This window comes from Arachis ipaensis, chromosome B4, assembly GCF_059453495.1.
Source record: "Arachis ipaensis isolate K30076 ecotype BB chromosome B4, ASM5945349v1, whole genome shotgun sequence".
Taxonomy (NCBI): Eukaryota; Viridiplantae; Streptophyta; class Magnoliopsida; order Fabales; family Fabaceae; genus Arachis; species Arachis ipaensis.
This window is the reverse complement of record NC_142439.1, coordinates 9,571,992-9,644,080: the sequence shown is the minus strand read 5'-3', so window position 1 is coordinate 9,644,080 and position 72,089 is coordinate 9,571,992. Positions and strand designations below refer to the sequence as shown.

General features: G+C 35.7%; 2 protein-coding genes, 1 long non-coding RNA gene and 1 other non-coding gene across 7 annotated transcripts; 2 read left to right on the top strand and 2 right to left on the bottom strand.

The window, feature by feature from the left end:
* The first annotated feature begins 29,211 nt into the window (after positions 1 to 29,211).
* Positions 29,212 to 29,319, top strand: LOC148566622 (small nucleolar RNA R71). Its single transcript, XR_015882984.1, has one exon. It is a non-coding gene; the product is annotated as a small nucleolar RNA R71 (small nucleolar RNA).
* Positions 29,320 to 48,042: 18,723 nt separating this feature from the next.
* Positions 48,043 to 58,741, top strand: LOC148566621 (uncharacterized). The gene is made up of 5 exons (XM_088484345.1): positions 48,043 to 48,153; positions 48,513 to 48,634; positions 57,159 to 57,364; positions 57,698 to 57,828; positions 58,082 to 58,741. Exons 1-5 carry the CDS (start codon positions 48,043 to 48,045, stop codon positions 58,286 to 58,288), a joined length of 777 nt encoding a protein of 258 aa, XP_088340471.1. The 3' UTR covers positions 58,289 to 58,741.
* Positions 58,742 to 60,438: 1,697 nt separating this feature from the next.
* On the bottom strand, positions 60,439 to 63,369 carry LOC148566620 (uncharacterized). 4 transcript variants are annotated; one of them, XR_015880677.1, is made up of 5 exons: positions 63,095 to 63,362; positions 61,328 to 62,377; positions 61,192 to 61,240; positions 60,856 to 60,914; positions 60,439 to 60,772 (listed from the first exon to the last, which is right to left on the bottom strand). It is a non-coding gene; the product is annotated as an uncharacterized LOC148566620 (long non-coding RNA). The 4 variants fall into 4 exon arrangements; XR_015880675.1 differs by having other exon boundaries at positions 61,836 to 62,377; positions 63,095 to 63,358; XR_015880678.1 differs by adding an exon at positions 62,631 to 62,761 and having other exon boundaries at positions 60,856 to 62,377; positions 63,095 to 63,369.
* A 3,066-nt stretch (positions 63,370 to 66,435) lies between these two features.
* Positions 66,436 to 68,940, bottom strand: LOC148566619 (uncharacterized). The gene is made up of 4 exons (XM_088484344.1): positions 68,922 to 68,940; positions 68,743 to 68,793; positions 68,424 to 68,559; positions 66,436 to 68,329 (listed from the first exon to the last, which is right to left on the bottom strand). The coding sequence occupies exons 1-4, from the start codon at positions 68,938 to 68,940 to the stop codon at positions 66,436 to 66,438; spliced, it is 2,100 nt and encodes a 699-aa protein (XP_088340470.1).
* Positions 68,941 to 72,089: the final 3,149 nt, after the last annotated feature.

The following is a 72,089-nucleotide window of genomic DNA, read 5'->3' as shown; positions in this document are numbered from 1 at the left end:
AACAGAACGGATATCTGATCATCTCGTGGCCAACAAAACGGATATCCAAATAACAAAATGGCTACCTGGGGATCGATCACCCTGAGGCCAACAAAACGGATATCCAAATAAGCAAACAGTTACCCGGGAATAGATCTCCAAGAGGCTAATAAAAGGGATATCCAAATAACAAAAAACGGCAACTCAAAAATCGATCACCCTGAGACCAACAAAATGGATATCCAAATAACAAAACAGATATCCAAATAAGTAAACAGCTACCTAGGGATCGATCACCCCGACGCCAACAAAACGGATATCCGAATAACAAAACGGATATCCAAAAAAACAGCGGCCCGGGGATCGATCACCCTGAAGCCAACAGAATGGATATCCAAATAATAAAACGGATATCCAAAAAACGAAAAGGGCGTCCTGGGAATTGATCACCCCGAGGCCAACAGAATGGATATCCAAATAACAAAACGGATATCCAAATAAGTAAACGACTACCCGGGTATCGATCATCCCAAAACCAACAAAATGGATATCCAAATAAGATAAATAAGCAAAGTATTAAAATCGGCCCACCAAGAGGCCTAAAATAAGTTCACAATAAAGGTCCAAAAAGGCCACACAAAACAAGTGTGAGTTGACAGTCTTCCAATTCACAGAAAGCCGAACTCACCAACATCCCGCCAATCGGCGCAGGATGATGTTACGCCCTTCCCAGGCACCTCACGACATCCCAATAATAGAAAACCAAACAACGTGCTCCTTGCCAAGCCACAACGGGAAGGAAAAGGTTCCCTCAGCATTTAGACCGAGCATGCTCACTCTCTCGCTCCGGGGGCAACTGTTACGGACCCGATTTTCGGGTCCCACACCGGAACAGCCTCTGACCCAGTTACCCGGGGTTTGGCCTCCTTTTAACGGCCCAAACCGGCTTTACAATCTCTAACCAATATTCGAATTCAAATACCTCCCTTATCTTAGCTAGATGAGATAACTACCACCAGACATTCGAATTCAAATACCTCCCTTATCTTAGCTAGATAAGATAAGATGAGATAACTACCACCAGCTATATAAAAGGGAGCCAAAGGCCCTCTCAGGTACTCACTCATTCCTCACACCTTATACCTCTTAGATCCATTCTGACTTGAGCGTCGAAATGTCTTTGCAGGTACCCATCCCATTACTCCAGTTAGATAATCCAGCGACCGTCTCAACTTGCAAGTCCCAAGTCCATCTCACAACCTGTATCAGAAACTTCTAGTATAGTATACATTTTAGAAATAGAGATGAAGAAAATGTTATTTAAACATTTCATAAAGAAAAAAAATATCATCTTTTATAAAAATATTTGACTTAATTCTACAAATATCTTAAACCTTTTAAATCATATATCTCTCAAACCCTAAATTCTAAATTTATTTGTCTTAACCCTGCAAACAATTGCATAAATTTAAATCTTAAATTTTAAATCATATATTCTAAACCTCAAAATCCTAAAATCATCCAAATCTAAAAACTTTTAAATCCTAAACTCTAAATGTATTTGTCTTAACCCTGTAAATAATCTAAACTATTGATTATACCATAAACCCAAAATCTCACACCCTGAAGCTTCCAAACTTTAAACCTTTTCAACTAGTGACAGACGTAAACAATTTTAGTTATAGAGACAAAAACATATTAAAATAAATTTTTTTCAATATCAATATATTTATAATTTAAAATTACAATGATGTATAAGTAGAATTTTTTTTACATATATTTAAAATAATTATGTATAAGAGTTAAAATAAAAAATATCAATAAAACTTTAACTAAGAAATTTATTTCTTTTAGTCAATGGCAATTAACTTTTTTAAAATAATTTTGTTTATTTTAAAATATATATATAACTAATATTCTTTTACAATTTTAGTGGGGCAAGTGCCCTTCTTCCGGTAAATATCGGTCCACTCCTATTTTCAACTCTAAATTTTAAACTCTCTAAACTATTAAACCTTAAACTCTCCAAATCTTACATTCTAAATTATAACTCCTTAAATCTTAAGCCTTAAACTCCAAACAATAAATTCTAAATTATATTCCTAACTTCTAACCACTAAATTCTACACACTCATCAATAAATTCTAAACTCTAAATCTTAAACCCTAAATCATAAACCCTTAACCTTACTACGCATTCAACTGAAAATAATCATGTCTATCATTTTCTATTGTGCAACATTAACTATTTGCATGCATGTCACCTCTTACCAACTAACAAATCCTAAACAAAAAAAAAAAATCCATCTCAAACAATGACATACTTCACATGTGTCAACAATTATAAGATATGTCTCGTCCACTAATTAATTAAAATATAACTTTTTTCCTCCATAAATTATTATACATTGCATTAAGCCAAACTAATTGCAATTTAAATATATTTATGACAACACGACACGACATATACCAACTTCAAATGATATAATCACTTTCATAACCAAAAAGTCTTTAAATATTCATAATGTAACGATATAATCACATATGCATTCATCAACTCTAATAAAGAATAAATGACTAGTTGTATCTATAAAAGATGAAAACACTGACATATGTATCAATACTAGATCGAAACTAAACTTGTACCCATGCAAGATGTCTTCTGTGTGACAAAAGTACCCTACGTGTCACTCCAACCCTCCAAAGACAGAGTACTTTTGTCACACAGAAGACATCTTGCATGGATACAAGTTTAGTTTCGAACTAGTATGGATACATATGTCAACATTTTCATCTTTCATGAATACAAATGATCATTTATTTCCCTAATAAAAATAGTCCATCAAACCCATGGAACAAAATTTATTATTCTTATATTGAGCCTATTATTATTATGCATTTAATTTTGATGCACTAACAGTGTAAAATAATTTTATACGTGCATTCAATTACGTAATGCCACATCAGTAAAAAAAAACTACGTTTCACATCGACCGCGTGAATGATCATCCAAAAGAACAAATGTGATTGCACGACTATGTAAAACGCTTTACACTGTCAGTGTATCAAAATTAAACTCTATTATTATTCAAAAATATTTGATAACAAAAAAATATTAATCAAAACAGCCAGAATTTTCTTTATTTAACGCAACAATTAATGCATACTAAATAAAGCAAATTTTGACTTTTTTTTGTTTACCTATTATTGTCCTTGTCCTTGTGGTTATTGTTGTTGTTACTATTATAATTGCTACTATTGTTCTTTCTGTTATTGGCACTTTTTCCAATTTTTCGCTCATTTAATTAGTGTTATTTTTATCAACATAGTTTTTATTTACCAGCAACTGATTTCTCGAAGCTTTAGGGTGTGTTTGACAAACACTGTGGAGAGGATAAAAGTGTGTTGCTGTTCTTTAGTGTTTAGTAATTTTTTTTTTCTATAAACGCAGACGTGATTTTGCATCCTATAAACACGTTCACTTGAAGTAAGAAATTGTAACTTCTATCTGTATTATTGGTTTTAGTAGTTTTTTTATAAGAATTTTTATATTTGTTTCAAGTCATTTTAAATATTTTTTTTTTATCATTTTTAGTACTTTCTTTCATATTTTGATTTTAATTTTTAATTTTTAATTTTTATTTTTTATTAAATTTTTATTGTAATTTTGTTATAATATGAATTATTGATCTTATTTAAAAAGACAAAGTAAATAAAAAATTGATCATACATAATAATAGAGTCATAAGCAATAAAATTTTATCGTCCAAAATAATTCTAAATAAAAGAATACTGAGAATGCTAAAACAATTATAAAAATATTTTTTTATTTGACATTATAAAGTTTATCATAGTAATTCTTATGCACGGTTTATTATTCTAATTTTTTATAATATGTATTATTGTTCCTATTAGAAATGATAAATTAAATAAAAAAAAATTAACCATAAATAATAATAAAAATATGGTGAAAACTTAGGTGCAGTCGACTTCACGTGAAGTTGATAGCCGAAAGCCGTTAAATAATTTGACTGATTTGACTAAATTTTCATCTAACGGCTCTCAGTTATCAACTTCACATGAAGTCGACTTCACCTAAGTTTTCACATAAAAATATAACTAGTAAAAAGTTAGAACCTAAAACAATAATAAAAATAAGATTATTGAGAGTACTTAAAAAAGTTACAAAAATATATATATTTTTTACTCACTTTGAAATTGAGTATCCATTTTTCCCTTTTCTTGTATATGTTATTTTTAATTTAATAATAAATATTAATTTTTATTATAAAAAGTGTACTTAAAAAGTTATCAAATTTTATATGTTATTTTTAATTTAATAAATAAATATTTATTTTTATTATGATAGTAAAAAATTATAACATATTAAAATAGAGTACTATAAAAAATACTATATAAAAAATATACTAAAAAAAGTATAAAAAAATACTTAAAAAATAATATTATAATTTAATATTATATTTTTTTGATAATTAACTAATTATTTATTTAAAAATAATTTTAACTAATATTATCCAAACAATATTCATTTAATCAAAATTAATTTTAATATAGAATTGCTAAACATAAATTATGTTGGCATAGGCTCATTTTTATCCAAAATCAATTCTACAAAATCACTTTCATTCAAACTATAGTTTGATAATGTCAATCCATCCAAACACACATTTAGTTGTTGCTACTAATATTCCTCTCTCCTAGATGATTACCAAAAACTAAATTGACCAAAAATTCGTAGCATATTAAAATTAAAAAACCATGTAGAAATAATTAAGGCCGACAATCATTCTTCTAACCCTTTTGTAGATTACACTCTCCATCAATAGATTATTTTGTTATATTGAATGATAAAAGCATATTTCTTGTACCATCTAATTTATATGATAATCACATCCTATATCACTATATTTTAGTTTAGCTTTCCAATAATCATAATATATTATTATATATTATTGTGATAAGAATAGTTAGGTGAATGCTCATTTTGATGGACGGTTCAGTATTCTAAAGATAGATTACATTTAATAGAATTTAAAAAATAACCTTATGTATGTATATAAATAGGAGGTTAAGACTCACTTAATAACACACAATTAATAACAATTTACTATCTCTCTTTTATACTGCCAAAACATTCTCCTTTTATATATGTGAATCATTTTTATTATATTGAGATATTCATTGTGGTGAATATTAATACTATAGTCTTTTATTTATATTTCTTTATTTTATATCTATATTCTCTTCATTATTTATTTATTTGACAATATGTTATCAGCGCGAGACTGTGATCAAAATTTAGAAAGACTCGAGGTAATAAATTTTTATTATGTCAAAACTCTCTCATCTTGAATTTAATGCTCTTGATATATCTAGAAACAACTACTTATCATGGATACTAGATGCCAAAATCCATCTTGATTCAATGGATCTAGGAGATACCATTAAGGCCGAAAATAATGCATCTCAGAAGGATAAAGCCAAAGCCATGATCTTCTTTCGTCGTCATCTTGACGAAGGATTGAAAAATAAATATCTCACACTAAACGATCATGCAGATCTGTGTAAAAACCTTGAAGAAAGGTATAATTATCAAAAGATAGTGATACTTCTTCAATCCCGATATGAGTGGATGCACTTGCGTCTACAGGATTTTAAATCCATAAATGAATAACATTTAGTAATGTTCCGAATTACCTCATGAATGAAATTATGTGAAGAAAAGATAACTGATAATGACATGTTAAAGAAAATATTTTCGACCTTCCATGCCTCGAATGTGCTCTTGCAGTAGCAGTATCGAGAAAAAGAATTTAAAAAATATTCTGAACTAATTTCTTACATTCTTGTTGTTGAACGTAACAATAAATTGCTTTTAAGAAATCATGAAGCGCGCCCAGGTGGCGTTGCTCCGTTTTCTGGAGCAAATGCAGCAAATTATTACCCCATAAGAGGTAAATGGCAAGTTTTTAGTAACAAAAAAAATTATGGAATGAATAAAAATTATGTTCACAAGAAAGAATCTCACCAGAAGTGGGATAAATAAAGAAAAAAATGGGTAAAATAAATCAACAAAGGATAAATATTTCCGTTATAGTGGAAAGGGCCATTGGTCGCGTACCTATTCGTACACCGAAGCACCTAGTTGATCTTTATCAAGCATCTTTGAAAAAAGATGAGAAAGGAAAGGAGACAAATTTTGTTTCAAATGATATTGCTGAAAATTACACCACTCATTATGAAATATCTTATTTCTTTGAGGATCCTAAAGAAAATATTAGTCATTTGATCAATGATGGAAAAGTTTGATATTTGGGTTTAGTACTGATGTAAATAAATAATTAAAAAAAAAAGCTTTTAAGTTTTATTCCCTATGTATTTGAATTTCAAGTGTGATGTATATAAATAATATTTAATAAAATATTTATGTTTATGAATTTTAAATTTATTAAATGTGTGATGTTCTAAAATAATAATAATAATAATAATAAAATTTTTAGTATATCATATTATGTACAGTACCTCTTAGAAAAATAATTTCAATCTAGAAAAACAATTTTAATCAAGAAAATAATTTTACTGCGCAAATACTTTTACTCATTTTTATTATTATTTGTCTTTAAAGAAAATAGAAAGAACATATAATGAAGATGTTTGCCTTACGGATAGTGCAAGTTCGCATACTATTCTCAAAAGTAATATACATTTTACTCATCTTGTGTCAAAAGAAGAATATGTTTATATTATTATTGGCTCATCCAATGTGATAGAAGGCTCCGGAAGAACTATAACCTTGTTTTTCGGAAGAACAAAATTCATAATAAATAATGCACTATTGTCTATCAAGTCTCTAAGAAACTTGTTGAGTTTTAAAGATATTCGCTGAAATGGATATCATATTGAAAAAATGAATGAAGGAAATCATGAGTACTTATGCATCACAACTCATGATTCAAATAAAAATTTCATCTGGGTTATATTATACTAAAATTAGTGCAATTGAATCACATGCAACTGTAAACCAGAATTTTACTAACCCAATTGAATTTATAATTTGGCATGATCGATTGGGTCATCTGTAAACTACCATGATGCGGAGAATTATTGAAAACTCTCATGGACATTTACTAAAGAAACAGAAGATTCTTAAATATAGTGAATTTTGTTATGTTGTATGTTCTCAAGGAAAGCTAATTTTAAGGTCATCATCAATAAAGATTGGATTTGAATTCCCTGAATTCCTAGAAAGGATTCAAGGCGATATATGTGGACCTATTCATCCACCATGTGAATCTTTTAGATATTTTATGATCCTAATAGACGCATCTTCAAGATGGTCACGTGTGTGCTTATTATCTTCTCGCAACCTATTATTTTTTCGAGATTACTTGCTCAAATTATTCTATTAAAAACACAATTTTTAGAAAATCTAATCAAAATAATTCGTCTTGATAATGCTGGTGAATTTACTTCCCAAGCCTTTGATGCTTATTGTATGTCTAACGGAATAAGCGTTGAACATCCAGCAGCTCATGTTCACACACAAAATGAGTTAGCAGAATCACTTATTAAACGCCTCCAATTAATTACTAGACCCTTACTTATGAGAGCAAATCTCCCAACCTCGACATGGGGCATGCTATTTTACATGCCGCAGCACTTATTCGTTTGAGGCTAACAAGTTATCATCAGTTCTCTCCTACGCAATTAGCTTTTGGACAACAACCAAATATTTCCCATTTAAGAATATTCGAGTGTGCGATATATGTTTTCATTGCACTACCTTCTCGCACCAAAATGGGACTGATACATGCTCGGAAAGATAATAGGGGCAGTCTAAGACAAAAGGGCAGAATGGAAATTTCACACTTCTAGAGGACCCCATCACTAGAGCCCGTGCAAAGAAGCTCAAGGAAAGCTTTGGAAACTTGGCAGCGCTTATGCATATGGAGTTACATCAAGTTCTAACCAAGGAAGAATGGGCAAGACCCATTGGGCTAAGTCAGGACAGCAAGAAGCCTAATAATGCTTTCCGAATTCAGTAGAAGGCATAATTTATCTTTAAATTTTGAAATTCTAGACTTTTGTTTTAGTTTGTTATGTGGTCAAAAGTTTGTTAGAAGACTTGTTTTAAATCTGCTATGCTTAGTAGTATTTTTATGGATTTTAAATTTAAATCAAATCTGATCCAATCTAATAAGATCAAATCTGATTTAAATTAGTTATCATATCTTTAGGATTTTAAAAATTTAAATCAAATCTGATCTAATCCAATAAGATCAAATCTGATTTAAATTAGTTATCTTATCTTACCTTTTAGCTAGTTTGTTTGGGGTCTATTTAAACACCTTTTGGTGAGACAATTTACATAACTTTGATGAATAAATTTCAGTTGCTTTTAAGCACGTTTATTGTGTAAGCAGTGAGGTGAGTGATTTGCTTTGCTTGTTGCATGAAGAAGATTGAAGGATCCAACACTAAGGTGATCTATGTGGTGGTTTCTTTCAGTTTTTGTCCTTCTGATCTAGGTTGTCAAGGACAAGTTCTTTGAAGGTCTAGTAGAAAATTCCTCCCGGTGATCTAGGTTGCTAAGAATAGGTATCTTAGAGGTCTAGTAGAAAAAGTCTTTATCTATCTTTTATGTTTTCACTGTGTCTCTTTATGCTAATAAATTCTTCTTCTTGGTGCCATTCTTTTCTTGTCCTCCTTCCATTAGGATTTTAATACTTTAAATGTATTAAAACTCCAACATAATTCTTATCATCTGGTATCAATTACAGGTCGTAGGTAAATTCTTATTTATCTGCACGTTCCAGGATTTTTGTTTAGTCTCTTTATTTTTCTCTTCAATTTCTGCAAATTTACTTTAGAATTTAAAAAAAAAAGAAAATTTCTTCCTTAAATTCTATTACTGCAATTTCTGTTATTCCAGTTAAAAAAAAAATGAAATTTTAAATTTTTCCTTTGTTTTATCCTTTCAAATTTTCTTTGGGTTCCAATTAGGATTCAATTTTGCTAGTTTTTGTCATCCTAGTATCACTTCTTGTTTCTTTTGTCACATACTTTAATTGTCTTCTTGTCAAGTTGAACGTTTCTATCATTCAGATTATCTTAGTTTGGTGTCTCAATTCCTCATCTTCCGAAGTGCAACTTGTTAAAGCAATCCAAGAGTGAAAAAAGGCAAGAGTAGTGAGCTCAACAGAGGGTAAAAGTCACGTATTAAGTGAAACACGAGTGTCCTACTCCGAGTGATACACGTGAGAGGATGCTGTAAGGCCTTTTCTTTTACAGGTTCATTGATGGCTAACACTGAAGGGAACCTCGATCCACAACTAACTTTTCGCATCGACGCACTTACTAGCATCCTTACAGGGATTCAACAACATCTTGATGACATGGATTCCCAAATTAACTCTTTCTCCCCTAGGCAAAAAGTACGGTCACGAGGATCTATTCATAATGATTCTACGGAGTCTGAGGAGGAGACTTCATCCAGATCCCGGCATCATAGACAACCGGCAGATGTTGATAGTAACCTTAATGCTATCAAGATGCGCATCCCAGAATTTAAAGGCAGAAGTGACCCTGAGGCATACCTGGAATGGGAACGAAAGGTGGAGCTCTTATTTCAGTGTCATTAACTACTCTGATGTGAAAAAGGTAAGACTAGCGGCTGTAGAATTCTCGGATTATGCCCTTGTCTGGTGGGCCGAGCTGGACAAACAGAGGAGGTGGAATGGAAAACAACTAATTCTGTCTTGGGAGAAGATGAAGAAGGTCATGCGACAAAGGTTTGTCCCTTTTTACCACTACAGAGAGCTACATCAACAGCTCCAATGGTTATACCAAGGTTCTAAGTCTGTAGATGAGTATCATAAGGAGATGGAGATGCTGCTAATCCAGGCAAACATTGAGGAGGAGCCTGAGGCTACTATGGCACATTTCTTAAGTGGGCTGAACTGAGACATTGCAAATACTATAGAACGTCTCCCATTTGTGACTATGGAAGACTTGGTTAACCTAGCTATCAAGGTGGAAAGACAGCAAAAGGTGAAAGGGCTACGTAATTCTACTTCAAGGTGGGATTCGAGAGGTGCTAATTTTGGGGAGAAGACTGGATCCAAACCTATCGAATCAAAGGAGAAGCCCACAGAGCAACACAGGAAGACGCACACGCCTAATACCACTTCTAAACCTCTTGCACGGCATCGTGATATTACCTGCTTTAAGTGCCGCAGATTAGGCCATTATGCTTTCGAGTGTCCAAATAAAAGGACCATGGTAATTAAAACAAATGATATTTTCTCAGAATCTGATAACTCAGATGGGTATGAGGGCATGCCACATGCGGATGATTCTACAGATAATGAAGATATAGTTGAGTATGCTGTTAGTGGCGAGACCCTTGTTACTAGGCGGATCTTAAATGTACAAGCCAAGGACGATCGTCTAGAACAATGAGAGAACATCTATCATACAAAAGTTTTGTTTGGAGGTAACGTTGGACTCATGATCATTGATGCTGGAAGTCATACAAACGTTGCTAGCTCTACTTTGATCACAAAGTTGGGGTTGAAATGCACCAAACACTGTAACCCTTACAAACTGGAGTGGCTAAGTGATGTTGGTGAATTGAAGGTTATGAAGCAAGCTCACATACAGTTCTCTATTGGGAGATATAGTGACGAGGTACTTTGTGACGTGGTTCCCATGCAGGCTTGTCATCTACTTCTAGGCCGTCCATGGCAGTATGATAGGAAGGTGGCCCATGATGGTTTCACAAACCGATACTCCTTCACCTATCTTGGGAAGAAGATTACCCTTGAACCTTTGAAACCTAAAGAAGTGTACCTGAAGCAACTGAGCATGCGCAAATCTACTAAAGAGTCTTTAGGATGTGAGAAAATTGAAAAACAAGAGGGTAAAAAGAGGGCTCTGAGAGATGAAATGTGTGAGAAAAAGAGTCAGGGTCTGAGTGAAAAAAGAGAGTTCTAAAAGAGAAACATCTGTGGAGAGTGAGAGTGCTCACAAAATATATTTTTATGCAAAAGAGAGGGATCTGAGGCATGCTAGTTTAGGAAAAAAAGCATTGGTGTTAGTACGATTTAGAGAGTCTTTACTTTCTACCATTGAAACTAACCATGACCTGCCTGGTGCTTTTATTTCACTCTTGCAGGAATTTGGCGATGTCTTTTCGAATGAGATGCCCCCAGGTTTACCTCCGTTACGAGACATTGAGCATCAGATTGACTTTTTCCCTGGATCAAGCATTCCTAACCGGCCAGCTTACCAGACTAATCCTGAGGAGATGGAGGAACTGCAACGGCAAGTCGAGGACCTTTTGGCTAAGGGTTTTGTGAGAGAAAGCATGAGTCCTTGTGCTATTCCATTACTGTTGGTGCCCAAGAAGGATGGCTCATGGAGGATGTGTGTTGACTGCAGAGCTGTAAACAATATTACGGTAAAGTATCGCCATCCTATTCCTAGACTTGATGATATGCTTGATGAATTACATGGATCTATTATTTTTACTAAAATAGATTTAAGGAGTGGTTATCATCAAATACGAATGAAACTTGGTGATGAATGAAAAACAGCTTTCAAAACTAAATATGGTTTGTATGAGTGGTTAGTTATGCCATTTGGTTTGACTAATGCACCTAGTACATTCATGAGATTAATGAATCATGTTTTGCGAAATTTTTTAGGTAAATCTGTGGTTGTTTATTTTGATGATATCCTTATCTATAGTAAATGCCTTGATGATCATATTTTTCATGTTCAATCTATTTTAGAGGTACTTAGAAAGGAAAAATTGTATACTAATCTCCAAAAGTGCTCGTTCTGTCTGAGTAAAGTCGTATTCCTAGGTTTTGTGATAAGTTCGGCAGGGATTGAGGTAAATGACGAGAAGGTGAAGGCTATTAGAGAATGGCCCACACCTCAGAGTGTCTCTGATGTTAGAAGTTTTCATGGTCTTGCGGGTTTTTATCAGAGGTTTGTTAAAGATTTTTCTACTATTGCTGCACCTTTAACTGAAATCATCAAGAAACATGTTAACTTTAAATGGGATCAAGAATAAGAATTTGCCTTTAACACCTTGAAAGAATTATTGTGTTCTGCCCCCATTCTTATTTTACCGGATTTTTCTAAAACTTTTGAAATCGAATGTGATGCTTCCGGAATTGGTATAGGTGCTGTTTTGATGCAGGAAAAGCGAGCAATCGCCTATTTCAGTGAGAAGTTGAATGGAGCCCATCTCAACTACTCAACTTATGATAAGGAGCTTTATGCCTTGGTGAGAGCTTTGGAAGTGTGGCAGCATTATTTGCTACCTAAGGAATTTGTGGTACATACTGACCATGAATCCCTCAAACACTTGAAGGGCCAAGGAAAGCTGAACAAGAGACATGCAAAATGGATAGAATTTCTTGAATCCTTTCCATACGTAATTGCCTATAACCAAGGTAAGGAGAATGTGGTTGCTGATGCATTATCTAGAAGGTATTCCTTAATCACAACCCTTACTTCTAAGTTGTTGGGTTTTGAGTGTATGAAGGAATTGTATGCATCTAATTCTACTTTTGCCTCTATCTATGCTGCATGTGAACATGGTGCACATAACAAATTCTACAAGCATGATGGTTTTCTTTTTCGGGGTAATAGGATTTGTGTACCTACTTGTTCTATTCAGGAGCTACTTGTTCTAGAATCACATAGTGGGGGTTTGATGGGTCATTTTGGTGTGCATAAGACTTTGGATATTTTATCTGAGCATTTTTACTGGTCCCACATGCGTAAAGATGTCGAAAACTTTTGTGCTAAATGCATTGCATGTAAACAAGCTAAATCTAAGTCCTTACCACATGGTTTGTATACTCTTTTACATGTTCTTGTGCATCCATGGGTTGATATTTCTATGGATTTTGTTCTTGGTTTGCCTAGAACTAGGAGAGGTCGAGATAGCATTTTTGTTGTGGTAGATAGATTTAGAAAAATGGCTTATTTCATTGCTTGCCATAAAACTGATGATGCCACAAATATTGCTGACCTATTCTTTAGAGAAGTTGTGCGCTTACATGGTGTTCCCCAAACTATTGTTTCTGATCGTGATGTCAAATTCTTAAGTCACTTTTGGAGAAGTTTTGTGGAGTAAGTTGGGAACAAAATTGTTATACTCAACTACTTGTCACCCTCAAACTGATGGTTAAACTGAAGTGGTAAATAGGACATTGGGAACCTTGTTGCGTGTTGTTGTTGGTAAGAATTTAAAAACTTGGGAAGATTGTTTACCTTTTATTGAGTTTGCTTATAACAGGACAATCCATTCTTCCACTGGTTTTTCACCTTTTGAACTTGTCTATGGTTTTAATCCTCTAAATGTCTTAGATTTAATGCCTTTACCCTTGAGTGATCTTATTAGCTTAGATGGAGCAAGCAAAGCTGAGAAAGTTAAAGCAATACATGCAAAGGCTTGTGACCTAATTAAGAGGAAGAACAAAGCCACGACTGAAAGGATTAACAAGAGCCAAAAGCATATAGTCTTCGAACCAGGAGATTGGGTTTGGGTACATTTGAGGAAGGAGAGATTTCCTACTCAAAGGAAGTCTAAACTTGATGCTAGAGGGGATGGCTCATTTCAAGTGCTTGAGAAGATCAATGACAACGCCTACAATATTGACCTACCAAGTGAGTATAATGTCTCTGCTACTTTCAATGTTTTTGATCTCTCTCCTTTTGATATGGACACGAATTCGAGGACTAATATTTTTGAGGAAGGAGGGAATGATACATGCTCGGAAAGACAACAGGGGCATTCTAAGACAACAGGGCAGAATGGAAATTTCACACTTCCAGAGGGCCCCATCACTAGAGCACGTGCAAAGAAGCTCAAGGATTGTTTTGGGAACCTGGTAGCGCTTATGCATATGGAGTTACATCAAGTTCTAACCGAGGAAGAATGGGCAAGGCCCATTGGGCTAAGTCAAGACAGCAAGAAGCCCAATAATGCTTTCCGAATTCATTGGAAGGCATAATTTATCTTTAAATTTTGAAATTCTAGACTTTTGTTTTAGTTTGTTATGTGGTCAAAAGTTTGTTAGAACACTTGTTTTAAATCTGCTATGCTTAGTAGTATCTTTAGGGATTTTAAATTTAAATCAAATATGATCTAATCTAATAAGATCAAATCTGATTTAAATTAGTTATCATATCTTTAGGATTTCAAAATTTAAATCAAATATGATCTAATCCAATAAGATCAAATCTGATTTAAATTAGTTATCTTATCTTATATTTTAGCTAGTTTGTTTGGGGTCTATTTAAACACCTTCTGGTGAGACAATTTACACAACTTTGATGAATAAATTTTAGTTGCTCTTAAGCACGTTTATTGTGTGACAAGTGAGGTGAGTGATTTGCTTCACTTGTTGCATGAGGAAGATTGAAGGATCCAACACTAAGGTGATCTGCGTAGTGGTTTCTTTCAGTTTTCGTCCCTTTGATCTAGGTTATCAAGGACAAGTTCTTTGAAGGTCTAGTAGAGAATCCCTTCCAGTGATCTAGGTTGCTAAGAACAGGTATCTTCGAGGTCTAGTAGGAAAAAACCTTTATCTATCTTTTATGTTTTTGCTGTCTCTTTATGCTAATAAATTGCTCTTCTTGGTGCCATTCTTTTCTTGTCCCCCTTCCATTAGGATTTTAATACTTTGAATGTATTAAACCCCAATTAAATTCTTATCAGGGACTCCAAAAAAATTGGGAATATATGTTGGATATCTCCATCTATAATGAGGTATCTTGAGATACAAACTGAAAATATATTTAAAACCTGATTTGTAGATTGTCATTTTGATAAATCAAAATTTCTAGCATTAGAGGGAGAGAATAAACTTCTTGAAAAGGAACTTAATTGGAATGCATCATCCTTGATGCATTTAGACCCTCGATCAGGACAATGTGAACTAGAAGTTCAAAAGATTATACATTTGAAAAGAATAGCAAATGAATTGCCTGATGCATTTTTCAATACGAAAAGGATAATTAAATCATATATACCAGCTAAAAATGCTCCAATTCGAGTTGATGTCCTAGTCAGACAATTGGCCACCGAAACAAATTCACATCAGAAGCGTGGTAGGCCTGTTGCTTTCAAAGACAAAAATTCTTGAAAAATAAAAGAGGTAAATACTATTCATGTTGAAAGATAAAGACATAGTAAAGACACTTGTAGTTGTCCGAAACTCTGATAAAGTTTTGATGCCAGAAGACGTTCAGGTACCTAAAAATACTGAAAATTGTGAAAATTATGAGATCTCGATAAATTATGTCTTTACATGAGAAAAATAGGACCGAAATAAGATAATTGTCAATAAAATATTTGCATATAATGTGGCATTAAATATCATGCATGAAAGTAAGGATATTGAGCCAAGAACAGTTGAAGAATGTCGACAAAGAAATGATTGGCTGAAATGGGAAGAAGTTATGAAGGCTAAATTAGACTCGCAAAACATGAATTCTTTGGACCTGTAGTCCGTACACCAGAAGACATAAAACCTGTTGGATACAGATGGGCAGGGGCGGAGCTACATTGTAGCAAAGGGGGGCAATGGCCCCCTAATTTTAATTTTTTACATATAAATTATATGTAAATTTCAGTTTAGCCTCCCCTTAAAATTTTATTTTAATCTTATTTTATTATATAAATATTTTTGGCCCCCCTCTAATCTTTCATCTAGCTCCGCCCCTGCAGATGGGTATTTGTGAGAAAATGAAATGAGAAAAATGGAGTTGTATGTTACAAAACTCGACTTGTGGCACAATATTTTTCACAAAGGCCCGGTATAGATTATGTAAAAACATATTCTCCTGTAGTGGATGCAATAACATTGCGTTATTTGGTCAGTTTATCCGCATACCATAAACTACATATACATCTAATGGATGTGGTAACAGCCTTTTTATACGGATCATTAGATCATGATATCTATATGAAAGTCCCTGAAGGACTAAAGATATCTAAACCATCAAATGAATATTCGCAAGGGTTATTGGTGCACGAAATCGCAATCACACTTTTGCAATTTCGCACAACTAACCAGCAAGTGCACTGGGTCGTCCAAGTAATACCTTACGTGAGTAAGGGTCGATCCCACGGAGATTGTCGGCTTGAAGCAAGCTATGGTTATCTTGTAACTCTTAGTCAGGATATCAATAACAATTCTTAGTTTTAATTGCAAAAAGTAAAAGAACATGAAATAAATACTTGTTATGCAGTAATGGAGAACAGGTTGAGATTTTGGAGATGCTCTGTCTTCTGAATCTCTGCTTTCCTACTGTCTTCTTCTTCATGCACGCAAGGCTCTTTCCATGGCAAGCTGTATGTTGGTGGATCACCGTTGTCAATGGCTACCATCCATCCTCTCAGTGAAAATGGTCCAAATGCGCTGTCACTGCACGGCTAATCATCTGTCGGTTCTCACTCATGTTGGAATAGGATCCATTGATCCTTTTGCGTCTGTCACTACGCCCAGCACTCGCGAGTTTGAAGCTCGTCATAGTCATCCCGTCCCAGATCCTACTCGGAATACCACAGACAAGGTTTAGACTTTTCGGATCTCAAGAACGGCCGCCAATCATTCTAGCCTATACCACGAAGGTTCTAATCTTAGATTAGAAACCCAAGAGATATGCACTCAAGCTATTGCAGATAGAACGGAGATGGTTGTCAGGCACGCGTTCATAGGTGAGAATGATGATGAGTGTCACGGATCATCATATTTATCAGGTTGAAGTGCGAGTGAATATCATAGAATAGAAACAAGCGTGATTGAATGGAAAACAGTAGTAATTGCATTAATCCATCGAAACACAGTACAGTTCCTCACCCCCAACCATGGGTTTAGAGACTCATGCCTTAGAAAATACAAGTTCTGATGTAAAATGTCATGAGGTACTCAAATGAATCTCTAAAAGTAGTTTTTATATTAAACTAGTAACCTAGGGTTACAGAAAATGAGTAACTAAGTGCAGATAGTGCAGAAATCCACTTCTGGGACCCACTTGGTGTGTGCTTGGGCTGAGTATTGAAGCTTTTTCGTGCTTAGGCTGTTTCTGGAGTTAAATGACAGCTTTGGTGCCAGTTTGGGCGTTTAACTCCAATTCTGGTGCCAGTTTGGGCGTTTTACGCCAGAATTTTTAGGCTGACTTTGAACGCCAGTTTGGGCCATCAAATCTCGAGCAAAGTATGATCTATTATATATTGATGGAAAGCTCAAGATGTCTACTTTCCAATGCAATTGAGAGCGCGCCAATTGAGCTTTTGTAGCACCAGAAAATCCATTTTGAATGCAGCAGAGTCAGAATCCAACAGCATCTGCAGTCCTTTTTCAGCCTTTGAATCAGATTTTTGCTCAGGTCCCTCAATTTCAGTCAGAAAATACCTGAAATCATAGAAAAATACACAAACTCATAGTAAATTCCAGAAATGTAATTTTTGAATAAAAACTAATAAAAATATAATAAAAAGTAACCAAAACATACTAAAAACTATGTAAAAACAATGCCAAAAAGGGTATAAATTATCCGATCATCAGAACAACAAACTTAAATTGTTACTTGTCCCCAAGCAACTAAAAATAAAATAGGATAAAAAGAAGAGAATATACAATGAATTTCAAACTTATCAATGAACTTAGTTCCAATTAGATGAGTGGGACTTGTAGCCTTTTTGCTTCTGAACAGTTTTGACATCTCACTTTATCCTTTGAAGTTCAGAATGATTGGCTTCCATAGGAACTTAGAATTAAGATAGTGTTATTGATTTTCCTATTTTAGTATGTTGATTCTTGAACACAGCTACTTTATGAGTCTTGGCCGTGACCCTAAACATTTTGTTTTCCAGTATTACCACCGGATACATAAATGCCACAGACACATAACTGGGTGAACCTTTTCAGATTGTGACTCAGCTTTGCTAAAGTCCCCAGTTAGAGGTTCCCAGAGCTCTTAAGCACACTCTTTTTGCTTTGGACCACGACTTTAACCGCTCAGTCTCAAGCTTTTTACTTGACACCTTCACGTCATAAGCACATGGTTAGGGACAGCTTGGTTTAGCCGCTTAGGCCAGGATTTTATTCCTTTGGGCCCTCCTATCCATTAATGCTCAAAGCCTTGGATCCTTTTTACCCTTGCCTTTTGGTTTAAAGGGCTATTGGCTTTTTCTGCTTGCTTTTTCTTTTTCTTTCTTTTTTTTCTTTATTTTTTTTGCCAATTTTTTTCTTTTTTGTTCTTTTTTTTTCTGCAAGCTTTTCACTGCTTTTTCTTGCTTCAAGAATCAATTTTTGTAATTTTTCAGATTATCAATAACATTTCTCCTTTTTCATTATTCTTTCAAGAGCCAACAATTTTAACATTCATAAACAACAAATTCAAAAATATGCACTGTTCAAGCATTCATTCAGAAAACAAAAGGTATTGCCACCACATAAAAATAATTAAACTAATTTCAAGATAGAATTCGAAATCATGTACTTCTTGTTCTTTTGTAATTAAAAACATTTTTCATTTAAGAAAGGTGAAGGATTCATAGGACATTCATAGCTTTAAGACATAGACACTAGACACTAATGATCATGTAATAAAGACACAAACATAGACAAAATATAAAGCATAGAATTCAAAAAAACAGAAAAATAAGAACAAGAAAATTAAAGAACGGGTCCACCTTAGTGATGGCGGCTAGTTCTTCTTCTTGAAGATTCCATGGAGTGCTTTAGCTCCTCAATATCTCTTCCTTACTTTTATTGCTCCTCTTTCATGGCCTTTTGGTCTTCTCTAATTTTATGGAGGATAATGGAGTGCTCTTGTTGAGGTCCATGAGTGGGCTCTCTTGTTTGCTCCATCCTCTTTCTAGTGATGGGCTTTTGAGATGAATTTTTCCATCTCCCATGACTCGGAGTTGGAAGCAACTGCCTTCCTTTTCCTCTTCTTAGAGGTTTCTCCGGCCTTAGGTGTCATTAATGGTTATGGAAAAATAAACAGCAAAGCTTTTTTCACACCAAACTTAAAAGTTTTGCTCGTCCTCGAGCAAAATAAGATAGAAGGGAGTAGAAGAAGAGTGATGCAATTAATTTTGGAAACATATTAATGTATACAAGAAAAAGAGTTGAAAAGAATTTGAAAAGATATGTAAGTTTTGAAAATATTTTGGAAGGAATTGAAAAGAATTAAAAAGAGAATTAAAAAGAATTGGAAGGATTATTAATTTTTGAAAATAGAAATTGAAAGATAAAAGTTTAAAATATGTTTGATGCAAAAAAGTATAAATTAAAACATGAAAAATTGAAAAAAATTGAATTTGAAACAAAATTACCTTCCTTGTGTCATCCTGGCGTTAAACGCCCAGAATGCTATCCATTCTGGCGTTTAACGCCCACTGGACTGCCTATTTGAGCGTTTAACGCCCAGCCAGATACCCTGGCTGGCGTTAAACGCTAGGATTCCTTCTTTACTGGGCATTTTTCTGAACGCCCAGAATGCTGCCATTTCTGGCGTTAAACGCCCATTCTGCTATCCTTACTGGCGCTTAAACGCCAGTAAGCCTATCCTCCAGGGTGTGCTATTTTTGATGCTGTTTTTGATTCCACTTTAATTCTGCAGCTGTTTTTGTGACTCCACATGATCATCAACCTAAAGAAAACATAAACTAACAATGGGGAATGAAATGAAAAATTAATTATCATGGATAAATAAGATTGGGTTGCTTCCCAATAAGCACTTCTTTACTGTCTTTAGCTGGACTTTTATTGAGCTTTTAGTTTAGTCTTAGTTTTGAGCATTTTTGCTCAACATTGCCTGCAAGATAATGTTTGTGCTTACTGATGCGTGAGCATCTTGTCTATCTTTTCCTAGTGAATTTGCATCTAAATTGTTGAATTTAATTAAGAATTAATTATATTTTAGCCACTATAGATGCTATTTTGAGTTTTGTACAATACTGTTTATTTTAGGTAGCATTTGGCGGAATTTGATGAAGTTTCTGCAGAGAAAGAGAAGAAGTCAAAGAGATGACCAGCGAATACCGACGCAGACGCATGGCTCACGCGACCGCGCGGAATGGAGGAAATCGCAATGACGCGATCGCGTGCCTAACGCGAACGCGTGGACTGGAATCTGCACAAATGACGCAAACGCGTGGACGACGTGGACGCGTCACATGCGCCACGTGCAGAAAATGTAGAAAATGCTGGGGGCGATTTCTGGGCTGTTTTGACCCAGTTCTTAGCCCAGAAATCACAGATTAGAAGCTGCAGAATGGACAAATCAAGTGGTCCCACCCATCAGCTGAAGACTTGTTAATTAATTCGAATTTAAATTCAAATCTTATTTTAGAAAAAGATATTATTTTAATTTTAATTTTAGAAATTTGATTTTTAAATTATTAGGATTAGTTATAAAAGGAATCCCAATAGGGTGGTTCCAAAAGGAACATATTCAACAACATTATTCCATACAAATTTATATTCCGTATTCCATGAGCAACTAATCCTCCACTGTTAAGGTTAGGAGCTCTGTCTATTGTATGGATTGATAATATTATTTTTCTATTTTAATTCATGTTTTGATGTATATTTCAATAATTATTTTCGTTCTTTATTTTATGAATTTGGGTGGAACGGAAGTATGACCCATGTTCTATTTGAGTTCTTGTAAAACTTGGAAAAACTCTTTACTTGAACAATAGCTTGAAAACATATTATCCTGAATTTTTAATTGTTTGGACTTAACGGGATATGTGACATATAATCCCCTTATTTTTGGATAATTAGGATTCTTGTGGCATATAAACTAGAATTTGATCATCACCCTCTAATTGGAATCAATTGACCAAGGAATTGGCAGTTGACGAATTTTAGAGGAGACTAGGAAGGTCTAAGGAATTAGGGTCTAGTCACAATTAGTTTGCCATGAATTAAATCATGCATGATTAAAATAGTTAATAAGAAAAGTCAATAAGGAAAATAGATAACTCTGAAGCCTTAACTATTTCCCCATATATATTTCACAGCTCATTTACTGCTTACTTTAAGAAATTCTTAATTACTTTTTAATGCTTTTGAACTTCCAAACGCTATTTTCTGTTTGTCTAACTAAGCCTATCAAATACCATTGTTGCTTAATCCATCAATCCTCGTGGGATCGACCCTTACTCACGTAAGGTATTACTTGGTACGACCCGGTGCACTTGCCGGTTAGTAAGTATGGTTGAAAATACCCCACCACTTACTGTACTCTTTGGGTATAAATCTCACAGCTTTATAGTTTGCAATGTCTGCAAACCAAGGTACTTCCTGAATGGCAAAGAGTTGCTCACCAGGAAAGGTTTCAGAGATCTCAGTAGGAGGAGGGGACGCCTATGCTACTGGTTCTATCCGGGACAGGTGATCAACTACTTGATTCTCTGTCCCCTTTCTGTCTCTTATTTCTATATCAAACTCTTGCAGAAGCAATACCCATCTCATGAGTTTAGGTTTTGAATCCTGCTTTGTGAGGAGATATTTTAGAGCAGCATGGTCAGTGTATACAATCACTTTTGATCCCACTAAATAAGATCTGAACTTGTCAATGGCATAAACCACTGCAAGCAACTCCTTTTCTGTGGTTGTGTAATTCTTCTGTGCGTCATTCAAAACACGGCTAGCATAGTAAATGACCTGCAGAAGCTTGTTATGCCTCTGTCCCAATACTGCACCAATGGCATGGTCACTGGCATTACACATTAGTTCGAATGGTAATGTCCAGTCTGGTGCAGAAATGACTGGTGCTGTGACCAACTTAGCTTTCAGAGTCTCAAACGCCTGCAGACACTCTGTGTCAAAGACAAATGACGTGTCAGCAGCTAGCAGATTGCTCAGAGGTTTTGTAATTTTTGAAAAATCCTTTATAAACCTCCTATAGAATCCTGCATGCCCCAGAAAGCTTCTGATTGCCTTAACATTGGCAGGTAGTGGTAATTTTTCAATTACCTCTACCTTAGCTTGATCCACCTCTATTCCCTTGTTCGAAATTTTGTGCCCAAGGACAATTCCTTCAGTCATCATAAAGTGATATTTCTCCCAATTTAAAATTAGGTTAGTCTCTTGGCACCTTTTCAGAACAAGTGCTAGATGGTCAAGACAGGAGCTGAATGAGTCTCCAAATACTGAGAAGTCATCCATGAAGACTTCCAGAAATTTTTCTACCATATCAAAGAAGATAGAGAGCATGCACCTCTGAAAGGTTGTAGGTGCATTGCACAGACCAAATGGCATCTTTCAGTAGGCAAACACTCCAGATGGACATGTGAATGCTGTTTTCTCTTGGTCTTGAGGATCTACTACAATTTGGTTGTAACCTGAATAGCCATCCAAAAAGTAATAGTATTCATGGCCTGCTAGTCTCTCTAGCATCTGGTCTATAAATGGTAAAGGAAAATGATCCTTCCCGGTGGCTGTATTGAGCCTTCTGTAGTCAATACACATATGCCACCATGTAACTGTTCTTGTAGGAACCAGTTCATTCTTTTTATTATGAACCACTGTCATTCCTCCCTTCTTGGGGACAACATGGACAGGGTTCACCCAGGGGCTATCAGAAATAGGATAAATAATCCCAGCCTCTAGTAACTTAGTGACCTCTTTCTGCACCACCTCCTTCATGGTGGGATTTAGCCGCCTCTGTGGTTGAACCACTGGCTTAGCATCATCCTCCAATAGGATCTTGTGCATGCATCTGGCTGGACTAATGCCCTTGGTGCACGAAATTGTGATCATCAACAATGGCGCCAAAGACTTGGTGCTCTCAAACGTGAATCACACTTTGTCACAATTTCGCACAACTAACCAGCAAGTGCACTGGGTCGTCCAAGTAATAAACCTTACGTGAGTAAGGGTCGATCCCACGGAGATTGTCGGCTTGAAGCAAGCTATGGTCATCTTGTAAATCTCAGTCAGGCAGATTCAAATGGTTATGGAGTTTAAGGTGATGAAAATAAACATAAAATAAACATAAAATAAAGATAGAGATACTTATGTAATTCATTGGTGGATATCAGATAAGCGTATGAAGATGCTTTGTTCCCCTTGAACCTCTGCTTTCCTATTGCCTTCTTCCAATCATTCATACTCCTTTCCATGGCAAGCTTTATGTTGGGCATCACCGTTGTCAATGGCTACATCCCGTCCTCTCAGTGAAAATGGTCCTGATGCTCTGTCACAACATCGGCTAATCAGCTGTCGGTTCTCGATCATGTCGGAATAGGATCCATTGATCCTTTTGCGTCTGTCACACGCCCCACAATCACGAGTTTGAAGCTCGTCACAGTCATCCCTTTCCAGATCCTACTCGGAATACCACATACAAGGTTTAGACTTTTCGGATCTCAGGAATGGCCGCCATTAATTCTAGCCTATACCACGAAGGTTCCAATCTTAGATCAGAAACCCAAGAGATACGCATTCAAGCCATTGCTAGTAGAACAGAGGTGGTTGTCAGGCACATGTTCATAGGTGAGAATGATGATGAGTGTCACGGATCATCACATTCATCAAGTTGAAGAACGAATAAATATCTTGGAGAAGAAATAGACTTGAGTTGAATAGAAAAACAATAGTACTTCGTATTAATTCATGAAGAACAGCAGAGCTCCACACCTTAATCTATGGTGTGTAGAAACTCCACCGTTGAAAATACATAAGAACAATGTTCAGGCATGGCTGTGAGGCCAGCCCTCAAACATGAAAAGATCTATGAAAGTATATGAAAGTGTGTAAAAAGAGATGAAAATACAATAGCAAAAGGTCCTATTTATAGAAAACTAGTAGCCTAGGGTTACAGAAATAGGTAATTAATGCAGAAATCTTCTTCTGGGCCCACTTGGTATGTGCTTGGGCTGAGCATTGAAGCATTTTCGTGTAGAGACTTTTCTTGGAGTTAAACGCCAGCTTTTGTGCCAGTTTGGGCGTTTAACTCCAGCTTTTGTGCCAGTTTTGGAGTTAAACGCCAGAATTCTTGAGCTGACTTGGAACGCCTGTTTGGGCCATCAAATCTCAGGCAAAGTATGAACTATTATATATTTCTGGAAAGCCCAGGATGTTTACTTTCCAACGCAATTGAGAGCGTGCCAATTGGGCTTCTGTAGCTCCAGAAAATCCACTTTGAGTGCAGGGAGTTCAGAATCCAACAGCATCTGCAGTCTTTTTTCAGCCTCTGAATCAGATTTTTGCTCAAGTCCCTCAATTTCAGCCAGAAAATACCTGAAATCACAGAAAAACACACAAACTCATAGTAAAGTCCAGAAGAGTGATTTTTATTTAAAAACTAATAAAAATATAATAAAAACTAATTAAAATATACTAAAAATATACTAAAAATAATGCCAAAAAGCGTATAAATTATCCGCTCATCACAACACCAAACTTAAATTGTTGCTTGTCCCCAACAACTGAAAAAAAAAAAGAGAATATACAATGAATTCCAAAAACATCTATGAAGATCAGTATTAATTAGATGAGCGGGGCTTTTAGCTTTTTGCTTCTAAACAGTTTTGGCATCTCACTTTATCCCTTGAAGTTCAGAATGATTGGCATCTATAGGAACTCAGAATCTAGATAGTGTTACTGACTCTCCTAGTTAAGTATGTTGATTCTTGAACACAGCTACTTTATGAGTCTTGGCCGTGGCCCTAAGCACTTTGTTTTCCAGTATTACCACCGGATACATAAATGCCATAGACACATAACTGGGTGAACCTTTTCAGATTGTGACTCAGCTTTGCTAGAGTCCCCAATTAGAGGTGTCCAGGGTTCTTAAGCACACTCTTCTTTTTTTGCTTTGGACCTCGACTTTAACCGCTCAGTCTCAAGTTTTCACTTGACACCTTCACGCCACAAGCACATGGTTAGGGACAGCTTGGTTTAGCCGCTTAGGCTAGGATTTTATTCCTGTGGGCCCTCCTATCCACTGATGCTCAAAGCCTTGGATCCTTTTTATCACCCTTGCCTTTTGGTTTAAAGGGGTATTGGCTTTTTCTGCTTGCTTTTCTTCTTTTTTTTTTGCAAGCTTTTCACTGCTTTTTCTTGCTTCAAGAATCAATTTTATGATTTTTTAGATCATCAGATAACATTTCCCCTTTTCATTTCATTCTTTCAAGAGCCAACAATTTTAACATTCATAAACAATCAAATTAAAAAATATGCACTATTCAAGCATTCATTCAGAAAAATAATAGCATTGCCACCACATCAAAATAATTAAACTGTTTTAAAATTCAAAATTCATGTACTTCTTTTTCTTTTTCAATTAAAAACATTTTTCATTTAAGAAAGGTGATGGATTTATTTTCATAGCTTTAAGGCATAGACACTTAGACACTAATGATCATGTAATAAAGACACAAACATAAATAAATATAGAGCACAATTTTTGAAAAACAGAAAATAAAGAACAAGGAAATTAAAGAACGGGTCCACCTTAGTGATGGCGGCTTGTTCTTCCTCTTGAAGATCTTATGGAGTGCTTGAGCTCCTCAATGTCTCTTCCTTGCCTTTGTTGCTCCTCTCTCATGGTTCTTTGATCTTCTCTAATTTCATGGAGGAGGATGGAATGCTCTTGGTGCTCCACCCTTAGTTGTCCCATGTTGGAACTTAATTCTCCTAGGGAGGTGTTGATTTGCTCCCAATAGTTTTGTGGAGGAAAATGCATCCCTTGAGGCATCTCAGGGATTTCATGATGAGGAAATTCCTCATGCTCTTGTCCATGAGTGGGATCTCTTGTTTGCTCTATCCTTTTCTTAGTGATGGGATTGTCCTCATCAATGAGGATGTCTTCCTCTATGCCAATTCCAGCCAAATTTCAGAGGTGACAAATGAGATGAGGGAAGGCTAACCTTGCCATAGTGGAGGACTTGTCCGCCACCTTATAGAGTTCTTGGGATATAACCTCATGAACTTCCACTTCTTCTCCAATCATGATGCTATGTATCATGATAGCCCGATCTATAGTAGCTTCGGACCGGTTGCTAGTGGGAATGATTGAGCGTTGGATGAACTCCAACCATCCCCTAGCCACGGGCTTGAGGTCATGCCTTCTTAGTTGAACCGGCTTTCCTCTTGAATCTCTCTTCCATTGAGCGCCCTCTTCACATATGTCCATGAGGACTTGGTCCAACCTTTGATCAAAGTTGATCCTTCTAGTGTAGGGGTGTGTATCTCCTTGCATCATAGGCAAGTTGAATGCCAACCTTACATTTTCTGGACTAAAATCTAAGTATTTCCCTCGGACCATTGTAAGCCAATTCTTAGGGTCTGGGTTCACACTTTGATTATGGTTCTTGGTGATCCATGCATTGGCATAGAACTCATGAACCATTAAGATTCCGACTTGTTGAATGGGGTTGGTGAGAACTTCCCAACCTTTTCTTCGAATCTCATGTCGGATCTCCGGATATTCGCCCTTTTTGAGCTTAAAAGGGACCTCGGGGATCACCTTCTTCTTGGCCACAACTTCATAGAAGTGGTCTTGATGCACCCTTGAGAGGAATTTCTCCATCTCCCATGACTCGGAGGTGGAAGCTTTTACCTTCCCTTTCCTCTTTCTAGAGGTTTCTCTGTCCTTTGGTGCCATAAATGGTTATGGAAAAACAAAAAAGCTTTAGCTTTTACCACACCAAACTTAGAAGGTTGCTCATCCTCAAGCAAAAGAAGAAAGAAGAGAGTAGAAAAAGAAGAAATAGAGGAGATGGAGTGGGCTTTGTGTTTCGGCCAAGGGAGAGAAGTGGTGTTTAGGTTGTGTGAAAATGAAGGAGTGAAGATGGGTTTATATAGGGGTGAGAAGGGTGTGTATGGTTCGCCTATAGAGGGTGGGTTTGGGAGGGAAAGTGGTTTTATGAAGGATGGATGTGAGTGGTGAAGAGAATGGTGGGATTTGATAGGTGAGGGGTTTTTGGGGAAGAGGTATTGAGGTGATTGGTGAATGGGTGAAGAAGAGAGAGAGTGGTGGGGTAGGTGGGGATCCTGTGGGGTCCACAGATCCTGAGGTGTCAAGGATATCTCATCCCTGCACCAAGTGGCGTGCAAAACGCCCCTTTCTGCCAATCCTGGCATTAAACGCCAGGCTGCTGCCCATTTCTGGCGTTTAACGCCAACTTCTTGCCCATTCCTGGCGTTAAACACCAGTCTGGTGCCCTTTTCTGGCATTAAACGCCCAGAATGGTGCCAGACTGGGCGTTTAACGCCCATTCTGCTACCTTTACTGGCGTTTAAACGCCAGTAACTATCTCCTCTAGGGTGTTCTTTTTTTCATTCTATTTTTCACTTTGTTTTTGCCTTTTCAATTGTTTTTGTGACTTCACATGATCATCAACCTACAGAAAACATAAAATAACAATAGAAAATAGAAATTTAACATAGATAAGTAAAAATTGGGTTGCCTCCCAACAAGCGCTTCTTTAATGTCAATAGCTTGACAGTGGCTCTCATGGAGCTTCACAGATGTTCAGAGCAATGTTGTAACCTCCCAACACCAAACTTAGAGTTTGAATGTGGGGGTTCAACACCAAACTTAAAGTTTGGTTGTGGCCTCCCAACACCAAACTTAGAGTTTGACTGTGGGGGCTCTGTATTGAGAGAAGCTCTTCGTGCTTCCTCTCCATGGTGACAGAGGGATATCCTTGAGCTTTAAACACAAGGGAGTCTCCATTCACTTGAATGATCAATTCTCCTCTGTCAACATTAATCACAGCTTTTACTGTGGCTAGGAAGGGTCTGCCAAGGATGATGGATTCATCCATACACTTCCCAGTCTCTAGAACTATGAAATCAGCAGGGATGTAATGGTCTTCAACCTTTACCAAGACATCCTCTACAAGTCCATAAGCCTGTTTCTTTGAATTATCTGCCATCTCTAGTGAGATTCTTGCAGCTTGTACCTCAATGATCCCTAGCTTTTCCATTACAGAGAGAGGCATGAGGTTTATACTTAACCCTAGGTCACACAGAGCCTTCTCAAAGGTCATGGTGCCTATGGTACAAGGGATTGAGAATTTTCCAGGGTCTTGTCTCTTCAGAGGTAATTTCTGCCTAGTCAAGTCATCCAGTTCTTTGATGAGCAATGGAGGTTCATCCTCCCAAGTCTCATTACCAAACAACTTGGCATTTAGCTTCATGATTGTTCCAAGGTACTTAGCAACTTGCTCTTCAGTGACATCTTCATCCTCTTCAGAGGAAGAATACTCATCAGAGCTCATGAATGGCAGAAGTAAATTTAATGGAATCTCTATGGTCTTAGTTTGAGCCTCAGATTCCCATGGTTCCTCATTAGGGAATTCCATGGAGGTCAGTAGGTGTCCATTGAGGTCTTCCTTAGTGGGAATCACTGCCTCTTCCTCCTCTCCAAGTTCAGCCGTGTGGGTTGTGGTTATGGCTTTACACTCTCTTTTTGGATTCTCTTCTGTATTGCTAGGGAGAGTGCTAGGAGGGAGTTCAGTAATTTTCTTACTCAGCTGACCCAATTGTGCCTCCAAATTTCTAATGGAGGACCTTGTTTTAGTCATGAAACTTTGAGTGGTTTTGATTAGATCAGAGACAATGGTTGTTAAGTCAGAGTGGTTCTGCTTAGAATTCTCTGTCTGTTGCTGAGAAGATGATGGAAAAGGCTTGCTATTGCTAAACCTGTTTCTTCCACCATTATTGTTGTTGAGACCTTGTTGAGGTCTCTATTGATCCTTCCATGAGAGATTTGGGTGATTTCTCCACGAAGGATTATAGGTGTTTCCATAGGGTTCTCCCATGTAATTCACCTCTTTCATTGATGGGTTCTCAGGATCATAAGCTTCTTCTTCAGAGGAAGCTTCCTTAGTACTGCCTGTTGCTGCTTGCATTTCAGACAGACTCTGAGAAATCATATTGACTTGTTGGGTCAATATTTTATTCTGAGCCAGTATGGCATTCAGAGTATCAATCTCAATAACTCCTTTCTTCTGAGTTGTCCCATTATTCACAGGATTCCTTTCAGAGGTGTACATGAATTGGTTATTTGCAACCATTTCAATGAGTTCTTGAGCTTCTGCAGGCGTCTTCTTCAGATGAAGAGATCCTCCAGGAGAGCTATCCAATGACATCTTGGATAGTTCAGACAGACCATCATAGAAGATTCCTATGATGCTCCATTCTAAAAGCATGTCAGAAGGGCACCTTCTGATCAATTGCTTGTATCTCTCCCAAGCTTCATAGAGGGACTCACCATCCTTCTGTCTAAAGGTTTGGACTTCCACTCTAAGTTTACTCAATTTTGGAGGTGGAAAGAACTTTGCCAAGAAGGCATTGCTAGCTTTTCCCAAGAGTTCAGGCTTTCCTTATGTTATGAATCCAACCATGTTCTAGCTCTGTCTCTTACAGCAAAAGGAAAAAGTATAAGTCTGTAGACTTCAGGGTCAACCCCATTGGTCTTGACAGTGTCACAGATTTGCAAGAATTCAGCTAAAAACTGATGATGATCTTCCAATGAAAGTCCATGAAATTTGCAATTCTGTTGCATTAGAGAAACTAATTGAGGTTTAAGCTCAAAGTTGTTTGCTCCAATGGCAGGGATAGAGATGCTTCTCCCATAGAAATCAGGAGTAGGTGCAGTGAAGTCACCAAGCACCTTCCTTGCATTGTTGGCATTGTTGTTGTTTTCGGCTGCCATGGTTTCTTCTTCTTTGAAGAGTTCTGTTAGGCCCTCTAAAGAGAATTGTTCTTTAGCTTCTCTTAGCTTTCTCTTCAAGGTCCTTTCAGGTTCAGGATCAGCTTGAACAGGTATGCCTTTATCTTTGTTCCTGCTCATATGAAAGAGAAGAGAACAGGAAAGTATGGAATCCTCTATGTCACAGTATAGAGATTCCTTGAGGTGTCAGAAGAAAAGAAGAATAGAAGGAGGTGGTAGATGGAGGAGAATTCGAACATATACAGAAGGAGGGAGTTCGAATTGTACCTTGAGGAGGAGTCTTAGTCCCTTAAATAGAAGGTTGTGAGAAGAGGGGAAGAATTTTTGAAAATTAATTAAAAGATTTTAAAAAGAAATTTGAAAATTTGATTGAGATTTTTGAAAAGTAAGATTGGGGAAGAAATAAAGTGATTTTTGAAAAAGATTTTGAAATTAGAAAAAAGATATGATTGAAAAAAATTAATTTTGAAAAAGATGTGATTGAAAAGATATGTTTGAAAAGATATGATTGAAAATCAGTTTAGAAAAAGAAAGTTTTTAAAATTAAAATTGATTACTTGACTATCAAGAAATTAAAAGATATGATTTTAAAATTTTAAAGTTTGATCCTTTCTTAATAGGCAAGTAATAACTTGAAAATTTTGAAGTAAATCTTTAATTGAAGCAAGGATTTTTGAAAATAGTAAAAATAAATATAAAATGGAAAGAAATTGATTTTGAAAGAGATATGATTGAAAAGATATGATTTGAAAAAGATTTGATTTTGAAAAAATATGAAAACTTGAAAAAAATGTGAATTAAAAACAAAATCTTCCCTCTAGTGTCATCCTGGCGTTAAACGCCCAAATCTCTACCTTTTGGGCGTTAAACGCCCAGCCAGGTGCCCTGGCTGGCGTTTAAACGCCAGTTTTCCTTCTTCACTGGGCGTTTTGAACGCCCATCTTTTTCTGTTTGATTCCTCTGCTGAATGTTCTGAATCTTCAATTCTCTGTATTATTGACTTGAAAAGACACAATTTTGAAAATATTTTTGAATTTTTAATGATGAGAAACAATAAGAATGCAACTAAGATAAAAGAAACAATGCATGCAGGACACCAAACTTAAAAATTTTCATATAAAAGACACTAACAAATTGAGAATGCATATGAGAAACAACAAAACACACAAAATAAGAGAATTTAAAGATCAGAGCACTGAAATCATCAAGAACAACTTGAAGATCAATGAAGAACATGCATGAATTCGAAAAATGCAAGAAGAACAGAAACATGCAATTGACACAAAACTTAAAAATTGATACTAGACTCAAACAAGAAACATAAAATATTTTTGGTTTTATGATTTTAAAATTTTTTTTTGTATTTTTTTTGAAAATTATATAGAAAAGAAATTAAAGAGAATCAAAACTTTTAATAAGAGTTCCAAGAATCATGCAATGTTAGTCTAAAGCTTCAGTCTAAAAAGATTAGACATGTTTGGCCAAGCTTCAGCAGGACATTACATTCAATAGCTAAATTGATGGGAATCAATCAGCTTTTGTGATGCTAAGAACATCACCTTGAAACTCTAGAATTCATTCTTAAAAATTCTGAAAAGTACCTAATCTAAGCAACAAGATGAACCGTCAGTTGTCCAAACTCAAACAATCCCCGGCAACGGCGCCAAAAACTTGGTGCACGAAATTGTGATCATCAACAATGGCGCCAAAGACTTGGTGCTCTCAAACGTGAATCACACTTTGTCACAATTCCGCACAACTAACCAGCAAGTGCACTGGGTCGTCCAAGTAATAAACCTTACGTGAGTAAGGGTCGATCCCACGGAGATTATCGGCCTGAAGCAAGCTATGGTCATCTTGTAAATCTCAGTCAGGCAGATTCAAATGGTTATGGAGTTTAAGGTGATGAAAATAAACATAAAATAAACATAAAATAAAGATAGAGATACTTATGTAATTCATTGGTGGATTTCAGATAAGCGTATGAAGATGCTTTGTTCCCCTTGAACCTCTGCTTTCCTATTGCCTTCTTCCAATCATTCATACTCCTTTCCATGGCAAGCTTTATGTTGGGCATCACCGTTGTCAATGGCTACATCCCGTCCTCTCAGTGAAAATGGTCCTGATGCTCTGTCACAACATCGGCTAATCAGCTGTCGGTTCTCGATCATGTCGGAATAGGATCCATTGATCCTTTTGCGTCTGTCACACGCCCCACAATCGCGAGTTTGAAGCTCGTCACAGTCATCCCTTTCCAGATCCTACTCGGAATACCACAGACAAGGTTTAGACTTTTCGGATCTCAGGAATGGCCGCCATTAATTCTAGCCTATACCACGAAGGTTCCAATCTTAGATCAGAAACCCAAGAGATACGCATTCAAGCCATTGCTAGTAGAACAGAGGTGGTTGTCAGGCACATGTTCATAGGTGAGAATGATGATGAGTGTCACGGATCATCACATTCATCAAGTTGAAGAACGAATGAATATCTTGGAGAAGAAATAGACTTGAGTTGAATAGAAAAACAATAGTACTTCGTATTAATTCATGAAGAACAGCAGAGCTCCACACCTTAATCTATGGTGTGTAGAAACTCCACCGTTGAAAATACATAAGAACAAGGTTCAGGCATGGCCGTGAGGCCAGCCCTCAAACATGAAAAGATCTATGAAAGTATATGAAAGTGTGTAAAAAGAGATGAAAATACAATAGCAAAAGGTCCTATTTATAGAAAACTAGTAGCCTAGGGTTACAGAAATAGGTAATTAATGCAGAAATCTTCTTCTGGGCCCACTTGGTGTGTGCTTGGGCTGAGCATTGAAGCATTTTCATGTAGAGACTTTTCTTGGAGTTAAACGCCAGCTTTTGTGCCAGTTTGGGCGTTTAACTCCAGCTTTTGTGCCAGTTTTGGAGTTAAACACCAGAATTCTTGAGCTGACTTGGAACGCCTATTTGGGCCATCAAATCTCAGGCAAAGTATGAACTATTATATATTTCTGGAAAGCCCAGGATGTCTACTTTCCAACGCAATTGAGAGTGTGCCAATTGGGCTTTTGTAGCTCCAGAAAATCCACTTTGAGTGTAGGGAGGTCAGAATCCAACAGCATCTGCCGTCCTTTTTCAGCCTCTAAATCAGATTTTTGCTCAAATCCCTCAATTTCAGCCAGAAAATACCTGAAATCACAGAAAAATACACAAACTCATAGTAAAGTCCAGAAGAGTGATTTTTATTTAAAAACTAATAAAAATATAATAAAAACTAATTAAAATATACTAAAAATAATGCCAAAAAGCGTATAAATTTTCCGCTCATCAGCCCTTAAGATAACTTATGGACCATCCAAGAGCTGTCTTGTGTGTCCTTAGCACCTGAATTAGTGCGTTCTCTTCCTGTGGCTCTAAAGCAGAGCTTATGATCACGGGAAAAGTGTCATTTTCTCCTAGAAATGCATATTTCAGGGATGGTGGTAGTGGTTTGAGCTCGGGTTTAGGAGGCTTCTCCTTTTCCTGAGGAGTCTTCAGAGATTCTTCTGTTTTCTCTGGTTCCTCCATATCAGGCTGAACATCTTTAAAAATGTCCTCTAACTCTGATTCGAGACTCTCAGTCATATTGACCTCTTCCACCAGGGAGTCAATAATATCAATGCTCAGGTAGTCTTTTGATGTGTCTGGATGCTGCATAGCTTTGACAACATTCAACTTAAACTCATCCTCATTAACTCTCAGGGTTATCTCCCCTTTTTGGACGTCAATGAGGTTTCGTCCAGTTGCTAGTAAAGGTCTTCCTAGAATGAGAGTTGCACTCTTATGCTCCTCCATTTCCAGTACTACAAAGTCAGTAGGGAAGGCAAATGACCCAACCTTGACAATCATGTCCTCAATTACGCCTGATGGGGTTTTAATGGACCCATCAACAAGTTGGAGGCATATCTGGGTTGGTTTAACTTCATCAGTCAAACCAAGTTTTTTGATAGTGGATGCAGGTATTAGGTTGATACTTGCCCCAAGATCACATAGAACTGTCTTGGTACAATCATCCTCTAATGTGCATGGTATCATAAAGCTTCCGGGATCTTTAAGCTTCTCTGGTAAGCTTTTCAGAATGACTACACTGCATTCTTCAGTGAGGAAAACTTTTTCAATTTCTCTCCAATCCTTCTTATGACTTAAGATATCTTTCATGAACTTAGCGTAAGAGGGTATTTGCTCAAGTGCCTCTGCAAACGGAATCTTTATTTCAAGAGTCCTAAGATAGTCTGCAAAGCGGGCAAATTGTTTATCCTGTTCCGCTTGGCGGAGTTTCTGAGGATAAGGCATCTTGGCTTTGTATTCTTCAATCTTAGTTGCTGCAGGTTTATTTCCTACAGAAGTCGTTGGAGAAGCCTGCCTAAGGGGGTTGTTATCAGCACTTGCAGGTATCTGATCCCCCATTGGCATTTGAACGCCAGAATTAGGTGCTGTATGGGCGTTTAATGCCAGATTGCCACCCTTTTTTGGCATTTGGATGCCAGACTTGGTTATCCACTGGGCGTTTAACGCCAATTTCTTACCCTTTTCTGGCGTTTAAACGCCAGAATCCTTCCTCTCTGGGCTCTTACTGTCCTCAGAGGGATTTTGGGCAGTGGTTTGGTCGTCCTCTGTCAGCTGTTCCTTTCTTGGCTTTCTGCTACTTTGAGTTGAGACATTCAATGTCTTCCCACTCCTTAAATGAATAGCTTAACACTCTTCTGTTATCTGTTTAGATAAGTGCTGTCTTGTCTGATTCAATTGTGCTTCCATATTCTTGTTAGCCTTTTCAGTGTCTTGTAGCATCTCTTTAAATTCTGCTAACTATTTTGTTATAAAAAGCAATTACTGATTGAGTTCAGCAACTTGTTCTGGAGGACTAAGTTCAGTGGATACTGCCTTAGCCTCTTCTTTTATGGAGGACTCACTACTTAAGTACAGGTGCTAATTTTTAGCAACTGTATCAATGAGCTCTTGAGCCTCTTCAATTGTCTTCCTCATGTGTATAGATCCACCAGCTGAGTGGTCTAGAGACATCTGGGCCTTTTTTGTAAGCCCATAGTAAAAGATGTCTAACTGCACCCATTCTGAAAACATTTTAGAGGGGCATTTCCTTATCATCCCTCTATACCTCTCTCAGGCATTATAAAGAGATTCATTATCCTCTTGTTTAAAGCCTTGGATGTCTACCCTTAGCTGTGTCATCCTTTTTGGAGGAAAATATTGATTCAGGAATTTGTCTGATAATTGTTTTCATGTTCTTATGCTTGCTATGGGTTGGTTATTTAACCACCTCTTAGCCTGATCTTTTATAGCAATGGAAACAGTAATAATCTGTAGATATCCTGATCCACTTTCTTATCACGTACTGTGTCAGCAATTTGTAAGAACTGTGCCAGAAACTCAGTAGGTTCTTCCTGAGGAAGACCGAAATACTGACAATTTTGCTGCACCATGATAATGAGCTGAGGGTTTAGTTCAAAATGGCTGGCTCTGATGGGGGGGTGTACAGATACTACTCCCATAGGAAGCATTAGTGGGGTGAGCATAGGACCCCAGAGTCCTTCTATACTGTTCAATTCCACTTAGGTCCATGATGGAGAAAAAGAGATGGTGTGGATTGTAAAATAGAAATAAAGTAAAGGAAAATCAAAATATTTTTGTTTTTATTTTATTTAATTAAGGATAACCGAATTCAAAAGAAAAGAAAATAAAATAAAATAACTGGAACTAGAAAATAAGTTTTTGAAAATTAAAAGAAAATAAAAAAATAGATTAAAATAAATAATAAAAAAATTCAAATACTAAAATGGCTAATTACTTAAAAAAAATTTGAAAAATGTTGGATATAATTTTCGAAAATTGGAGAGAGAGAAAGTGGTTAGGGAGTTTTGAAAAAGATATGTCTTAAAATTAAAGATACTTGTAAAAAAAATAAATAAATAAAAGAGAATATTTGAAAAAAAGATATGATTTTTTTTTTAAAGAGATTTGAATTTTGAAATTTTAAAACTAAGATAAGATAGAATAAAAAATTTAAAATAAAAATCTGAATTTTTAAAAGTAAAAATAAAAAATTCAATTAAAATAAAGGAAAAAGATATTTTGAATTTAATGAGAAAAGAGAAAAACAATAAAAAGACACCAAACTTAGAATTTTTAGATCAAAACAAAGAAAACAAACAAGAAAACCTTGAATGTCAAGATGAACACCAAGAACACTTTGAAGATCAAGATGAACACCAAGAACAAATTTTAAAAATTTTTAGAAAATAGAAACACAAAGGACACCAAATTTTTTTTTTATATTTTGGACACTAATAGTTCGAAAATGTATAAGATAAACAGCAACAAACACCAAACAAAAAATTTTAAAGATCAAATAAGGAAAATAAACAAGAAAGAACTAAGAACATATAATTCGAAAAATTGAAAGAAAAATAAAATCATGCAATTGACACCAAACTTAAAATATGAAACTAAACTCAAACAGAAGACTAAATTATGAGGTTATTGGTTTTTAAAAATTTTCGAAAATAATTTAGAAAAATAAAATAATGATTTTAAAATTTTAACCAAAAATAATAATAGAAGACTCAATTTTAGTGACTCTAAACCAAAAAGATAAATTTTTCCTAATCTAAGCAACAAAATAAACCGTCAGTTGTCCAAACTCGAACAATCCCGGCAACGGCGCCAAAACTTGGTGCACGAAATTGCAATCACACTTTTTCAATTCCGCACAACTAACCAGCAAGTGCACTGGGTCGTCCAAGTAATACCTTACGTGCGTAAGGGTCGATCCTACGGAGATTGTCGGCTTGAAGCAAGCTATGGTTATTTTGTAACTCTTAGTCAGGATATCAATAACAATTCTTAGTTTTAATTGCAAATAGTAAAAGAACATGAAATAAATACTTGTTATGCAGTAATGGAGAACAAGTTGAGGTTTTAGAGATGCTATGTCTTCTGAATCTCTGCTTTCCTACTGTCTTCTTCTTCACGCACGCAAGGCTCCTTCCATGGCAAGCTGTATGTTGGTGGATCACCGTTGTCAATGGCTACCATCCATCCTCTCAGTGAAAATGGTCCAAATGCGCTGTCACCGCACGGCTAATCATCTGTCGGTTCTCACTCATGTTGAAATTGGATCCATTGATCCTTTTGCGTCTGTCATTACGCGCAGCACTCGCGAGTTTGAAGCTCGTCACAGTCATCCCGTCCCAGATCCTACTCGGAATACCACAGACAAGGTTTAGACTTTCCGGATCTCAAGAATGGCCGCCCATAATTCTAGCCTATACCACGAAGGTTCTAATCTTAGATTAGAAACCCAAGAGATATGCACTTAAGCTATTGCAGATGGAACGAAGGTGGTTGTCAAGCACGCGTTCATAGGTGAGAATGATGATGAGTGTCATGGATCATCACATTCATCAGGTTGAAGTGCGAGTGAATATCTTAGAATAGAAACAAGCGTGATTGAATGGAAAACAGTAGTAATTACATTAATCCATCGAAACACAGCAGAGCTCCTCACCTCCAACCATGGGATTTAGAGACTCATGCCTTAGAAAATACAAGTTCTGATGTAAAATGTCATGAGGTACTCAAATGAATCTCTAAAAGTAGTTTTTATATTAAACTAGTAACCTAGGGTTACAGAAAATGAGTAACTAAGTGCAGATAGTGCAGAAATCCACTTCCGGGACCCACTTGGTGTGTGCTTGGGCTGAGTATTGAAGCTTTTTCGTGCTTAGGCTGTTCCTGGAGTTAAACGCCAGCTTTGGTGCCAGTTTGGGCGTTTAACTCCAATTTTGGTGCTAGTTTGGGCGTTTTACGCCAAAATTTTTAGGCTAACTTTGAACGCCAGTTTGGGCTATCAAATCTCGGGCAAAGTATGAACTATTATATATTTCTGAGAAGCTCAGGATGTCTACTTTTCAACACAATTGAGAGCGCACCAATTGGGCTTCTGTAGCACCAGAAAATCCATTTTGAATGCAGTAGGGTCAGAATCCAACAGCATCTGCAGTCCTTTTTCAGCCTTTGAATCAGATATTTGCTCAGGTCCCTCAATTTTAGTCAGAAAATATCTTAAATCATAGAAAAACACACAAACTCATAGTAAAGTCCAGAAATGTGATTTTTGAATAAAAACTAATAAAAATATTATAAAAAGTAACTAAAACATACTAAAAACTATGTAAAAACAATGCCAAAAGGGTATAAATTATCCGCTCATCAGTTATACTCAGTCAAATTGCAAAGATCTTTATATGGTCTAAAGCAATCTGGACAAATGTGGTATAATTGTCTTACTGAGTATCTAGCCAAAAACGGATTCAAGAATGATGATATCTGCCCATGTATTTTCATAAAGAAATCTGCATCTGAATTTATTATAATTGCTGTGTACGTTGATGATTTAAATATCATTGGAACCCCTGAAAAGATTCTAACAATTATAAAAGCTCTAAAAGAAGAGTTTGAGATGAAAGATCTTGGAAAGACTAAGTTTTGTCTTGGACTGCAGATTGAGCATGCAAAAAATTGGATCTTTATTCTTCAAACAACATACCCAAAAAAGATCTTGAAGAGATTTTATATGGATAAGTGATGCGGGCGGAAATCAGCCAATTAAGAAATTAATATAAGAAATACGTTGCGAATATAGTTCTTAACCAGCAAAAATCTACTTATCAATTTAGAAAGGTTGTCACAAAATTAGAATAAAAATACTGGGAGTATGAATCCCAGGTCGTCTCCCAACGAGTTGACAAAAGGGTGCTATCTTATTAATCAGGAGTTTTCCGAGAAATTTTGAGAGTTGAATGACAGAAAACGAATAATTGTAAATTAGCGCAATGAAAATTAAAAGAGATTTACATATTCAAAATAAAAAGCCTTGACTGGGGGAATGATTAATTGGAAGTTCTATCCTTGTTGGAATTCTCTCAAGTGTAGTGTAAACAGGTTGTTGTTTTCACTTAGTTAACCCTTACTAAATAAAGGAAAGTCAAGTGATTGAGCTAACTCTTATTCGCAAATCCTAATCCTCTCCCTTGGGAAGGACTAGCATTAGTAAATAGAGAATTAGCCAACAACTTCCAATTTAACTAATCACTTGAGCATTCCAACTCTAGGGTCTCCATTTAATCAACCCCCAAGTCAAGTTGGGAGTCTACTCCATCGACATGAAAACTACTTGCACAGAATTAAAATGGGAGTAAAAGGAAGACATGATAAACAATAACTGAAAATTAATTAAGAGTAAATGTAATCATTTGCATTAATAATTCTAAAAATAATCCAATTGTAACTCTGAACAGAGATTAAGGATATGGAAGAGTAAGGGAATAAGAAAACAAACCAGGATAACAACTTCAACGGAGGTAATGACTCTTCTCAATATCTAAAGCAAAAGCATAAACTATCAAACTATGAATGTGTTGAAAACCTAGAGGAAGAGTGAATTTTTCTCCAAGATTCCAATCTAAAAATCTAAAACTATTCTAATGAGAATGTGTGTTTAGTCTCTGCATGTCCCCTGGCTCTAGTCTGTGTTTCTGGGCCAGAAACTGGGTTCAAACTCGGCCCAAAATCTCCCCCAGCGTTTTTTGTGATTTCTGCAGATCGCGCATGTCACGCGTACGCGTCGCTGGTTATCTTTGCATTTAATGCGTGTGTGTCAGGAACGCGCACGTGTTGTCGTGCAAAACTCCAATCCACGCGCACGCGTCAAGTACACGCGTGCGTCGATGTGCAAATCTTCAAATCACGCGCATGCGTGATCCATGCGTAAGCGTCGATGCTCGTTGGTTACCTCTTTTATTTCTTGTGCTCCTTCCATTTTTACAAGCTTCCTCTCCATCCTCTAAGCCATTCCTGCCCTATAAGGCTTGAAAACACTGAACACAGATCACGACATCGAATGATATAAAGAAGGATTAAAATACACAAATTAAAGGCTTAGGAAGCAAGTTTTTCAACCATAAAATAAAACTAGGAAGGAATTGTTAAACCATGCAATTCGTATGAATAAGTGTGCAAAGACTTGATGAAACCACTCAATTGAGCACAAAATAAACCATAAAATAGTGGTTTATCAAACTCCCCATACTTAAACATTAGCATGTCCTCATGCTAAGCTCAAGGAGGTATAAAGTATAAATGGGGAAAAGTAAGACTCATGAAATGCAACATACGAATGCAACTATATGTTAAGATGATTCTATCTACTTGGTTAAAGGTAAATAAGTTCTTCAAGACAAACATAAATCAGATATCACTAATTAAAATCATACAGTAAAGTAAAATAGACTAGTAAGTAGACAGCTCATAAAAGCAGGGAACATAGAATTAAGCATTGAACTCTCACTGGTAGTTTATGTACACTCTAATCTCTCAAGTGTATAAGGTAGTCCACTCTAGTCTTCTCTAGTCATGCTTTCTAAACTTTGTTCTTCACATAACCAATCAACAAATATTTAATGTACCAATACAAACATCATGAGGTCTTTTCAAGGTTGTAATGGGGCTAAGGTAAAAGTGAGGGTATATATATGGCTAAGTGAGTTATAAATTGAATCCTTGATTAACCTAGGCTCTCACCTATACACACACACACTCTATATAACTCTAAAATTATGCCTAGCTACCCAAAATTCCCACTTTTGCATCTCATACTCATGCATCAACTTTTCTTTTAATTAGTATCGCATATGCATTGATTTTTTTTTCATTAGCTTAACATTGGGGTAATTTTGTCCCCTTATTTATTTATTTATTTGGATATTTTTGGGTTTTTTTTTAAGTAAAAGTAGACATAACATATCAATGCACATGGATTTTTAATTTTTCTGGTCTCACATGAGTAGGTACCCAAATTCCTAATATTTTATCATAACACATTCCCTATTAACCCATGTTCCCACAGTTTTTCCATACTTAGTTGATACACAATCTCTATCTTAAGCTAACCAAAGATTCAATTGGGGTAGTTAATTGTTTTTCTGCTTAAGGCTAGTGATGTTGTAAAATATAGAACAAATAGGGATAAAAAGGCTCAAGGTGGCTAACAAAGGTAATTAAAAGGGTAGGCTGATAAGTGAGCTAATAACAAATAACGGCCTCAATCATATGCATGCATATAAACACATTAAACATTGGACATATAGAGTGGAACAAAATAAAAATTACAATCATAGAGAAGGAAACACACAAGAATAAAATATCATGGTTAATTAGTGTAACCATACAATTAGCCTCAAAAATCTCACCGAGTTGTGTGTTCTTAGCTATAATTCATGTTCCAATTTACAGTCTTCAAACAAGTTTAACAAAAAAGTTTTAATTTAAATTAGTGAAATATTATAAAATAAAGTCTTGAAAAGAAATTTATTACTTTAACCAAGCAAACATACATGCAAACAATTATTATCATGCAATCTATTCTATCTAACAAAAGAAAAACTAAAATGTTGGTGTTAAGAGAGAGAGAGAGATTACCTCTGGAAGTCAGGTACTGACCGACCTTCCCACACTTAAAGCTTGACACCGTCCTCGGTGCCATCAGTTAGGAACAAAGGGGGGCTTGTAATAGCATCTCCACTGTCGGGATTGTCATGGCTCCCGGTGCTGGTAGGTGAGGTGGAGTCCGGAGTGTCTGGTTCTTCTTCAGGTGGGTGGTTGCCAATAATCAGCTCCTTGAGGTATGTAAATTGGCGCTTATTACGGCACTCCATTCACTTTGCCTGCCGGTCAAGCCGGTCCAACCTCTGAAGTATCTGTAGGAGCAGCTGATTTGTTGAAGGTGCTTGTGATGCGAAAGAAGAAGGAGTATCTCCGGCCGGGTCTGCGGTCTAGCTGATAGTGGCTGCTCGAGGTCTGATGTACTTCCCGTTGGGGACAATCTGATCATCCCGCGGAAGTGTGGTCTTGGTGTCCCCAGCTCTATAGGAGACTCCGGCTGCCGAGACTAGATCTGAAACTAAGGCGGGAAAGGGTAGATTGCCCGCAATCTGGACGTGTCCCATGGCGTGCCGGAGGTGTCTTGGTAAGTTGAGAGGCTGGTCTGTAAGGATACACCAGAGGAGAATAGCCATATCTGCAGTAAAGGAGGAATCGTGAGTGCTCAGAAAGATGTAGTGGGACATAATCTATGCCCACACTCGAGCCTCCAGGGTAAGTGTTGAAGCCAATATGCCCTTAGGTCGGGATCGATGGTATCCATATATCCATCTGCTGCCAGGTTGTGCTAAAACTCTGAGGACGGCGTCCCAGTCAAATTGGTATGTCTGGCATTTGAAAGAGGCTTCTTGGTATGCGTCCAATCCTTCTGGAGCAGGGGGGAGATCTAAAGCTCGCTGAATGGCCTCTTCAGAAATAGGGACTTGCTTCTGATGGTCATAGACAGACTGCAGGGTTGGCATGAGAAAATTGGAGTAGAATTCAACTACCCATGAAAGGTTAACCTGCCGTGGCTGTCTCCGTAAGAATCCCCATTGTCTGCGCTTAATACGGGGCTCAACAAACTCAACAATGTGGGTAGGAAGGATGAGTAGGTGCTCATTGTTGTAGTTCTGCTCAGCCAGGATGGGGAACATATACTCACAGTAGCAGTTAGTGAACCGCGCAGTGTCCCTTGCTGGAAAGGCTTTCTCTGTTTCAACGACCTTGATGATCCTCTTGACTCGCTTTGTGGATGGCTTGAATGATGTTGAGGATGGCAGCTAGCGCTCTTTTTGTTCCTCTCCTTGCCTGTGGTTTAGGAGCAGCTTTCTCTTTACACTTCTTGGTGGCCATCCTGAAAAGGGAAAAGGAAAGTAACATGTAAAGCCAAGGGTTAAAGCAAGGAAGAGGATAGTACAAGTGATAATCAATGCCAAGGTAAAGAAGGATGTCGTTAACACATGGTCGCGACTACATGTGATCAGTTTATCAATGGAAATATAGCAAGTGCATATTATGGCAAGTAGATGCAAGATGTTTATTAGCATGCCGGCAAAGGCATGAGTAGCATAGATCAAGCATCAATAGCTAAAATGTATTATCACTCGTAACAAACTAACAATCACGTTTGTATTGACAATTACATTCAATTATAAAATATTGAAAGGGTTTTGTGAAAAACAGACATTAGAGTAGAAGGATAGAATAATTAAGAATGCATAATGCCATACGGGCTTTTTCACAAACACTTAGTATACATGTTAAATGTGTTATTGAAAGTATTAAATTTGAACATGCAAGCAACCCAAAAATAATTAGTGATAATTGTCAAACAACTCCTTAATAATCCATAAGCAATTATGGAAGAAAACAATCACCCAATTGGATTTATAACACCAAGTAAAATAATGTAAAAATAAATAAATAATTAGGAGAGAAGAAAGAAAATATAAAGGAAGAACCTTGAGAAGAAGGTGACAAGGAGAGGTAATGGAGAATGTGAGGTGAAGAAAATTTGATGGAAGGGGGGGAAGAAAAAGAGTAAAGAAGGAAGAAGGAGAAAGAAAGAAGAAGAAAGAAGAAAGAAGAAAGAAATTAGGATTGGAAAAGAAAAGATAAGAAAAGTGGCGGCGCAGGGATCTGGTGGTGTTGCGCGAGTGACGCGCATGCGTACTCCACGCGTACGCGTGGGTCGCGCAAATTAGAAGGCGACGCGTAGGCATCGGTTACGCGTACGCGTGACCGTGCTTGTGCTATTCGTGCGAAGGCAGCCTTGCGTGCGCACAACTCTCTGTTCATCTTGGGGTGTGTGCCAAAATGGTATACGACGCGTGCGAATCATTGACGCGTACGCGTGAGTGTGCAGAATTTGAAAATGACGCGCACGCGTCAGGGACGCGTACGCATGAGTGACTTAGTGCCTTGGGAACAGTTCCCGCACCAGGCCATCACAACTTTCGGCCTGACACCTTTTTACGTCGATTCTCCTAGATCACGTGTGCGCGTCATTGACGCGTACGCGTGATGTGCCAAATATTTAAATAACGCACACGCGTGAGGGACACGTGCGCGTGGTGATGCTTGTGCGATTGGCACACTTTCTGCATGGCTCCCATGCAACTTTCTGCCACTTTCTTTTTTATGCAGAATGCAGATGCAAATGCAGATTATATGCAGAAATCATGAGAAGAGTCACTAAATGAAATTAAGAAGAGAGAAAAGAACGATCATACCATGGTGTGTTGTCTCCCACCCAGCACTTTGCTTTAATGTCCTTAAGTTGGGCGGTCCACAAGCTCAATCTGGTTCTGTTGGTGGATCTTCCAATAGGAAGACCTCTAGCTCTTTGTGTTCCTTCATCTTCTCACCATGATAAAGCTTTAAGCGATGTCCATTGACCTTGGTGAAATTGGAACTTGAAGGATGACTCAGGTGGAAGACTCCATATGGCTCTGCTTTCTCCACTCTGTAGGGACCTTCCCATCTGGATCTCAGCTTTCCTGGCATGAGTCTCAGTCTGGAGTTGTAAAGGAGAACCAGATCTCCTAGTCTGAACTTTCTTCTCTTGATATGCTTGTCATGCACAGCCTTTACCTTCTCTTTGTATAATCTGGAGTTGTCATATGCTTCGAGTCGAAGGGTCTCCAGTTCTGCCAGTTGCAGCTTCCTTTCAGCACCAGCTTTCTCAAATCCCATGTTGCATTCCCGCACAGCCCAGAAAGCCTTGTGTTCCACCTCCACCGGGAGGTGGCAAGCCTTTCCGTACACTAAGCGGAAGGGACTCATCCCAATTGGTGTCTTGTACGCTGTCCGATACGCCCAGAGCGCATCAACAAGTCTGGTGCTCCAGTCCTTCCTATGAGGCTTTACTATCTTCTCCAGAATGCGCTTTATTTCTCTGTTAGACACCTCTGCTTGCCCATTGGTCTGGGAATGGTAAGCTGTTGCCACTTTGTGAACGATCCCATGCTTCTTCAGTAGTCCTGCTAGTCTCCTGTTACAAAAGTGAGTGCCTTGATCACTCACGATTGCTCGTGGTGATCCAAAGCGACAGATAATATGGTTTCTAACAAAGGAGATAACAGTGTTAGCATCATCAGTGCGGGTAGGAATTGCTTCCACCCATTTAGAAACATAATCTACAGCTAACAGTATATAAAGATAACCACTAGAGTTTGGAAATGGACCCATGAAGTCAATGCCCCAAACATAAAAAATTTCACAGAAAAGCATAATCTGTTGGGGCATCTCATCCCTCTTGGATATATTACCAAACCTTTGGCATGGGGGCAAGATTTGCAGAAGGTAGTAGCATCTTTAAAAAGAGTAGGCCACCAGAATCCACAGTCTAAAATTTTTCTAGCTGTTCCCGGAGGGCCAAAATGTCCTCCACTCTCAGAAGAGTGGCATGCCTCTAAAATGGACTAGAATTCTGATTAAGGCACACACCTTTTAATTACCTGGTCAGCACCACACCTCCATAAATATGGGTCATCCCATATATAATATTTAGACTCACTTTTCAGTTTGTCTCTTTGGTGCTTAGTAAAATTAGGAGGGAAAGTATGGCTAACTAGATAATTAGCTACATGTGCATACCAAGGAACTACTTCAGATACTGCGTGCAAGCTATCAAATGGAAAAGCATCATTGATAGGAGTGGAATCAGTCTTAATGTGCTCAAGGCGACTCAAGTGGTCTGCCACTAAATTCTGGTTACCACTCCTATCCTTAATTTCTAAATCAAATTCTTGTAGCAACAGTATCCAACGTATTAACCTTGGTTTGGACTCCTTTTTAGCTAATAAATATTTTAGAGCTGCATGGTCTGAGTACACTACCACCTTAGTACCAAGTAAATAGGCTCCAAATTTATCCAAAGCAAAAACAATAGCCAGAAGCTCTTTTTCAGTGGTAGTGTAATTTGACTGAGCAGCGTCTAAAGTCTTAGAAGCATAAGCAATTACGAAAGGATCCTTACCTTCGCGTTGAGCCAGCGCCGCTCCTACTGCATGGTTGGAAGCATCACACATAATCTCAAACGGCTGGCTCCAGTCTGGTCCTCTTACAATCGGAGCTTGATTTAAGGCGATCTTCAGCTGATCAAATGCATTCATGCAGTTCTTACTCAGTTCGAACTCAACATCTTTCTGCAGCAGTCTGGATAAAGGCAATGCTACCTTACTGAAGTCCTTGTAAATCTCCTGTAGAAACCTGCATGGCCAAGGAACGAACGGACTTTCCTCACGGAGAAGGGGTAAGGCAAACTAGAAATGACATCCACCTTCGCTGGATCAACTGAGATACTCGTATTAGATACAACATGTCTTAGTACAATACCTTGTTTTACCATAAAGTGACATTTTTCAAAATTTAATACAAGGTTTGAACTAACACACATGTCTAATACTCTAGCTAAACTATCCAAGCAAAGGCTAAATAAATCACCATATACGCTAAAATCATCCATGAAAACTTCCATACAGTTCTCAATAAGATCTGAGAAGATACTCATCATGTATCTTTAGAAAGTAGCCGGTGCATTACATAAGCCAAAAGGCATCCTTTTATATGCATACGTTCCAAAGGGACATGTAAAAGTAGTCTTCTCCTGATCTTTAGGAGCTATATGAATTTGAAAATAGCCTGTATAACCATCTAAAAAGCAGTAATGTGATTTACCTGACAGGAGATCAAGCATCTGATCAATAAATGGCAAGGGATAATGATCCTTGCAAGTAGCTTGGTTGAGACGCCTGTAATCAATGCAAACTCTCCATGAATTCTGCACTCTAGTTGTCAGGAGCTCTCCGTGCTCATTCTTTATTGTTGTGACTCCAGACTTCTTGGGCACCACTTGTACTGGACTGACTCATTCACTATCTGAGATGGGGTAGATGATATCTGCTTCAAGTAGCCTGGTCACTTCTTTCTTGACAACTTCTAAGATGGTGGGGTTCAGTCTCCTTTTAGGTTGACGGACAGGTCTTGCTCCCTCTTCTAAAAATATTCTGTGCTCACAAACTTGAGGGCTGATGCCTACTATATCGCCAAGCTCTACCCAATTGCTTTCTTGTGTCTTCTCAGCACACTGAGCAGTTGCTCCTCCTGTTGGGAAGTGAGTTCCCTTGCAATGATAACTGGGAGCTTCTAATTTTCCTCAAGGTAAGCATACTTGAGGTGGGGTGGAAGGGACTTTAATTCCAATTTCTGCTCGTGGCTAGGCACTTGATCATCTGGAGCCAGTGGTGGTTGTAACGTGTCTTCATCTTATCCAGGGGGTGTCCCCACACTTGCATCTTGCTCCATGTGCCTCTCTTCTACTTCCTCCTGGTGAACTGTAGCTACTATCTCATCAATGATGTTGTACTAGAAGATGGAATGATCTTCTGGAGGATGCTTCATAGCTTCATCCAGATTGAAGCTCACTGCTCTGCCATCTATCTCAAAAGAGTAAGTTCCTGAGAAGGCATCCAGCTTGAACTTTGAAGTCTTCAGGAATGGTCGTCCAAGCAGGATGGATGATGGTCTTCCTGAGTCATTAGGGGGCATCTCCAAAATATAGAAGTCGATAGGAAATGTGAGCCCCTTAATGCTCACCAGCACGTCCTCAGTAATTTCAACCACAGAGATAATGCTTTTATCTGCTAAAACAAAACGAGCTGCCGACCTTTTTAAGGGAGGGAGCCTCAAAGCATCATATACAGACAATGGCATTATACTAACACACGCTCTTAAATCACACATACAATCAGGAAATTTCACACCATCTATACTAATAGTAACCATGCATGGACCTGGGTCACTACATTTTTCAGGTATATCACCTACCAATGCAAAATGGAACTACCTAGAGGAATAGTTTCTAAATTCTGTAATTTATCTTTATGCATGCACAAATCCTTTAGAAATTTAGCATATTTAGGTACCTGCTGAATGGCATAAAAAAGTGGAATGGTTACCTCCACCTTTTTGAATATTTCTACCATTTTAGGGTCTAGTTCCATCTACTTTCTGGACTTCCTAGCAAGGTGCAGAAATGGGATAGGAATGGCGCCACTTGCAGCTTCTGCATCCCTTGGGGTTCTATTCCCTGGCTGAGCTGCTTCTTCTTTAACCAAGTCTTGTACTACATCCTCTTCTTCAGCATCCTCTGCCTCCACAACACCTTCAACTTGTATGTTTTCCTCTGAGCTTGGCTCCTCATGATTCCTCTCTTACAGTGTGGTTCCGGACCTCAAAGTGATGGCACTGATGCCATCTTTGGGGTTGGGTATAGGTTGAGAAGGAATTGTACTGGAGCTTGAAGGTTGAGTGTTGGAGGTGCTCGACGATCCCATATGAGAAACGAGAGCTTGTATAGCAGAAGTCAGACCAGTAAGTGTGTTTTCCATGGTCGTTTGTCTTTGTGCAAGAGAGTGAAGCAACTCGTCATTGGGAGAGGAAGATGGGTAAGTGATCTAAGGGACCTGCTGTTGGTTGTTTTGAGGCGCTTGGGACTGCCTTTGATGAGGTGCTCTATAAGGCTAGTTTTGTTTCTGCTGTCTATTGTTGTTGTTCCACCTCTGATTTCCATTGTTGTCTCTGCCTTCTCTGTTGTAGTTGTCCCTCCATCCTTGGTTGGAATTATCTCTTCATCCCTGGTCGGAATTATCTTGCCAACCTTGATTGTGGCTTCCACCTTGGTTGTAATTGCCGCCTTGCTGATTGTATCCTTGATTCGGGCGGTCATAGAAATTATGAGTAGCTGCCAAGGTGTTGTCTTCTTGTTGGAGCTGCGGACACTCATCAATGTAATGAGTATAATCAGCACATATTCCGCATACTCTTTGAGGAACCAAATGTTGACTTTGTTGTGGCGGAGGAGGCTAAGGTTATTGTTGATTCAGCTGTATTTGCTTTAGTAGGTTGGTCATCTCACATACAGCTTGTGTAAAAATAGTAGTTTCACTGCTAGAGGAGACCTCTGTAACAGCTTTGGGGTGGTTGTTCCTATGCCTGTGATTCCGAGTGGACTCAGCTAGATCGCTGATCAGTTGCCACGCTTCATCTGCAGTCTTGTACTTTTCAGAGAACCATTACTTGCACCATCCAATGTAGTCTTATCCCGAGGCTTCATGCCTTGAGTGAAGTAGCTGATCAACACCAACCTGTCAATCATGTGATGGGGGCATGCGTCCAGAAGATTCTTGAAGCGCTCTCGGTACTCATACAGAGTCTCTGATTCGCCTTGAACAATACAGGAAATCTCTTTCCTCAATCTATCTGTAACTTCTGCTGGAAAGTACTTTTCCAAGAATTCTCTCTTGAGCGTATCCCAGTTAGTAACAATTGCTTCAGGTTGGGAGTAGTACCACTCCCTCGCCTTTTCCTCTAGAGAAAACGGGAAGGCGATTAGCAGAACAGAAGTTTCATCTGCACCATGACGCCTAACAGTAGAACAGGCTGTCTGAAAATCCCTGAGGTGCTTGATAGGCTCCTGAGCCGATAAGCCATGAAACTTAGGTATTAAGTTGATTAGCGCAGTTTTCAGTTCAAAATCTGCAGCCAGATTTGAGTGACGCGCTTGATACGGTTGCAGAGTAAAGTCTGGGGCTCCTGCCTCCTGGAGAGTAATCCTCCTGGGCACTACCATGTTACCTGTACGTAAATCAACAGAATGAGTAGTAGAAGAGCTTGTTTCTTCCTCAAATGCCACTTCAGATTCGCCTTCAGAAGAGACTGGTTAATTGATAACAACCACTTCACTACCTTTAGAGTCTAACCGACCCCGAGCTCGCCTAATACATGAAAGAGTTCTTTCAATTTCAGGATCAAATGTGGCTAAGCTCGGATCAGGCAGTGAACGCGTCATTCAACGAAAGAAACATACAGCTCATGGTAATAAAATAAAATAAAATACACGAATAAATAAATTAAAAATATGTACACCAACTAATAATTTAGCATTCTATTGCAACTCCCTGGAAACGGCGCCAAAAATTGATGCGGGCAGAAATCAGCCAATTAAGAAATTAATATAAGAAATACGTTGCGAGTATAGTTCTTAACCAGCAAAAATCCACTTATCAATTTAGAAAGGTTCTTACAAAATTAGAATAAAAATACTGGGAGTATGAATCCCAGGTCGTCTCCCAACGAGTTGACAAAAGGGTGCTATCTTATTAATCAGGAGTTTTCCGAGAAATTTTGAGAGTTGAATGACAGAAAACGAATAATTGTAAATTAGCGCAATGAAAATTAAAAAAGATTTATATATTCAAAATAAAAAGCCTTGACTGGGGGAATGATTAATTGGAAGTTCTATCCTTGTTGGAATTCTCTCAAGTGTAGTGTAAAGAGGTTGTTGTTTTCACTTAGTTAACCCTCACTAAATAAAGGAAAGTCAAGCGATTGTGCTAACTCTTATTCGCAAATCCTAATCCTCTCCCTTGGGAAGGACTAGCATTAGTAATTCGAGAATTAGCCAACAACTTCCAATTTAACTAATCACTTGAGCATTCCAACTCTAGGGTCTCTATTTAATCAACCTCCAAATCAAGTTGGGAGTCTACTCCATCGACATGAAAACTACTTGCACAGAATTAAAAAGGGAGTAAAAGGAAGACATGATAAACAATAACTGAAAATTAATTAAGAGTAAAAGTAATCCTTTGCATTAATAAATTCTAAAAATAATCAAATTGTAACTCTGAACAGAGATTAAGGATATGGAAGAGTAAGGGAATAAGAAAACAAACTAGGATAACAACTTCAACGGAGGTAATGACTCTTCTCAATATCCAAAGCAAAAGCATAAACTATCAAACTATGAATGTGTTGAAAACCTAGAGGAAGAGTGAATTTTTCTCCAAGATTCCAATCTAAAAATCTAAAACTATTCTAATGAGAATGTGTGTTTAGTCTCTGCATGTTCTCTGGCTCTAGTCTGTGTTTCTGGGCCGGAAACTGGGTCCAAACTCGGCCCAAAATCGCCCCCAGCATTTTCTGTGATTTCTGCAGATCGCACATGTCACGCGTACGCATCCATCACGCGTACGCGTCGCTGGTCATCGTCGCGTTTCACGCGTGCGCGTTAGGTACGTGCACGCGTCATCGTGCAAAACTCCAATCCACGCGCACGCGTCAAGTACGCTCGCGCGTCGCTGTGCAGATCTTCAAATCACGCGCACGCGTGATCCATGCGTGCGCATCGATGCTCGCTGGTTACCTCCTTTATTTCTTGTGCTCCTTCCATTTTTACAAGCTTCCTCTCCATCCTCTAAGCCATTCCTGCCCTATAAGGCCTGAAAACACTGAACACAGATCACGGCATCGAATGTTATAAAGAAGGATTAAAATATACAAATTAAAGGCTTAGGAAGCAAGTTTTTCAACCATAAAACAAAACTAGAAAGGAATTGTTAAACCATGCAATTCGTATGAATAAATGTGCAAAGACTTGATGAAACCACTCAATTGAGCACAAGATAAACTATAAAATAGTGGTTTATCAATAAGTCACATCCATTAAGTATCCTAATGATCATAAGATCTTTGGATGTGTAAAATGATCAATTCCGTCCTAAAGAAGAAAATGAAGATATCCTTGGTCCTAAAGTACCATATCTTAGTGTCATTGGAGTGCTAATGTATCTTGCTAATAATATACAACCCGATATATCATTTTCTGTGAATTTACTAGCAAGGTATAGTTCCTGTCCAACCAGAAGACATTGGAATGGAATCAAACAAATCTTTCAATATCTTTATGAAACGGTTGATATGGGATTGTTTTATCCATATGGATCCAAGTCACAACTAGTTGGCTATGCAAATGCAGGATACTTGTCTGATCCACACAAAGGGGGATCTCAAATAGTATACCTGTTCACATATGGTGGTACATCTATATCATTGAGGCTCACGAAACAGACGATTGTAGCAACATCCTCTAATCATGCTAAAATACTAGTAATACATGAAGCAAGTCGCAAGTGTTTTTAGCTCAGGAGTTTGATTCAATATATTCTATTATCATGTGGACTGATTGATAATAAAATAGCTCCAACTGTTCTATTTGAAGATAATACAGCATGCATTACTCAACTTAAAGGTGGATATATCAAAGGTGATAAAACAAAGCATATCTCTTCTAAATTCTTATTCACTCATGATCTTCAAAATCAAGGGACAATTGATGTCCGACAAATCCGCTCAAGTGATAATCTGGCTGATTTATTTACAAAGTCACTCCAAAAATCCTCCTTTGAAAGATTGGTATATTATATTGGGATGCGTCGATTTCGAGATATTAAATAATGCCAACAAGAGGGGGAGACTGTACTCTTTCTTCCTTGGTCAGATTTTTTTCATTGGATTTTTCTTGACAAGGTTTTTAACGAGGCAGTCATCATCACAAAGGATATTGTACTCTTTTTCTTTCACTAAATTTTTTTTCCCATTGAGTTTTTCTTTAATAAAGTTTTAATGAGGCATAATGCTAAATGGACATCCAAAGGAGAGTGTTGTTGTAACACCCTAACTTCTAGCACCTCATGACCGTACTAAAAGTTCGAGCGCTACTTACCTCTATTTCTTTAGTTTCCTACTATATTTATTTAATATTGAGTCTCTACACGTTAACTTGTCTATAGTTTTTAAGAAAAACGAAATTCCTTTTATTTTAATATATAATAACTATTAATACATATACTATTAATACATAATAACTATTCATGCAAGACTCAAATATAAACCTACCCCTCTGTAAAAATACAATACTTTAAAATACCAAGGGCGAAGGGAAAATAAAATCTAAGATTAAACCAAACACGAAAAATACGAATACATATGTACGCAAAACTTGGTAGTTCAGTCGCGGTTCCGCGTCAAGGGTTCCTGAACCTATTGCTGAAACAGAAGATCTGTAGGGGGTGAGAACGTCATCCTCGCATGTTCTCAGTAAGGATAGCAAATGCCATAAAAATATACAGAATAATATACAAATAGTTAACTCATAACCCAAAAATAGTTTTCTTTATTAAACCCTTGAAATCCTTCCTAAGTCTTACCTAAAGACAGGTAAACCCCTTTCCTTAAACCACATTACTTAAAGAAATCTCCGTCACAATAACAATTCCTCGTCCCTAAATAATATTCCTCAATTGCTGCAATATCTAAATAAGGCAGCATCGCAAATAATATACCTAAACCCAAACCACAAACATCAGCCCCCACCACGTTATTAAGTCCACAACACAAGTAGAATGTCCAGTCAGGTACACAAGCAAGTTACCAAGACAACAGCACAATCACAAATAAACAAAATAAGCAACCACAATCAAATGCAAATGCGCAAACAATATGATGCATGTCTGTCCTAAGCAGGCTATGAGCTCACGCATCGCTTGTCTACCCGCAACCCGACGTTACTTGGGGTGAACCCCGAATATGGTTCCTTTACCATGTCAGTCAGGCACAATTATCATCATGGGCGAACCCATGTCAGTTAGGATATCTTGGCATCACGGTATGAACAGGCTATCAATTAGGTGAACCTTCCCACATTAGCAACCTTAGGCTATCAGTTAGGTGGGCACTTTCGCATTAGCAACCATAGGCTATCAATTAGGCAGACATTCTCACATTAGCAACCTTAAGCTATCAGTTAGGCGGGCACTTCCGCATTAGCACTTTGGTACAAAGATTCATTTAACATACACTTTTCAAGCATCTATCATATTCATTCTTTTTTATTTCTTTCCTCTTAAGTATCTATTTTCTTCATTAGTTCTCATTTCCTTTCTTTTTATTATTCCTCTACATCACCAATTACATACGCACACCCCCGCATCACCTACATTATTAAATGTCCCTCCGCATCACCGCTTAATTACACATACCTCTGCATCACCAAATAATCAATCACACCTTTGCATCACCACCTATCTACTCATCTATCATACCCTTAAATCAGTTTTTAAGTAATCAAACTTCATAATGCTTAATGAAAACTCTTTTTCTTAATAAACCGAACTCAATTATAACTTAAAACAAAAATCTTTTCTCAATAGATTAAACTTAAAACATAGTACTTTTCTTGATAAATTGAAAATCAACTATTATGAATCCTAAATTAAGTTTTCTTTTAAATAATGCCTTAAGCAAACCTCGGAGTTTTATAAAAACTTCTGCAGCGTTCTCTCTAAAATTCGGTTTTTGCCACTCTTCAAAGGCCCCAAGTTAACCACCTTTCAAACTCTTTTTAAAACATTTTCAAGTAACAAATTCAATAATCACACTGTTCGAAATATCAAATAAGTTTTCAATAATCAAATCATTTTCTTTAAAACTAAACCTCTTTCTATTTCATAAAATTTAGCTCCCTTTCAAATCTTTGCTATTAAAACCAAAGAAAAATCCGCACGTTCATTCAAACTTTACAAAACCTTCCGACCATGTTCTTTTTACATTTAACATTAACCAAAACCACCTTTTCATTTATTTTTACAAGAACTCACTCCCCCTTAAAACTCGACTTCACCACCCTTACGAGCTCCCTCACTTCCATAACTTTTCGACAATTTACCAGTCTTCTATCAGTACTTTTCAAACATAAGGTTCTCAATAATTGACATATGATTCAAATTCTTGTAAAATCATTCATAAACTCTCAAAATTACTACTTCTAGTTAATAAATCAATTCCCATTCACTTTCATAACCAAAAACTCAATCACAAACACAGCCAATCATTCACAGTAAAAAATCCAAACTCAATAACATTATGATTTTGATCATATTTGTAATTATTTATTATACTTTTGGACATCCTTAAATTGAAAACTGTTAATTTTAAAATAAAATCCCTTATCTCCATACAAGATCAAAATCAACGAAAATTTCGGAAAAACTTTCTGATCGAACTGCTGAAGAGGAAAACGCTAGAATTGGCTACTCCACTTCCGGAACTTCTTCGGCCGAACCTTGCATGGAGCAACTCCACCATCGATTTCTTCCAAATAAAAATGACGTCAACGTAAAGAGAAAGAAGATACAAATATTTTTATTGGATTAGATTTTTTATTGGAGTTATGAATCACAAAAAATCAAGCTCGAAGGCTCGGAGGTGCCATGGAATCATGGCTTCTCACTTTAAGACATTCTCTCTTTTTTTCTTTTGTTTTGGTTTCGGTGGAATGAAGAAACCAAATGAAGCAAAATGATAATTAGTGGTGATGAATGAATTTAAAAGGAGGGTACATGTCATTGCTCATATATATGCCAAGGAAACATGTGTAATGTTTATATATATATATATATATATATATATATATATATATATATATATATGAAACATTTTAAGTACATCGGGAATACTGGTGCTCTAATTATTTTAACCGTTGATCTTAATTATAAAAAATATATATAATATATATTAATTGAAATTAACGATTAAAATAACTGGTATACGATACTTTCCAGTGCACTTAAAATATTTCCATATATATATATATATATATGGTGTGTGTGTGTGTTGTGTGTGTACTCCGGTGCACTTGAAATATTTCCATACCACATGTGTGCGCGCGTTTATAATTATAATATATATATATATATATATATATATATATATATATATATATATATTTGTTAAAATATTTTATTGTAATAAAAATAATTTAAAAATTTTAATAAATTTTAAACTCAAAGTATTATAAAATTTAATTTAATTATTTTTAAAAAAATATTTTTTAAATTAAATAATAAATTATGAATAACTCATTATTTAATTTTAAAAAATTCGAGTTATTATTGTTGTGATAAAAATGGTTAGGTGGATGTCTATTTATGATAGGCAGTTTAATATTCTCAAGATAAAATACATTTAATAGAGTTTGAAAAAGTAACATTGTGTACGTATGTAAATACGAGAATAAGACTCGGTTAATAATATACAATCAATAACAATTCACTATCTCTCTTTTATAGTGTCAAAACACTCTCGTTTTATATATATATATATATATATATATATATATATATATGAATTATTTTTATTATATTGTGATATTAATTGTGATAAATATTAATATTAGAATTTTTTTATTTTTTTTATTTTATATCTATTTTCTCTTCATTATTTATTTATTTCGCAACACATATATCACGTTTTTATTTTTTATACCTTATATTATTGCTTTTTTTTTTTTACTTGGGTTATTCCATACTTTGATTTTTCTTCTAAAACTTATACCTTACAAAGACAATATTAAAATGTTGATGTAAATTTTGAACTAAATCACATGATTCTATTTTTATTGTATTTAATTATTTATAGTTAACTCATTCATAAGGATATATCAATTTGTTCATTCCATTTCTAAATTTCGTAAAAAAAAAAACCTATAATATATATACATCTTTTCAGTTTTCTCATTGTTATTACATATTACATCATGTTTAATTTTCATATTAAAATTTTAATTAACTATTTATTTTCACATTTTATAATTTATGTTTTTAATTTTAATAATTAATATATTTTTTATTTAATATGATCATTTCTTTGTCATGAATTTAATTCTTTAATTTTAGTTCCATTGGTCAATTCTTTTTTTCATTAGGTTCTTTTTCATGAATGATGTTATTTAATCACTTATTACTATCAGGACCTAATCCTCATTCAACTTTCATGTTCAAACAATTTTATCATTATGTTTATTTATTTATTTTCACTATTTTTTATTTATAATTTTTTCTCTAAAATTAATTGTAATTTTTTTCTAATATTTTGGATAAACATAGTTGTCTGACTGTTTAGTAGAAGTTCAGATTTTTTGTTTGTAATATATATGTTCAATTTATCTATTAATCAGAATTATATCATAATATTGACTAATCTTTATTTGAATGAAAATAATTTATTAAATCTGGTAATGCAGCATCCATTTATTCATATTTTTTTACTCGGCATGATATCATTTTTATTTTCATATAAATTTTTTTCTTCTATTTATATAATGCAAGATGTTAATAAATCATTATGCATGCATTATGTAATTTTTAGTTCCCGTATAAGCACGGGTTCATTCACTAATATTAATTCAAAGCAAGAATAACATGGGATCCACTTGTAGATCTTGGTCTATGTCCAAAGAAGAAAAAAACAAAAATAATATGATACTAAATTTATACAAATAAAATCAAAACATACCATTAATCAAAAAAATAAAATCAAACCATACAATTATTTCAACTACTCATACATGTATATTTGGCAATGGATTTCTTGCTCCATATTTTATGTGGGAGTATCATTAACCCACTTAAAAATAATTATAAATTGAACTCCGTTTTTTTTTTTTTGAAAAAACTAAAAATTAGAAATTGACCTCTGTATTTATTAACTTTTACACTTTTCCCTTTTTAATTTTGATCACAGATTCAACGTTGTAAACCATTTGCTCTGATAGGGTTTTGCCCTCTTTCAATATTGATTGCCATGGTCTCTTCCTCTTCCTCTGCCGTCTCTCTCATCCGCTCATCTTCGCCGTGCAACCCGCTTCCGCTTCCACGGCCGCCGTGCCACCCGCTTCTCCACGCCGCGCAACCCACTTCCCCGCCGTCGTGCAACCCGCTTCCCGCTGCCGCACAACCCGCTTCCCCCGCTTTCTATCAGGTAACATTTTCACCCTATCTCTTGTATATATATATTTTCTTGCTTCTTTCCAAACTCAGATTCTATTTAGTTTATTTTGTTTTATTGCTTTTTCTATGGTAAGGTTTTTATGAATTTGAATGAAGTTTAATTTCAATTTGTGTTTGATATATGTTAAAGAAACTTTGTTTCAGTTGTTTATCAGTGATTCTATATTTCTGGTTCATATGTGCTGTTTCTTCTTATTTATTGGTAACAACCATAATTTGATTGATTCTGTATGTGTATATTAAATTTGATTTCTTACTAGCTAGCTAGCTTGCTATAGTGATATGACATTATTATTATGCACAGCTTCGTATTTAGGGCTTAAAGAGTTTTTGCCACCATATTTGGATCAAAATCTCACAAATCAAGAACTCATCTCAGGAGTCAGCTTTGCCTCTGATGGTTCTGGTTATGACACACTTACACCAACTCTCAGTGTATCTATAACACTACTCTCTTTCTTTATCTACATCTTATTTATCACATGCCTGAAATGGTTATAATTCCTTTTTATTCCTCAAATATATGTTTCATGCCTAGCTTTAATTTGTCAATTTGGTTAAAAATATTTTTGTACAAAATTACTTACCTAAATCCTCTTTATGTATAGATATAGATGGATAGAAGTATTAAGTATACATAGATTGGTTAATTTTTCTGAATTTGTATTGGTCTCTCTATCAATTGCAGAATGTAATTTCAATTCAAAAACAGTTGGAACATTTCAAAGAATACAAAAATAGGTTGGAGAGGATTCTTGGTAAACAGAAAACAGAAGATCATATGAAGAACGCTATATTTTTCAGAAGTGCAGGGACAAATAACTTTGTTATTAATTATTTTACATTGCCAATACGAAGAAAGACAGGGGATAAGTTATTGTTTGGAACGGTGTAGAATTGAAGGAAGTAATTGGTATCCAGAGAAAGAGAAAGAAAAGGACAGAGGATAAGTTATTGTTTTGCAGCATGAAGCAGTAGCTACCTGGCGTTGATGCTAAATTGCAGAAGATTGCAGATTCTACGAGGTTAGTTGTTGTCATCAGATGATTGATGGTTATCTGTTATGCAATGTAACAGTCATACGAAGTGAATTCAAGGGGCATTGAAATATTCTGCAAGAGTTGGCTTCCTGAGGCATCCAAGCCAAAAGCAACAGTGTTTTTCTGTAATGGATATGGAGACATCTGCACTTTTTTCTTTGAAGGCATGTTCCTGATATTAATAACATGTATCTGCAATTAACTAGAGCAGTAATGCTGTGAATTAGCAACTCGAACGTGTCATGGGATTATTTTCAGGCATAGCTAGGAAGATAGCATTAGCTGGATACAGAGTCTTTGCTATGGATTATCCTGGATTTGGCCTTTCACAAGGCCTCCATGGCTATATCCCTAATTTTGATGGTCTTGTTGATGATGTCATTGAACATTACTCCAAAATCAAAGGTAATTAAATTCTCACCATCTGCTCTGTCTCGAATTTTAGTTGGTGTTAATTTTGCTGTCATAATAAATCTGTTGAGATGCCATTAGTTTCTCCTCAGAAAGTAGATCAAATATGATATCATTGTCTCCTGGTTGGTGGTTTTTGTACTTTAGATAGAGTAAAGTGATTAGAATGGCATAATGTTTACTTCTGTTCTATCATTATAAATTAGCCTGTATGAAGCAATGCTTAATAGTAGAAAGTTCAAAGAGGATATCAGAAGGAATGAGTGTCAACTAGGCAATAGCATAACTAGAATTAAAGCATCAAATGTATGATGTGCATTAGGAAACTATGATGTGCAGAAACCCCAAGGGTAACATTAACATTGCAGAGTTGAGAAAGGCCGCAGAAACTCACAAGGACAACTTATCAGCACTTATGGTAAAATTTGCTTCTTATATATTGATACTTGTATATTCTAGTTATATAAGCAAATTGACATTATTGTCAAACTTTGAGCCTTTTTTATACTAAGTTTGGTTATAATTTGATTGTAGGTAACATATCCCTCAACCTATGAATGTACCTACGGGCTTAGATTATTCCTGCGAGGCTGCGACCACTTTGAGCCTTTTCTTACTTTTTATGAGATATACTTTTCTTTGAGTCTTTTCTATTATTCTTACTTTTCTTACTTTTCATGAGATATACTTCAGTTCTATGAATGTACCTACGGGCTAGATTATACTTCAGTTCTGTTTTCTTTTAAAGGAAAATGGATGACTGCAGGCTCAATGTCAACAATGATGAATTCTGTCTTAAATATTACAACCAGAGTGCATATAAGTTGTTATCCAAGTGCTTTGCGAATCCTTGCAGCATAGACCAATATACTATGATATTTGCATGGCAGTGATGCAATATTGGAATATTTCTAAAAAAGTCTTGCCTCTTCCTCCTCACTCAAGTGAATAATAATTGTGTTACTTTATTTTATGATTGATGTTGTACTTTGTAGTTTTATATGATTATTTGTATGAAGTTATATTGTATTATATAACTTAAGATAGATCAATTATTTGTATGATTATTTTTTATCTCTCTCATTGTGTATCACTTTTATATTATCCTATTAAAAACTTATAATTCTGGATAAAACTAAAAATCATTAGTGTTATTTACCTTATTTTTTAAAATTTTTTTATGATGAACTCATCTTTATTAAAGTAAAAAAATAAACTGTATAATATATATTTTACAACTATAAGTACAAAATTACTTGAAATTTAGATAATAATGATCTATTCACTAATTACGCTATATCCTTTTGGTAAATGGTTAAAGATCAAAGTAGAATTTTACTCTTAAAATTTTAAATTTTAATATTTTTAAAAATAATATATTTACATTTTTGCAATCGAAAAACAATCTTTCTTGATGGGCACCGAATCAAAGAGAGAAGCAAAAATTATTGAAAACCAAAAAGAAAGAGAGATGAGCTCGTGTTTAGCTCTTATCATGCAGTAACAATAGTACTCACCTAAAAAAAATATTTTTTAGAAATTCCATACAAAAAGAAAGTTAGGAAAGAGACGTTGAAAATGTGAGTGTAGATGGTTTCAGAAGGAATGCCGGTTTCCTTTTTTAATGGTAAAAAGTAAAAACCAACTCCAAATGACATGAACATGAAAGATGAATGTTGGTAAGGGCAACTGGGAGAATTAAAAATGTTGGTCAGAATAGTTTTCTTTGACCAAATACTTCATATAGGACCAAAGATATTAGCCTAGTTTAAGATAAATCCAACAAGACACACCAAAGAATATAGCATCAAAAGCAATTGCCCTAAAGATCATGGTTCAATCCATTCTGCGTTATTGCTATTAGTAGACAGTCCTGCATTCCTTGATCTTAAAGCCATCTGAAAACTTAGAATCTGAAAACTCAGAATCTAATTTCACAACACAAACTCATCTTAGATTCATAAAAATTAACCAGAAAGAAAGATGAAAGTGAAAAGGCAGTGGCTTATACATATTTGGAATGTAGTGATATCCTGTTGTTGCAAGGCTATTGCTAATTGCAGATCAGAACTGTCACACAATTACAGGTAAGATCAAAATTAACCATATCGTATTGAATAATTTTAATTGAAATTACAACAGGATTTAAAAAGGAAAGGGGGAAGGGAGAAAATGTTTACAATGAATTCTATGGGAGTCAATTTTTGGAACCTAATGTATGGTCTAATGCTCAAGTTAAATCTCGCATGTTACATGGCCTTTGTAAATAAATTTACATGAAATATTCCTAACTAGCATCTTAAACCAGAAATAAAGGATTCCACAACCTTAAACCAAAATACTATACCATATTACAGCACTTCATTGCTATTGTACGAAGCATTCTCGTCATATACCTACAATATAAACAATATAATATCATTAGTACTAGCTAATAGGCAGCAATTAAAACTTTGTCATAACTCATTGGTAAAAATACTTACTAGTGAGTCATCTTCAATGTTCATGTGGTCATCCAAGTCATTATCAAATGACATTCATATCATATCATATGGTTATGGACTTGCAGTAAAGGCAAGAAAAAAGGAATAGCAAAGTGCAAAAAGCCAAGAAGGGGGTTAAAATGGACATGAGGCCATAATTATACAAAGGAAAAATATTATTTTGTATGAAATCACATTCACACATCTGCACAAGAATTTAATTATAACTTTACTGGAAACAAATTTATATAGACATGCAATCATTATTGTTATAAAGGTAAAATTCTTTGATTCAGTCATCTACTTTGCTAGTTGAGGTTTTGACGTTGAAAAGGGAATGGTTCAACGTTCAGATTTGATTGGCCTTTACACTCAATTTTGTTTCGATTTCATGGCAATAACATTCCTCCTAACTACTGAGTAGCACAGCAATATCATCACTATTATCACCCAAAAAAGAAAAAAACATACGAAATGATGAATTGAAATGGCATAATGATTAACTAACCTCCAAGCGTTGAGGCAGCGTCTTGCGCGGCGGCGGCGGAAGCAGGTTGCGGCGTCATCTGAGGCGTGTTGTGACGGCGAGGATTGGCGAACAAGAGATACAGCAGAGGAAGAGGATGAGAGAATGGTGGTGAATGAAATTGAATGAAAAACCCTAGCAGAAATGCTTCTCTTCTCTTCTCTTTTCTTCTCTTCTCTTCTCTTCTCTTCTCTTCTCTTTAATCTTCTGCAATTTAGCATCAACGCCAGGTAGCTGCTGCTTCATGCTGCAAAACAATAACTTATCCTCTGTCCTCTTCTTTCTCTTTCTCTGGATACCAATTACTTCCTTCAATTCTACACCGTTCCAAACAATAACTTATCCCCTGTCTTTCTTCGTATTGGCAATGTAAAATAATTAATAACAAAGTTATTTGTCCCTGCACTTCTGAAAAATATAGCGTTCTTCATATGATCTTCTGTTTTCTGTTTACCAAGAATCCTCTCCAACCTATTTTTGTATTCTTTGAAATGTTCCAACTGTTTTTGAATTGAAATTACATTCTGCAATTGATAGAGAAACCAATACAAATTCAGAAAAATTAACCAATCTATGTATACTTAATACTTCTATCCATCTATATCTATACATAAAGAGGATTTAGGTAAGTAATTTTGTACAAAAATATTTTTAACCAAATTGACAAATTAAAGCTAGGCATGAAACATATATTTGAGGAATAAAAAGGAATTATAACCATTTCAGGCATGTGATAAATAAGATGTAGATAAAGAAAGAGAGTAGTGTTATAGATACACTGAGAGTTGGTGTAAGTGTGTCATAACCAGAACCATCAGAGGCAAAGCTGACTCCTGAGATGAGTTCTTGATTTGTGAGATTTAGATCCAAATATGGTGGCAAAAACTCTTTAAGCCCTAAATACGAAGCTGTGCATAATAATAATGTCATATCACTATAGCAAGCTAGCTAGCTAGTAAGAAATCAAATTTAATATACACATACAGAATCAATCAAATTATGGTTGTTACCAATAAATAAGAAGAAACAGCACATATGAACCAGAAATATAGAATCACTGATAAACAACTGAAACAAAGTTTCTTTAACATATATCAAACACAAATTGAAATTAAACTTCATTCAAATTCACAAAAACCTTACCATAGAAAAAGCAATAAAACAAAATAAACTAAATAGAATCTGAGTTTGGAAAGAAGCAAGAAAATATATATATACAAGAGATAGGGTGAAAATGTTACCTGATAGAAAGCGGGGGAAGCGGGTTGTGCGGCAGCGGGAAGCGGGTTGCACGACGGCGGGGAAGTGGGTTGCGCGGCGTGGAGAAGCGGGTGGCACGGCGGCCGTGGAAGCGGAAGCGGGTTGCACGGCGAAGATGAGCGGATGAGAGAGACGGCAGAGGAAGAGGAAGAGACCATGGCAATCAATATTGAAAGAGGGCAAAACCCTATCAGAGCAAATGGTTTACAACGTTGAATCTGTGATCAAAATTAAAAAGGGAAAAGTGTAAAAGTTAATAAATACAGAGGTCAATTTCTAATTTTTAGTTTTTTCAAAAAAAAAAAAAGGGGTTCAATTTATAATTATTTTTAAGTGGGTTAATGATACTCCCACATAAAATATGGAGCAAGAAATCCATTGCCTGTATATTTAATGATGCCACAGTATAAAATATAATGAAAATCTTCTAGGGTAAATTAACATTTTTTTTTCTATTTTAAAAACAATGTAACAACTAAGTGCGGAGCCCTCTTATCTCCAAAAAGACCTAAAAAAAAAAATCTAAAACTTCTTACATCAAAATCTTTTTTTATTGGATACATAGTTTTTCTATTTTAATAAATTTGTTTATTGAATTATAAAATTACTCTCAAGATATTAAAATAAATATTGATGTAAGACATTTTTATTTCTCAATAAAGACTAAAGGCATAAATGGCAAGATGTGTATTATATTAGATAAAGCCAAGAAACAAAATTTTTAAAAAAATTATATTATCTCAGCATTATTTAAAAAAAAAAAAGAATAGATTGATCATCCACTACTATCAACACCACACAGATTTTACATCATCTTCTTCTGTCTATTACTATTTACCACCAAAAAATTTTTGGGAAAACTAATATAAAGGACCATTAATAAAACTTAATTAATAAAAAGGATTATTAATTTTAAAATTATTAAAAAGGACTAATTTATATATTATTAAAAATAAAAACAAAAAAATGAAAAATGAAAAGACAATAATATCCAATAATCTTTCTTCTCCTTCCCTTTGTTTTCTTTCCCCATCTTCTTCACCCGTTCTCAAACCCACTCCATATCCAACCTAAGGAAAACGTCGGTGGCGCGCGCTTGAGAAGATTCGCCAAAGGTAGAATCGTCGTATCAGAGGCCGAATCGATGCCGTCTTCGTCGCGTCAAAAGAGATTCGTCTTCATCACCATCCAGCAAAGTTGTCAGAGGCAAAATCGTCATCTTCGGGTAGAATCGTCTTCTGAAGCTCGTCGCCGGCGGTGAAACTCATTCATCCCTCGTCGACCATCGCTCCTTTGACTCCTCCAGTCGCTCGCAGCAGCAAGCCCCACCTGAAGCTCCCCAAAGCCACACGCTTATTTCAGGTTCAAGTCCCTGCCTTAAGCTTTTGAGCTATATTAGTATCCCTGAAATTAAAAATTGTATAGCTTTTAAGGTGAAAACTGCAATACATGATGAAGTTTGTTAATTTTCAATTCATGAATAAGATTTTAGTGTGATCTGGAAATGCCTTAATTCAAACCTGATGATGCTATTAGTCACTGACTCACTGTTTTGTTTTACTGATTATGCGATTTTCAATTTTGTTTCTTTCAAGTTATAAGGGCATATGCATTAAACAAAATCTAAGTTACAGTTTTTTTAATGAATATAGTAGTGCATTATTGATGTTAAGAGCGTTATCTTTGGCCCCAGTAAGAACTCTAATAACACTTGTTGTCTATATTGAAAAATACATTAATGAATGAATGAATCTGAATTTGAAGGGTTTATGTTCAATGTGTGTTTGGTATGAGGCTGAAAATAAAGATGGATCAGTTTTTGTTTCTAAACTTGTGTTCTAAAATTTTTCATGGACTTTAAACACAATGCTTTGGCGTTGCTTATGATTGTAGCATTTCTTCCTATTTGTCTAATTAGAAGAACCTGATTATATGTCATGACTCTTAATTATGTTTACACAAAAAAATGCAGGATTTCAAAGATAAAGAGCTTACTTCAACAATTTGGTCTAATAAAAAGGGTCATGTGGTAAGTATCACTACTAGCCTTTAGGTGGCTACAATTTAGTGACCTAAAATAATTTATATTGGTTATAATAATAAAAGTTTATGGTGATTGTTTTGCCAGAGAATTAACCAAAGTTCTTGATTTCACTTTATACTTTGTTTCTACAGGCTCAGGCAAGACAGCAAGGAGAATACGAGACTTTCCACCGTGACTTAAATATTGGATTTGGTAAATGAGATTTTAGTCTTTTGGATCTTGAAAACCCGTTTCCAAATAATGAAGCTTCTGTCCATCTTCTTTGGCATAGAGAGAAAGATTTGATGGTGCCTGTTATAGTACAACGATACATCGCCGAAAATCTTCCCTGAATTCAGTATCATGAACTCAAAGGATCTGGTCACTTGTTCCCTTATCTTGATGGTATGAGTGATACTATCATTAAGTCACTTTTAGGTGCAAAGTAGGCTTCTATGTTATAGGCTTCTCCCTATCTGAAAATTCAAAGAGTTGATTAGAGTGAAATGTATTATCTACATTGAAATATCATTGAGTACACATGGCTGTAGGGAGAATTAGGTTACTTTCAAACATGAATTCTATCTCTTGCTTGAAAACAGATTGAAAGAGAAGCTGAAATGTTTCTCTACAGCCTCATTGAGTCTATGAACTTGAATTGATTTGAAATATGAATTTCTTTTTGATGAGTGTGATGATCATTGTCCATGATTATTAGTAACTAGCAACTATCAAGGCTATCAATGAAGCATAAGGAATAATAGTATGAAAACATTAGAGTGATCTAATTTTACTGGAAGACTGGTATGGAAGCACAATTATTCATTGGATCTTTGACTTGTAATGAAAATATCAATTGAAAATTTTATAAAGTGTTTCTTTTTCTAAGATTGTTTTGTTTAACTATGAGCAGAGTTACACAATTTCAGTGTAAAATTGCAGAGTTTGTGTAGAAAATTACAGAACATTAGTGCAAAATCATAGAAAAAATTAAATTGCAGATTTTTATTTACTAAGTGCAGCAACTTTAATGCAGAATTGCATAATAGAACTAAAGCCAAACCTGTTGCATAATCCAAGTGCATATTTGCATAAACGCTATTAAAATCAACGTAAAACTATAAAATTCAAGTGTAAGATTACACAAATTTAATTAAAAATCAAAGTAAAACTATAAAGTTTAAGTGTAGATACAATTAAGAAACTCAGCAGAATCACCTAATATGCATAACTTAAGAAAAACCAATATTGCAATTCTAAATGTGACAATCTATAAAATTAGAACTACCTAAAAGAAATTCATATTTTTTCTGGATTAGGATTTCTACATTTAGAACGATTATGACCACTCTGATCACATCGGCTACATTTGTAAACATGCACATCTTGAAATTGTGACTCTCGACGCTTCTTGCATGGTCTTCCCAGAGGACGAGTTGTTGTAGGTGGCATAAGAAAAATATTATTCTCCCAGTCTGTTAGGGTCAGGTTGTTGACATCAGGCATATCATGAGTTTCAATTGGGATCATACTGCTCGCATAAATCTTTTCTTGTGAACTTTTCAGATAGCACTCCTCTACATAGGTGTAGATGTTGCCATGTAATAATTTAATTGCAGCACAAGCATGTGGACATGGAATTCCAGTCATTTGCCATTCAAGACATGTACATTCTATGCGTAGTAGATTCACACATACATCAACATTTGACCCTCTAACCATAACATTATGATCTCCATATCTCACTGCTTTAAGAAACTCACTTCTAGCTACATGCTCCATCAATATTTTATCAATCTTTGGCCCAACTTCATTCTTCCATTTAGTCATCTCTAACTTTGCAGTATATAACAGATTTGCAAGTTTGTCTCTATGCTCTGTTATTAAAGCACAAATACTATGAGTCCTCTCTTTTCTTATCCATGAATTAAATGATTCAGCTACATTGGTAGTTATGAGGTCCCATCGTCGATGAGGGAATTGAGACTTTGCCCATTTGTTAATATCTCCTTTAGTCTCTAACCAATTTGCAAGTTCTGGTGAAAATGCACGAAGTTGTTCCACAGCTTCTGTAAATTCTGTGCCAAAACGGGTATAACAAACTGCGTCTAGTAGTTTTTTTGCATCTTCTTTTACTTCACCGCGTATTCCCCTCTGTAATTTTTTAGTTTCTGCACAAAAATTTTCTTTCACATGTCGATAACAATAAGCATGTCTATCCCTGTCATATACTTGCTCCACAGCTGCAATAATTGATGGATGCCTATCAGATATTAACGTAACTGGAATTGACCCAGTTAGTTCTTTCAAATTAGATAGGAACCAAAGCCAATTCTCATTATTTTCAGCACTAACAATTGCATACGCAATCGGAAATAAATCATTATTTGCATCGCATGTAGAGGCAGTTAGAAGAGTTCCCTTGTATGGACCACTTAAGTGGTAACCATCAATAAATAATATAGGCCTTGCTCCACGAAGAAAACCTGTCACACAACACCCATATGCAACAAAAAGCTTTTCAAATTGATAACTAGGAGAGCATGTCCATTTTGCAACTGTTTGTGGATCAGTTTTCACTAAACGATTACATATCCAAGGAATTAGCATATATGAATCTTTAGGTACGCCATTAATTTCAGCTAATGCTTTCTCCTTTGCAGCCCAAGCTTGGTGATATGTTAGTGAAAATCCGTATTCCTTGAAAATATCATTTCGTATGTCATTAGGCAACTTGTCAGGAGTTAATCTCAACTTGTCGACAATAATTGAAGACACCAAATTAGATCTGAAAGAGTGAGTACTCTCCAATACATCTTGAGCTGAGTGCTTATGATTCTTGATAAAATGTCTCACCACGAGGAACGAAGTATTTTTTCCCATAGCATAAGCCGACAATTTCCACGGACAACCTTCAACCTTGCAGACACAAATTATTTTACCCGGACTATTCTTTAAGAACTTGTATGTAAACTTATGAGCAATACCATATTCAAACAATGCTTTCCTCAGCTTATTTGCATTTTGAAAAATTTGTCCTTCTTCCTTTATAAGATCATTCCACTTAGCAGAGCTATTAATAATCTGAGGTGTAGGGACAAGTTGGGTTGTACATAGAATTGGTGTCAATGGATTTTGACCATCAATATTAGTAACGACATCGACTCCTTGAGTTGAATTACTTGATAGTGTACTAATCATAAAAAAAATTAAATTAATTTCATAGCAATTCACTAATCACTAATATAAGAAAATTTATAAAAAGATAACCCAGTTGGAATACATACCTGTCATGAACGTTGTCGTCATTGTCCTCATGAGGTGCAATATCATGGTTAGTCTTTTCTACCTCCATGATATATACATGAGCTGTATCATCATTGAATGTGATCAATTGGTTAACACTATCAATATCAATGAGATCTATGAGTTGAGATTGGTTAAACTTGACTGTGTAGGTAATGCGTTTATTCTGCATATTTTCCTTGGTTCGAAGCCATATCTTATGCATTAAATTTGAATGCGTGCATCCTTCTTCAATTAGCTCTCCTATGATTTTTCCTCCATGATAAATAATTTTCTGGTTTGGTACAACTTCAATATTACCTCCAATGTGAAAATAACAAAAAATTTGTCGACGAACAGTAGATTCCATGTCTATGCAAAAATATAAAACAATAAATAACCAATAATGAGGGAAGAGACAAAATCTAAAAACGAATTTGAAAAAAATATATTACTCAATAGTAATGTTTCTGCAAGAATATACCAGAAAATCAACTTACCTGCCAGGAGTATACTCATAGGTACTCTCAGGTCTTAAGTTTTGTGATTGGCAGCAACAAATGTCTCTATGAGTTATAGATGAAGAATAAGGATTTGAGTGTCATAGATAATTAGAAAAAAAATTATGTTAAAAAAAAGAAATAAATGAAAAAATAATGTAAGGATATATTTGTCTCTTCACAAAAAAAATTTGGTCCTTTTTTTTAAATATTAAAAAATAAATCTTTCTAAATAATTTTAAAATTAAAGGTCCTTTTTAATAATTAAATCTTCCTAACGGTCCTTTATAATAATTTTCCCAAAATTTTTCCCACTACCATAACAATAAACATCTTTTCTTTAAAAAAAAGTAAAAACAGAAAATATGAAAGAAGGAAAAAAATGGGCACCATGAACCCAAAGACCACAATGGTTACGTGAGTACATTTAGGGGTTTATCTCTTTGTAAAACATAGAAATGCCATTTTAATAAACAAATGGACAATGAGAGAAGCAGAAAAATATTACTCTGTGATAACTGATAAAAATGCCATTTTAAAAAACATGAAGTTTGGTTTCTATTATTCTGTGATAACTGATAAGTGATAACCTTACTATAGCTTTCTTTTTCTTTTTTCACAACCCCGTTTTATTGTTCGATAAGTAAAATATTAATTCAAAAAAATAATATGATTATGACACCACGGTATAAAAATATGGTGAATTTCTTCGGTTGTTAATTATTATTTCTTTCTCAACACAAAAAATAATTACCATTTCTTTATATAGTAAAAATAATTTAACAACTAGGTGTGTTAAATTTATTGTTTTTCACGGTAGTATCAATTCAGATTTTAGAATGTTTATGAATCTTTACTGTGCTAAGTTTTTTGGTATCTAAAAGAATAGAAACAAAGAAAAAGAGGCCAAATAGAACAAAGCAAAGGTTCAAGAAGCAACAACTTTCCCAATTACAATCTTCTGCAGCTCCCATTCTGGATAATCAAAGTGACTTCACTTATTGTGCTAACAATTAGTATTCAATCATATGATGACAGATGATGAAATGAATATAGAGGCACTAACATTAAATAAGATGTTCCAAAATGATATAACTATGATAAAACACAAAATTATAAAACCCAAAATCTCAATAATCTCCAAACAACTAAATAGGAAGCAATCAATCCATGAACAGCAGAAGCGTCGTTGAAAATAAAATTAAAAAAAGCTAGTCTTTCACCATCTACTCTTCAACTATTGTTCCCTTCTAGCTGACATAGATACCATCAAGGAACTTCCTAATATCCTTATTTTTCACATGGCATTTCTGTTAAATCAACAGAAAAAGAAAACTTACAATTAGAATCCAGGCAAGAGGAAAATGTAAACTGTTTGACAATTTGCAAGTGAATAATAAAGAAGAAAGAATGAACCTGGTTAATGCCCATTTCTATCCAAAAATTGACAGAAATTGGTAGAAATGCTGTACGTAACGAGATTGTTTAGTAATTTTTTTTTTCGCGACCTCTTAATTAAGTATGGAGAGATTATGCTATTTGAGCTATACCTTATTGGCGAGATTATTTAGTAATTTACCTACTAAATTTATACAAATAAAATAAAAAATACAATTATCTTAACTACTCATATATCTATCTTCTATTTATAACTAGTAACTGAACCGTGGGATGCACGAAAATAAAAAAGCTACCTTAATGAAACTAAAAAAATACTGATTCTTCATTAAAATAATATTTCATTACTTCTTTTTGAACTACATTTAGATTCATGTACGTACTTAATCAACCTTAGCTGTTAAATTTGGGTCTAAAAATGGTATCTTAATCGACTTTAAACAGTCATCAGCTACGCTTTTTAAAAAAATAGAGAAATAATAATCACTAAATCATTTAACCCTTTAACTACTTTTTAGTTACTATTGTGCTTTTAATGAAATAAATTTGCTAAGGTCAACAATCACGACCACTGCTGGTTTTATACTCGCCGTCGTTGATCCATTGCTTGCATACGCTTTTCATAATTTTTTTTCGTTAATTCTGATTAGATCTGCAGAGGGGGTGAAAGCGAGAATGAGAGAGCAAGAGGTGAGAGCGGGAATGAGAGAGCACGCATGAAGTTTTTAAATCTGAAAAAATGCTAAGAATATTTTTGGAATTTAAAAAATATTGAAATGTTTTAGATTAGGTTTTTTATTCTTAATTTTAGCATATTTGTTTTTTAATAGAATATTCTATTATATTAGATTTTTTTTCGATGGTAGAGACTTAATTAAAAAAAATTAAATGGTATAAGAACCCAATTAAAAAAAAATATAGAGACTTAAATTAAAAATTCAATGAAATTATAAAAACTTGCAAAGTAATTAAACTTTTAATTTTTGGATAAGTAAAATCATATCATATCATATCATGGATTTAATTTTGATGCACTGTAAAGTAGTTTTACACGTGCATCCAATTAGGTGACGCCAAATCAGTAAAAATAACTATTTTTTATATGGAAAAGTATATGGAACCAAAAGGTGATCAGCCAAAAAGTAAACAAAACCGTTTAATTAGAATCACTTTTTGAATAATATGTTTGAAAACTACTCCTGGGATCACGGAGCACAAACCAAAATCCGATATTTCATAGAGTCCAAATACATTTTGGCTTGTTTTTGGCTTATATGCTTTTGGTTCCCTAGTTGTTCTCTTTTTATATTAACCACATAAATGTTCATAAAAAACGGATATAATTATACGATTATATAACACGATTTACATTATAGGTGCATCAAAATTAAACTCATCTCGTTTTACGTGAGTTTTTACTTAGTGTTCCCTTTTGTTCAAGCACATATGCTCCATCTTCATCTTCCACGGATTCAATTCATTTTAGTCTCTTCCCATCCTCTCTTATTTGGTCCCCTTTCCAGTTTTTCATTCAGGGTTTCTCAATTCTCACTTATCTCTCGTGACATCTTCCTACCCAATCGCCCTTTCATTCATCATCATTACAGTATTGTAAATATATATTTTTTGAATTTCAATTCCCTATTCCCTTATCGTGACACTGCCCAATCCTGTGTTCTTTCCCACCTCATTACAATCAATGATATCTCGCTTTTCTTTGGCGAAGAAGCATGCAGAGCTTTATTTGATGTCCCCCATTTCAAAATTTAA

Coding starts and splice junctions, on each gene's coding strand:
- LOC148566619 (XM_088484344.1), bottom strand. Junction 68,560..68,742: donor TTGTTATTTTCACATTGGAG/GTAATATTGAAG, acceptor CTCAACTCATAG/ATCTCATTGATATTGATAGT. Junction 68,330..68,423: donor GACGACAACGTTCATGACAG/GTATGTATTCCA, acceptor TTTTATGATTAG/TACACTATCAAGTAATTCAA.
- LOC148566621 (XM_088484345.1), top strand. CDS start 48,043: ATGAGAAACGAGAGCTTGTATAGCAGAAGTCAGACCAGTAAGTGTGTT. Junction 48,154..48,512: donor TCATTGGGAGAGGAAGATGG/GTAAGTGATCTA, acceptor GAGTATAATCAG/CACATATTCCGCATACTCTT. Junction 57,365..57,697: donor CTTCCCCCGCTTTCTATCAG/GTAACATTTTCA, acceptor TATTATGCACAG/CTTCGTATTTAGGGCTTAAA.